Below are 72,089 nucleotides of genomic sequence, written 5' to 3'. Positions count from 1 at the left end.
TAGATTATTTATGATGAATAAATTTCATCATAAATTATTTTTTATTTTTAAATTTTTAAAATATATTTATTTGTGACAGAATATATGTTTTCATCGTAAATAAGTAATATTAGTGACAAAACATGTTTCATCATAAATATTCTATAATTTTTAAATTTTTAATTTTTTTAATTATTTGTGACCAAATAATTTTATCATAAAAAATCATTTATTGGTGACAAAAAATTCTCCTAGGTCATAAATATCTTACTTTTTGAATTTTTATATTTTTTTATTTCTCAGGTATTAGTGACAAAAAATTTTATTGTAAATGGTTGATAATTTGTGATGGAAAAAAACCTTTCCATCGTAAATATTTTAATTATCTACTATGTTTATTTTTTCATCATAAATAATCTTTACATTTTAAAGTTTTAAATTATCTAACTTTTTAAAGTATTAACGATAAAATTTTTTATCATTAATAATCATTATTTGCGACACTATATGTATTTTCATCGTAAATAGTTAAATTATTTACGACTGAGACTTACGTCATAAATAATCAAAAATATTTAATTTTTTATTTTTCTTCAAATGTTAGTGATGAAAATTTTTGGTTGTAAATAAGAATAATTGATGACAGAACCAATCTTTTCATCATAAAAAATTTAACTATTACTGCTAATATTTGGATATTTATAATTTTAAAATTTTTTTATTTATGATAAAAATATTCATCAAAAATAAGCTCTTTATTATGATAATTTTTTTTTTATCACTAATATTTTTTTATTTATGATAAAAATTTATAATCATTGTAAATATTTTTTTATTATCGATGAAATTTTTTTTGCATCGTTGATACGATTATTTGCGATGTTAATATTTTTTATCGTAAATAAATTTATCATTAAAATTTTTTTTTCTTGTAGTGACACCATCATCACTGATAATGATCGATAATTTGACAATCAAAATTTTAGAGAGTTCTGTGTGAAGTTTCGTATTACGTACAAACTTATGTCAGTCGGTCATCCACAATCAAATGAAGAGGTGGAAGTAACCAATCGAGTAATCCTGCACGGACTAAAAATTCGATTGAATGAAGCCAAAGGCCTCTGGATAAAAGAACTATATCCGATCTTATGGACGTATTGAACGACTCTCCGCATACCAATCGGAGAATCTTCCTTTAATTTAGCTTATGGGATAGAAGCAATGATTTCGTTCAAGATTGGACTGCCATCAATAAAAGTCAAACAATATAGTGAACTGAGCAACTCTGAATGTCGTAGAGCTGATTTGGATCTCCTTCCAGAATTCCACAGCAAGCTCAAGTTCGAATGGTTGCATATCGACAAAAGATAGCCCAGTATTATAATGCAAGAGTCAAGCTGAAGGTCATCCGATCAAGAGATTTGGTCTTAAGAAAAGCAAAAATCTCAAAACTCTTGGATCAAGAAAAACTATCTCCAAACTAGAAAGGATCTTACAGAATATCTGAAACTCTCAGATCGAGCACGTATCGGCTAGAAACCCTCGAAGGGTCGGTGATTCTCCGAACATGGAATGCCGACAATCTAAAGATGTATTATCAATAAAGTTATCGATATGTATATTATTTAAAATACAATCAAAATTTTTAGAATCACATGTCTTTGACAAGTCTTATCAACAACTGGCTATATGTCAACTTTCATTGCCAAAGCCGAGTTATCTACTATACTTTGACACAAAGTTTGTTTCAGCCTCTACTATAAAAATCAAAGAATCAATTGCTTCGGTGATGACTATATTTCAGTTCTCCTGCAAAAATCGATATACCGATTGCAATCTCAATCGACATCGACTATACAGGCTTTCATTGCAAAAGTCGAACTACTGATTATACCTCAGTTCTCAATGTTGGCTCTCTATTATAAAAGCTGACTATAGTCGGAAGACTAATATGCTGACTTAGTCCCAACTAAGCGAAATGAAAATGCCAAAATGACCAAATGTTGAATTAGGATTATACCAATATGGCTATAGCTAGTCGAAGGATATTCAGCTTGCCACCGATTATCAAATGATTCGACGTACAAATCCAACCAAGTGTCGGGTACTAGATATTTGACTTACCGTCAAAATACATCAGGAACTACACGACTAATGAATATTCTATGAGTCTTATCGAATGATCGGATTATCGATCAATGTTTGGTGGTTATTTTACATTGCAAACATTGCAGACATTCCAAAAAATAAGAGTTCAAACTTAGAAATATTTTTATTCATTGTCAACAAAGAGTTACAAAATTGGATCGAAGTCAGACTACAAGTATTAGACTACAAAACAAAAAGAGGCAAAATACATCGACTAAGCTTCGTCACGTTCCAGTTCCTTTGTTCGGGGGTGGCATCGTCGACTTGAATGATTTCGGGCCCGATCGGTGCTTCATTTTGTGTCAGAACAGCTTCTTCTTCAGCAACTTCGTCTTTCGATCCAGGAGGGATAATGCTGCTCAAGTCGAGGCTCGGGTATAATTTTTCGATCACATCTCGACCATCTTCATACCTGACGCAGTATGAGGCGAAGCTACTTTTGAGGATCTCTTTCTTGAATTCTTTCGAACCTCAAAAATCTTCGACTGTCTGACTCAATATCTCCCTTACTGACTCTGCTTCTGCCTTTGCCAAGTCAGCATCAGCTCGAACGAAGGATAATTCTTCTTCCGCCAGTGCCAACCTTTCTAGGCTGGCCCGATGATGTCCACGTTTGACTTTGAGTTCTTCGATGCATCCATCTCACTCCCATCGAAGCTGGTGGATAGAGTACTTCTTACTCTTGACTTGTGACTCAAGAGCCAAAATAGCCTTGTGAGATGACTTAAGTTCGGCCTCTGAGGATACCAAGTTGTCAGTTAGTCAGGAAACCTCCTCCTGAAGTTTGGCTTCCCGCTCTGCCATCGACTTGAGTTGTTCAAGTGCAACCACTTTCTCAGCATCAGCGGTTGCCACCTTATTTTTTCACGCACTATGGATATCGTCGAACTTCATGTAGCCGGCCTCCAGGTCAGACATGTCATGGATCAACTGTAAATAGAAGATAAGTCGGATTAAAAAAAAAGAGAGAGAGAGCCTATCAAAGAAACTTACCCCGATGATTGTTGGATAAAAGGATGAAAACATCTTGACCACCGACCGTTTCCTCTGGCGCTCCTGATCAGTCGGAAGAAGAGTAGCCTAGCACAGTCACTTGGCCAGTATGGAGTTAACCAAGGCCGATTCATCGATAGAAACTTGAAGGTCAAAATGAACCGTATGGCCCTCTGATGCAACTTCTTCCACCGATGTCACCGGAGCTTTCCCCCGGTCTATTGTCGACGGCCCCATATTTGAAAGTGAGGAGAAGCTTAAGCTTGACTGTGCCCCAATTGAAGGAGCAACTGACGCAGCCGTAGATTATTCTGGCTCTCCTGTCTCGGCTTGAACCTCCTTAGGGGGTGGGACTACCACTGCTATTTTGGTAGTTCCCTTTATCGTTCTTTCCTCGAACGACGCAGCAGGGAGCACTGTTGGAGCCGACAGTACCAAGACTGGCTCGGGAACCGATGCCGACGGAGCATCCGGTTCCATAGCCGATGTTGAAATGTCAACTGGAGCTGGTGTTTGATGCCTCTTCGATGGCCGCGAAGGCCTAACCTCAGACACTGCCCTCTTCTTGGCAGCATGTTGATGAATGTCGACATTCGACACTCGCACCCTCTACTGCATGGCTGCAATTACAACGAAAGTCAGTACAATTCAGCAAGTAAAAGAAAAGTCAGAAATGACCAACCAACTATACTATACCTAGACAAGGGACCGAACTAAGGCCGATGTGAAAAAGGGTCTGTTCGGTTACAAGCTCTTTCTGCTTCGGGACCGCCATTTCTTTCAGTCGGTGAAAGTCCTTTTGGTCGTCAACCTCTACTCAGCTGTTGTCATTGGGATCAATTCGTGGATCACCCCAACGAGAAAAAAAATCTCAAGGAAGGAAAGAAGAAGCAAAGAAGAACTGATTCTTCCATCCATGAATAGATGATAGAAGATCGGTAATAAAGGATAGACCTTTTCGGGGGTTGAAGAACCAGCACCCTCGAGCCTTTGGATGAGGTCAGAGGATAAAGAAGGCTCAAAAAAGAGAAGGACGAGGCATGGTCGGCAACATCCGACACAGTAAAGCAAAACTAATTATCAGTCAGACCGAGTTTGGTGCTAGCTGAGCCAAGCAAAGTTTGTAATAATCCAAAATATTTTGGATAAATTTTGGGATCGAAAATCGAAGATCCGTCCGAAGATCTTCGACATAGAAGGCCACTTGGCTTGAAGGATGGTTATTCACCTGACCACCAGCTTCAGGGGCAAAAAGTTGAAACTGCTTCAGGATACAAAACTACTCCTGGAGCCACTCAACATTCGGTCCCGAAAGTGAAGAGACCTCTACATCCGGACTCAATTGGGATTCGTCAGTCAGATTCTCCGACCGATCATCACGAGAAAGAGAAGTCCTAGCCATAAGAATGACTCTAAAGAAGATGAGGATTCTAGAGAAAAGAACTTAAAAAGAAAAATGAACTTGATCTAAAAATTGGGAGCAATAACCTCGAACATTGGGGCGACAATCCGACAAAGTCCCAGCATCAAAGACAGTGAAAAGTAAAAATTTGGCTGAGGGACCCTATATATAGGATCCCTCAACGATCGAAATGAAGGTGGTCAGATCGAAGATCTACCAGATGACGACATGTGGCAACATCTGGACCGACCATTGATCGGACTGTTCGACGCATCTGCCCCATATTGAGCCACGTCACCCCTATCCGCATGAACAACTCTGACCCAATAATATTCGAACACGTGGCACAAATCTACTTGTCAAAATCATATCGTTTGATGTCGAATTGACTTTCTAAAATGACGCCTGACACTGATAACCGATATCGAATCATCCGATTAGTGTGATAGATGACTGTACCTACCAACATGATAAAATAGCCGATCATCCGTATCTTGGAGAAACTAACATCAAAATCGAAGCTCGATGTGATAGAACTCTCTTCGTCCAACGTGATAAATCACGTGACAATTTACACATCGGCTCACCTTGGACTTGAGAGTGGGGGACAACTGTTGGGGTAAACTGACCGACCCCCGACTTTGGATACTATGACTCTATGACTATGCATTGGTCGATTAGACAGTTTCAATTCTTCACCGACCGACTGAGTTAATTGCACCGACCTACTGTTAGCTGACTAATTAAGATCGATTGATCGATTAATATTCGACTACCATCGATCGACAATGGACGATTCAGACCGTCGGCATGACAGAACTAATAGCCGATGGTCATTCATAGATTCTGCTGACATATAGTCGGTTATATCGATATATGGTCGGTAATCAACTCCACATACCATAACCCCATACCATAACTGTCATGAACGGTTACTGGCCGCATATCATGGCACCATTACTGGGAATTAATGACCCATTACGTGATTATGGCCCAATGATTTAGCATCATAAAATTTGGGACCACATCCGATAGTTACAACAACCTCATCTATAAAAAGGGGGGTAAGTGAATAGCATGGATAAGCCAACTTTGGGCCAAAACTCTATTACTTTCTACAATTAAAGTGGCTATTCACCAACTTCCTCTGACTTAAGCATCGGAGAGTCCCCACCGGATACCAATCTGGTCTATATGGACGCTATCTGACAGGTGCTCGAGACCGGCGACAAGCGACAGAGAGTTGGCCGCAACATGTGATATCCAATTCGAGCAATGGCACGAGCTGCATACAACTGGATCAACTAGGGGCATCCTAACTTGCTGGGATCCTGTACAAGTGGATGGTAATCCTTTTCACACCAGGAGATTCTCTATCACCATGGTGATCCATCTCAAAGATACCCACCAATTTTTCATTCTCACCAATGTTTACAGACCAAACAAGCATAAAAATAGAGAGCTCTTCTGTGATGGACTAAAAAAGTCAAAGACTCCATTGCTGCACCATGGATAGTGTTAGGGGATTTCAACGTAACTTGGTCCAATAATGAAAGAATGGGTGCCAAAAGTAGCATGGCAAAAGTAACAAAGTTTAATCAACTGATTGGCAAATTGGAATTGATGGAGTTGAATGCTACTAATGTTGGTTGATGTCTGGCCAAGACACCATCTCTCGGGACCTTTTTGATACTACGCGATGCAGCAGAAAGAAAGAAAAAATAAAATAAAAGCAATCAAATATGTGGATCAACCAAAAAAGAGTCGGGCTCATCTCCACGGGGCATGCAAACTTTACTATGAGAAAAAGAAATATTACAAGAGGAGATTTCATCTTCAACCCTTATACACCCAATTTTTCTCTCACAAAAATTTTTTTTTCACAAAAGCTCTCTCTCTAGAAAGATTCCTCTGAACCCTGGAAGCGACCACTATCCACTATCCAGAAGCCTCCCTGCTCCTTTTCTTCTTAACGACGTAGCCTCTCTCTCTCTCCATGGGTTCTCTTCTCCTCTTGGGCTCTTCTCGGATCAATGCCACACCACACACACCATTTGTTCACGATCAGGCCCTTTTAAAGGCCTTAAAAATGGGTTAGATTAGGATTAGGAATTCTAATCAGGCCCAAACAAAGTCTAGAAAACCTCTCAAACCATTGGATCAAGATTGGGATCAACCCACGCCCTTCGATCACATGTCGGTCTATGAAACAGTACCGTAGACTGCAAGAAATGCATAGGAAACGCCCATGCGGTCCACACGGTGGGCTGTGCACCGCCCGATCCACGGTGGACCGAGCAACAGGCTCCTAGGGGCATGCATGGGCCTGGGCCGGCCCGCACGCTCGGGCCTGGGTCGCACCCCATGCGCCCGGGCCTAGGCCATGCACCGTCATGCGTGGCCGCACCGCCACCGTTCCGCCGGTCGCCGACGGTCCTCCACTGCTTCGAATTTCGTGTCGACTTCTCTAGCACGTATCTTCTCTGTCCGAACTCCGTTTGATGTGATCTTGATCTCGTTGGACTCTATTTTTTATCACGGACCTTGTTGTGGGCTCAATATGGATCGAATCTCGAGACATCAAATCTTAACACTTTCTACCTCGACTCGATATTTGACCTCCTCCTGACTCTGAGGGCTTCTAGATCTCCTCGTCTCCATATCTTGGAGCAGTCGCCTATTGATCATGGATGGATAAAAATGAGAGTCGAGCTAGGCCACTCGATCCCATCTCTGTCTTATGCTGTGCTCCTCCTGACCTGAGACTTGCTCGGGGCATCATCCTGCGGTAATAAAAATCTCACCTTGCGACATTGTCTTTCATCTTCTCAAGTCTCGTGTCTTGTGCCCAATCCACCTCCACCTGGAGCTCCATCTCACTCTGGACTTCTCCTGGCTCTTGAAACTCCACCTCGCACTAAACTTTTCGTCAGATAATAATGTCCTCTCCTCCCCTTCTTTCCCTCCAAAATAATCCAATCACTATGTAGCACCTTCAGGATTTCTCCACCAGCTACCATTCCGTAGCCTCTCGAATCCAGTCTACTCAGTGAGATAAGATTTCACTTGAAATCAGATATATATTGGATCTTTCTCAATTTCCTCACTGTACCATCATGTGTCCTCCAATTGACTGTCTCTATACCTCTGATCGCACAGCATGATCCATCCGGTAGATAAATAGTGCCCTCACTATTCTCCAAGGAGTCAAACTGCTCCTCTCTACAACATACATGATAGGTGCATGCAAAATCTAAAATTTACTGCTGGGAAGCAGTAGATACCTCGTCAGATATCTCTAAGAGATCTCCCTTTAAATCACTACTGGCCATCACTACAGCAGCCATGTCTGGTCTCTGAGTTGTGAGCAATCTCTGGCTAGATGTCCCAACTCGTCACACCGGTAACACTTGATTTTGCTCAAATTCCTCCTGGACTTGGACTGCCCTTGTCATGATCTTCTGTCGCTCTGTCTCCTGTTCTTTCAGAAACCACCAAAGTTGAGCTACCGTCACCTGAGCTCGAAGTTGGGTTCTCCCTCCTAAGAACCTCATTCTAGAGTATCGCCATGGTGACCTCATCCATCTTGATGGTGTTCTTCTCCACTAGAAGAGCAGTCACTAAGGACTTATACGAAGGTGGAAGCGATGCTAGCAAAACTAGTGCTTTGGTCTTCTCCTCAGCATTCTCACCAACATTGAGAAGGTCGGTGAGGATCTTCTGGAAGTGGCTGAAGTGCTCTTGCATGCTCTTTTTCTCAGTCATCCGCAGCTGGTAGAACTGCCTCCAGAGGAAAGGAGTGTTGGTGAGAGATTCGCCATATAAAACTCTTTGAGCTTCGACCACAGCACCATCGGAGAAGTCTCGCTAAGCACATGGATCACCACCTCATCCGCTAAATGCATGCGGATGGTGCTCACCACTTACATCTGTAGCCATCTCCAATCTTGCTCCTCCTCCATGGTGGTCGGCTTCTCATCGCATAAGAGAGCATCAATCAATCCTTATTGGATGAGCACGTCCTTCACCCTTATCTGTCATAAGGAGAAATTGCTCTTTCCATCAAACTTATTGATCTTCACCTTGATTGATCATGTCTTCTCCATCTTTAATCTTGCTCACCACCATTGCAATCTGCATCCTTGTACCTCCTCACTCTGATACCATTTGTTGGTGGATGTCTGGCCAGGACACCACCTCCTAGGATCTTTTCGATACCGCACGATGTAGCAGAAAGAAAGAAAAAATAAAACAAAAGCAATCAAATATGTGGATTAGCCAAAAAAAGGCTTACCTCCATGGGGCATGCAAACTTCACTATAAAAAAAAGAAATATTACAAGAGGAGATCTCACCCTCAATTCTCGTACATCCAATTTTTCTCTCACAGAAAGTTCTTCCTCATAAAAGCTCTCACTTTAGAAAGACCCCTCTGAACCCCTGAAGCGACTGCTGTCTACTTCCAGGAGCCTCTCTGCTCCTTCTCTTCTCAATGACGCAGGCACTCTCTCTCTCTCCATGGGTTCTCTTCTCCTCTTGGGCTCTTCTTGAATCAACGCCGCACCACACACACCATCTGTTCACGATCAGGCCCTTTTAAAGGCCTTAAAAATGGGTTAGATTAGGATAAGGAATCCTAATCAGGCCCAAACAAAGCTCAGAAAACCTCCCAAGCTGTTGGATCGAGATCGGAATCAATCCATACCCTCCGATCGCATGTCGGTCCATAGAACAGTATTGTGGACTACGAAAAATGCATGGAAAACACCCACGCGATCCACGCAATGGGCTGTGCACTACCCGATCCATGGTGGATCGGGCAACGGGCTCCCAGGGACGTGCGTGGGCCTGGGCCAGCCCGCGTGCCTGCATGCCTGGGCCTGGGCCAGCCTGCACACCCAGGCCTGAGCCATGCACCACCGCACACAACCGCACCGCCGCCGCTTCGTCGGCCCGTCGCTGGTTTCCTCTACCACTTCGAATTTTGTGCCGACTTCTCTAGCACATATTTTCTCCGTCTGAACTCCGTTTGAGATGATCTTGATCTCGTTGGACTTTATTTTTCCTCGCTGTGAGCTCAATATGGATCGAATCTCGAGGTGTCAAATCCTAACAACTAATATAACATATATTTGGACAAACTTCAGAGAAACTCCTAGCTTAGCTAAGCTAGATAGATGCTGTGCTTCTATTAATTGGAACCTGGATTTTCCTAAGGTGATTCTAACGATACTTCCGTGACCTACTTCAGATCACAGACCTTTTAGACTGAATCTTTCTTGTTAGAACCCTATCTTGAGTAAGAAAGGTGTGCCATTTTGTTTTGAGAATATATGGTATACTCATCCTGATTTGGAATAGAACATCAGACAATGGTGGTTATTTGCTCCGTGCTTTGCAGACGTGGGGAAAAGTCTAACTCTGGGCTCAAATCTTAGGTAGCAGAGTGTGGAGCTGGTGGGTAACATATGGCAAAAGAAAGGGGAGATAATGGAGACCATTGGAAGATTGGATAGGGTAGAGGAAGAGAGGTCCTTGACTATCTCTGAACAGGAGGAGAGAAGAAGTGTGAAATCTTATTTAGTCAAGATTTTGCAATAGGAAGAGTGATACTGGCATCAAAGATCTCGAATACAATGGATTAAATATGATGATTGGAATACCAAATTCTTCCACCTCAATTCATCAAAATAGCACCGCAAAAACCTAATCTCCAAGATCACAAATGACAGAAGGTGTTTGCATAATCCTGAGGATATTTAGTCAACTTTCCATTCCTTTTATTCATCCATGTTTGGCTTTAGTAACAACACATTGGTTGAAGCTAGGTGGGAGGAGTTGTACCCTAAAATGAGTGTCGACCTTTAGCAAGTAGATCAGGATATCTCCGCAGAGGAGGTAAAAGAGGCTATCTTTAGTATGGCCAAAAATAAATCACCAGGTCCTCATGGCTTCCCTATATCCTTCTACAAGAAGCATTGGGAGATTATTGGGAAAAATTGTAAGATCTCATATTTTTTTTAAAACCCTTCAGCACAAAATAGAGAGAGAGAGAGAAACGTAGAAGGGGACTCCTGATGGGAGTCCACTTCTTCTTCTTCGATCCCATCAAAAGAGGGATTTCAAAGCATGATCAAACTCCGGCAAAGAGTCTATAAAAGCCACTCCTCCCTCTAATCATCTCACCCCAAAACCCTAGATTAAATACCAGCAAAAAAAGAATCCATGAAATTTCTTTTGATTTCTGTCGGCTCTTCCTTGGCAAACCACCATTGATTGATCACCGATTCATCACCAAAGTTGAGGTAAGAACTCTCTTTTTCCATCCTCCTCTCCTTTCTGAACTGTAGGAAGCTTTGGATGGCCGGATTTGGTCATCGGCCATCTGATTTCTTAGGGAACAGAACATCCCCTGTTTTTATTTCTTTCTTTCCTCTCCATTGGATCGGCTATCATCGTTAGATGGCCTTGGTCATCGGAGATCCGAGGCCATCTGATAGTCTGCCATCATAAGAGGTCACCACTCATCGGGCTGCCGCCAGGGAGGTGGCTGGGCTCATGTCTTTCCCCTTCCCCTGTTTCAAAGAACAAGAAGAAGAAGAAGAAAAAAGATGTGAGTAGAACCAAAGAAAAAAAAGAAGAGAAAGAAAAATAAAGGAAAAGGAAAAGGAAAGAAAAGAAAAGAAAAGAAAAAGGAAAAAAAAATGAAAGAAAACAAGAGAGAGTTCTCTCTCTTTACCCTCTCCTCTCTCTACCTTTTCTCTCTCCATTTTTTTATAAATTCTCTCTACTTTCTCTCTCTAAAATTTTCTTTCTCTAGACTTTTTCTCTCTCTTTATGGATTTTCTCTCTCTAGAAGTCTTATGAACCAGTGGAGGGTCTAAATACTTAGACAAATTTCAATCTTGATTGATCCTAGGAGAGATCCTGAATTTATGTTATTAGAATTGTTTATCTGTATTTTCTCCATATATGATTTTTATGTTTAATCATAGTCATGTAGAGATACGACTGTCTGCATAAGATGTCGATCAATCATCGATAGAGGTAAGAATTTCTATACATGGTCACCATTATATATACTATTCTTATTATTGGATTTGTATTTTTGATTTTATACCGTTGGATTCGTGTTGATGGACTATCATATTGAGATACTATTATTTCTTGTATGATTTTTCAATGTACATATATTATGTGTTAATATGTATGTATGTCAATGATTGATGATATGATTATATGGATATGATATATTTAATTTGATCATACTGTAAATCGAAATTGATTTGATAAAATTAACATGTAATAATTAAATAAAAAAGATATAGTTTGGACTAGCCTCGTCATGTGGAACAGTCCATCAGGAGCTTATATCTAGGACAATCTACTAGGAGCTTATGCCTGGGACAGCCTTCACAGGCTTATACATGGATCAACTAGCCAGAAGCTTATGTTTGGAACAGTTCGCCAGGAGCTTATGCCTGGGACAGCCCCTACGGGCTTTTATACGTGAGACAGCCAGCCAGGAGCTCATACTTGGGACAGTCTTGATGGGCTTATGAGTGAAAATTTGATCAGATGGAGACTGAGGCATAGTCTTGATTAGTCCAGAGTCAGAAAAAAAAAGGTTAAAGATCATGTGATTATGAAAAGAGAAATATAGGACAAGATATAAAACTAATACTGAATAAAAGTATTTCATCTGTTAACATATGATGATGCATTTCTTTTGACAAGACAGATAATTCATGGATGTTTGCAGTATTTTGGATTTTGAACATGAGATTTTATGTTTTATTGCTTATTCTTATTTTTAGATTATATTAGTATAATAGGGTGATATGTGGGATTCTTACTTGGCCGTAAAGCTCACACCCTTCCATTTCTCTTTTTCTTCTCAAAGTTATAGGATGCTTATGATTGGTTATGGTTTGGATTCATGGGTGAGCGGATAAATAGATTAAGCGTTATTGATATCCAGTCGGATGACAGAAGGAATTGAATCTGTAATTATATAAATCTTGCTTATTGTTACGAAAGTAGATCATTATTATTTATAAATATTGAGATATTGTAATGAATTATTTTTGGACTTACATATTTTTTAGAGCTTGCTCTAGAAAGTATGTAGTCATCATGTATCCGGTCTAGATGCTGGGTTCGGAGCATAACAAAAATATTACAAATATTATTATAGCCATCCAGAATCAGACCACTGATGCTTCCCATTTTAACTTCTCATTCATCACCTTAATTCCAAAAGCAGCAGACATTCCTACTGTTAAAGGCGACAAGCCAATCTATTTAAAGCATGCAATTATCAAGATTTTCTTTAAAATTATGGCTAAATAAGTAAATTCATTAGTGACCTTACCTCCCCTTCACAAACATTTTTCGTGAAAGGGAGACCTATATTTGAAAGTTTTATCGCCGCTTCTGAGGTCTTTGCGCAAGGTAAGAGATGTAAGAACAAGAGTATCATTTGCAAGGTTGATTTCGAGAAGGCTTTCAATTCAATCTCATGGAAATTTTTGTGGGACCTATTGGTTCATCATGGGTTCAGTCCGAGGCGGATTTCTTGGGTTAGAATCATTCTCCATGACCCTAAGTCTACTATTGTTATCAATGGCCAACAGGGCAGATGGTTCACGAGCAAGAAGGGGCTCAAACAAGGGAATCCTACTTCTTCTCTTCTCTTTATTTTGGTAGGAGATACTTTGGAGCGTGTTCTCCAGAAGGCAACTTCAGAGAACCTAATAACAGGAACAGGTTCGTCATATAATATTGGCTAGGTTGGTTGTACTCAATTTGCGGATGATACATTACTTTTCTACAGCTATTCAAAGCAACACATTCAGCATCTAAAGCTAATCCTGTACTCCTTTGAGTTAATGACTAGATTGAAAATAAACTTTCTTAAAACCAAAGTAATGGGGTTAGGCATCTCAAGCAATGAGACAACTATGGCTGCAGAGCTATTAGGCTGTCACTCTAGCTCCTTCCCCATCACTTACTTGGGTATTCCTCTACATTATAAAGCCCTTAATGTTTCTGACTGGAAATTTTTGACAGATAAGTTGATTAGAAGCTCGCTGGTTGGAAAAGAGGCCCCCTAACTCTTGCTGGGCATTTGGAGTCGACGAACTTAGTTCTCAGACCAATATATTGGATGTCAATGATGCAATTGCCTGCTGCCATTATCAAGAAATCGATGGATTACGTAGGGCCTTCCTTTGGAACACATCAAGTAATGGTGGTGATAATATCAAACACCTCGTGACCTAGAGTAAGGTATGCAGAACAAAATCCTTGGGAGGTCTTGGTGCTAAAAGTCTAAAAATTCAAAACACAGCTCTGCTCATAAAATGGTGGTTCAAGCTTTACAATGATTTAGATCATCCATGGAGTTCTTTGATACAAAATATTGATTATTCCTTGTCCACACCAGGTGATCCCCACTTGAGGTGCATAAAAATCGCCTCACCTTTTTGAAAGTGTGTGTTAAGAACAAAGGAGTTGTCTCAGCTCTTCTCTGACATCATTAGAGGGGATGGGCATCTAGCATCATTTTGGCACGATACCTGGGCGGATAGAACACTTGTTCGGTGCTTTCTACATCTCTACTCAGTTGCACACCAGACTTCAGGGTCAATTCATCATTTTCACAACACAGATAATTGGGCTGCACTATTTAGACAACTCCTAAGCTCAGCAGCAGCAAACGAACTTCAGTCTTTAGAAATGATGAGGAGTCATCTTCAAATTGGGATCGAGAAAGATAAAAGGTCTTGGAAATGGCATTCCTCTAGTTCCTTCCCAGTTAAGAGATGCCATCTTTTCATGATACATGGTGGTAAAATTTCCTTCTTCAGCAGAATCATTTGGAAAACACCTTTACTGGAAAAAGCAAAAGCTTTTTGCTAGTTATGCTATCAAAATAAGGTATTTACAGCTGATAATCTACAAAAAAAGAGGAGTTCAAGGGCCCCCCCTCATGTCCCTTCTATTCTAATCATCCAGAAAATTTAGACCATTTAATGCTGGATTGTGCTTTCTCTAGACAAATTTGGTCTAAAATCATGGATAATATTAACTTTTAGCCATTGCCTGAAAGTATTTATGAGCTCTGGCACATTTGGAGAACAAGCATTACAAACCAACGAGTAACTAGGGCCTGGGACGCTATTATAGCAGTGCTGGAGTATTTGGAAGAAAAGGAATAATAGAATATTCAATTTTGAATCATACTCTGAGGCGATTGTTACTTCTCGTATTGCATGGCTATTCTGCTACTGGACCTCTTCTGCTCAAAACAATGCATTATCGGACATCAGGCGACATCTCTTGAGCTTTTGCCACAATCCCCTACCTGTAAACAATCGGACAGAACTTCATACTAGAGATCGGTAAACCAGACGTGTTGATGGAAATTAAAGGAAGCTTGGGATCGAGTATGCTGTAGAGAGTACTGTCTCCGAGCTGTTCTTTGATACTCATCAAACCTAGGTTTAGGAATGGAAGTTTTGTAATCTTGGGTAGATTTACTTTACTGCTGAAAAATACGATCTCTGTAAGTATGCGGGCACTCCACTGCTTTTCCTCCTTTCACTTTCTATATTCTACTACCTTTTTACATAACATTGATCACAGTGGAAGCCTCTTACTTCCTCCGTTTCATTCAAAAAAAATAATTCAACAAAAATATTGGACCTTCTTTAATATTTTTGTTGTAGACAATTGATATAAATTTTGCATGCTACATCAGACCATGCTAATCCCTGATATAAGTGATCCATTTAAGTAATGATAATCTTCTCCTTTCTCTCAGTACAAATATCATCATGATCTTATTTTTAAGGTTATCTAGCAACAGGTTTTTTACGCTTTATTTTGGACGGTGATCCCCAACCTACTCAACACGTTTTCCTTCCCCACTCTCTCTATCTCTCTTGAAAGTCGTACAGAAGTTGGAGAAGAAAGGAAGCTCCCATGCTTCGGTGCCAATAGCAATACTTGCGCAGCTTAGTACAGATTCTTTAAAGTATATGGCTGTAATGGGGCTACCAAAATCCAATTTGACTTGTAGACCTCCTACATTATTTATATAGAAGAGTCCTCTGCAGTTCAGTCGAATACAGAGAACAAAATCCTATAATCCTGTATGATATTTGCAATATGTATCTAAGAAGATAAGCAAGAATAGTCTACCTCTTCGATCTCTCTCAACCGAGACTATCTCACGCAAGGTATCTTGAAATTTTAGAAATACTTCAAGCTTTTACATGTGTTGGGTGGATGTCTGGTCAGGACACCACCTCCCAAGATCCTTTCAGTATCACGCGATACAGTAGGAAGAAAGAAGAAACAAAACAAAAAAAAAAACAATCAAAATACGTGGACCAGCCACAAAAGGGCTCGCCTCCACGGGGCATGCAAACTTCACTATGAAAAAGAAAATTTTACAAGAGGAGACCTCACCCTCAACCCTTGTACACCCAATTCTCTCTCACTAGAAGTTCCCCTCACAAAAGCTCTCTCTCTCTTGGAAGACCCCTCTGAACCCCTGAAGTGCCTGACGACCGCTGTCCAGGAGCCTCTTGCTCCTTGTCTCTCAGTGCTTTCGCCTCTCTCTTCTTCGGGTTCCGTATGGCTCGTACGGCACGAAAAACCGAACCACTCCACTGTTCTCTGTGTACAGGGCCTTTTATAGGTCTTAATCACGACTTAGACCATGATTAGGACTCCTTAATCAACCCAAATAACCCCTGGACCGTCGGATCAAGACTGGGAGCCACCCACGCCATTCGATCATGCTCCGATCCATGGAATAGTGCCATGGACCGCGTGAAACACGTGGGAAACGCCCATACGGTTCACAGGCCCAGCCGTGGACCGCCCGGTCCATGATGGACCAGTGTAAAGGGCCAGGCAGGCTGCCTAGGCCAGGGCCGGCCCGCGCGCGAGGGCCTGGGCCGCGCCTGCGCGCGGGCCCGTGTGGGCCTGGGCAGCGCGCTCGCCTGGGCTGCGCGCCTGCCTGGGCTGCGCGCCCGCCTGGGCTGCACGCCTGCCTGGGCCGCCCGCCCGCCTGGGTCGCACGTCCCGCGCGCCTGGGTCGTGTGTCCCGCGCGCCGCCGCCTACGGCCGCACCGCCGCTGCCCGCCGGCGGTCCTCCGCTGCCTCAAGTCTCATGCCGACTTCAAAAGCTCGTATCTCCTTCATTCGAGCTCCATTTCTGGTGATCTTGATCTCGTTGGACTCCATTTTTTGCCGCAAACTTTGCTGTAGGCTCAATGTGGGCTGAATCTTGAGGCATCAAATCCTAACAATCTCCACCTCGCCTCAATATTCGGCCTCTTCCAAACTCTGAGAGCTTCTGGATCTCCTCGCCCCCATACCCTGGGGCAATCGCCTGCTGATCATGGATCGGCAAATATGGGAGTCGAGCCAGGCTGCTCGATCCCATCTCTATCGTATGCTGTGCTCCTCCTGACCTGAGACCTGCTCGGAGCATCGTCCTGCAGCAATAGGAATCTCACCTTGCGACGTCGCCTCTCGTACTCCCGAGTCTCCTGTCTCGTGCCCGATCCGCCTCCTGGAGCTCCACCTCGCTCTGGGCTCCACCTGGCTCCCGAAGCTCCACCTCGCACTGGGCTCCCCACTAGATAATAATGTCCTCTGCTCTCCTTCTTCCCCTCCAGCACAATCCTATCGCCGCGTAACACCCTCAGGATTCCTCCACCAGCTACCGTTTTGTAGCCTCTTGAATCCAATCTGCTAAGTGAGATAAGTTTCCGCCTAAAATCAGGTATGTATCAGACCTCCCCCAATCTCCTCACTGCACCATCATATGTCCTCCAGCTGACCATCCCAATGCCTCTGATCGCACAGCTCGATCCATCCGGCAGATATACAGTGCCCTCACTATTTTTCAAGGAGTCAAGCTGCTCCTCTCTGCAACATACATGATAGGGGCATGCAGAATCTAATATCCACTGCTAGGAAGAAGTAGATACCTCATCAGATATCTCCAAGATATCTCCATCTAAATCGCTGTCGACCGTCGCTACAGCAGCCACCGTCCGATTTTTGAGTTGAGGACAATCTCTGGCTAGATGCCCCAACTCCTCACACCGGTAACACCTGGTTTTGCTCAAGTCCCTCCTGGACTTAGACCGCCCTCGTTGCGATCTCCTATCGCTCCGTCTACCGCCTCCTGCTCCTCCAGAAGCCACCAAAGCTGAGCTATCGCCACCAGAGCTCGAAGCTGGGTTCTCCTTCCTGAGAACCTCATTCTAGAGTATCGCAGCGGTGACCTCATCTATCTTGATGGCGCTCTTCCCCATTAAAAGAGCAGTCATCAAGGACTTGTACGAAGGGGGAAGCGACGCCAGCAAAACCAGCGCCCTAGTCTTCTCCTCAACGTTCTCGCCAACGCTGAGGAGGTCGGTGAGGATCTTTTGGAAGTGGCTCAAATGCTCCTACATGCTCTGTCCCTCAGTCATTCGCAGTTGGTAAAACTGCCTCCAGAGGAAAAGAGTGTTGGTGAGAGACTTCGCCATGTACAATTCCTCGAGCTTCGACCACAGCACCGTCGGGGAAGTCTCGCTTAGCACATGGATCACCACCTCATCCGTCAGGTACATGAGGATGGTACTCACCGCCTGCATCTGTAGCCGTTTCCAATCCCACACCTCCATGGTGGTCGGTTTCTCATCGCACAAGAGAGCATCGATCAACCCCTGTTGGATGAGCACGTCCTTCACCCTTGCCTGCCACAAGGAGAAATTGCTCTTACCATCGAACTTGTTGATCTCCATCTTGATTGTTCCTGTCTTCTCCATCTTCAGTCTTGCTCACCACCACTGCAATCTGCATCCTTGTACCACCTTGCTCTGATACCACTTGTTGGGTGGATGTCTGGCCAGAACACCACCTCCCAAGATCCTTTCAGTACCACGTGATGTAGCAGGAAGAAAGAAGAAACAAAACAAAAGAAAAACAATCAAAATACGTGGATCAGCCACAAAAGGGCTCGCCTCCATGGGGCATGCAAACTTCACTATGAAAAAAAAATTTTACAAGAGGAGATCGCACCCTCAACCCTTGTACACCCAATTCTCTCTCACTAGAAGTTCTCCTCACAAAAGCTCTCTCTCTCTTGGAAGACCCCCCTGAACCACTGAAGTGCCTGGCGACCGCTGTCCAGGAGCCTCCTGCTCCTTGTCTCTCTCTTCTTCGGGTTCCGTACGGCTCGTACGGTGCGAAAAACTGAACCACTCCACTGTTCTCTGTGTACAGGGCCTTTTATAGGTCTTAATCACGATTTAGACCATGATTAGGACTCCTTAATCAACCCAAATAACCCCTGGACCGTCAGATCAAGATCGGGAGCCATCCACGCCGTTCGATCGTGCTCCGGTCCACAGAATAGTGCCGTAGACTGCGTGAAATGTGTGAGAAACGTCCACGCGGTTCACAGGCCCAGTCGTGGACCGCCCGATCCATGGTGGACCGATGTAAATGGCCAGGCAGGCTGCCTGGGCCTGGGTCGGCCCGCACGCGCAGGCCTGGGCCGCGCGCCTGCTTGGGCCGCCCGCCAGCCTGGGCCGCGCCTGCGCACGGGCCCGCCGGGGCTGGGCTACGCGCCCGCCTGGGCCGCGCCCCCGACTGGACCGCCCGCCCGCCTGGGTCGCGCGTCCTACCCGCCGCCACCTGCGGCCGCGCCGCTGCTGCCCGCCGCCTCGAGTCTCGTGCTGACTTCAAAAGCTCGTATCTTTTTTATCCGAGCTCTGTTTCGGATGATCTTAGTCTCGTTGGACTCCGTTTTTCATCGCGAACCTCACTGTGGGCTCAATGTGGGCTGAATCTCGAGGCATCAAATCCTAACAACATGGAGGTCTGAGCTTCCATAAAAGTTGCTAAAAAGAAACAGGGAGGCACCGAATCATATTAAAAAAATAAAACAAAAGAAAAAAGAGAAGCATCAATTCAGATTAAAAAAAAAGGAAAAAAAAAAAGTGTAACATCCCGGCCCAGGACCAAGCCCAAAACCCAAACAAAAAAAAAAAAAAAACAGAGCGGAAGGAGACTCCCGAAGGGAGTCTTCTTCTCCAGTGAATCCCAGAGGGAAGGGGAGTCTTAGGATCACCCGAGCCCTAGGGATCCCTATAAATAAGCCTCTCCCTCTCTCAAGACCCTCCACCGGTGATCTTCGAGCCCGATTTCTCTCCTTTTCTCCGTAGAGGCTGCGGCAACCTCTTCTTGTGTTCGTCGGAAATTGAAGGTCGAAGAGGTCACCGGACTTCAGGTAAGGGTTCAATCTTTCTTCCTCTCCCTCTTCTCTTTCTTTCCATGTTTTTAAACTCCTCGTCGGCCGTCAGGATCGTCGGAAAATCCTTGAAGATAGTAATCCCTGTTTTGCTCTGTTTTGGCCGGGTCCTCTCTTCTCTTTTTCGGCCACCGGCACCGCCGGTTGCGGCGTCCCATCCCCGAGACCGAACCCCCATCTCCCTCTCTTCCTTCCCTGAAAATCTCGACCGCCGGCGATCGGTCAATGGCCGGAAATCATGAAGAAAGGGGACGGATCCCCTGTTTTTCGAAAAAAAAAAAAAGGGGAGAAAGCTCGCCGGCCAAACCTGGTCGCCGGCCAGCTTGCATGGTCGGCCGCCGTTGCTGGACCTTCGGCCAAGTCACCCTCTCGTCGGAGCCCGGCCAACCAACGAGGGGACCTCACGGTCCCCTGTTTTGGCATAATGGAACCCATGGGAAAAGAAGAAGGAAGAAGAAGAAGAAAAGAAAAAGGAAAAAGAAAAAGGAAAAAGAAAAAGAAAAGAAAAAGGAAAAAGAAAAGAAAAGAAAAAAATAAAGAAAGAGGAAAATAAAAAATAAAATAAAATAAAAAAAAAAAGAAAAGAGAAAATTTTTCTCTCTCTCCTCTCTCTACCTTCTCTCTCCAATTTCTCTCTCTAGATTCTCTCTCTATTTTCTCTCTCTAGATTTTTCTCTCTAGATTTTTCTCTCTTTTTGTGGATTTTATCTCTCTAGAATCTTTCTACTCTCTCTCTGATTACATCACAAACCCTAGGATAAATTTGAAATAAAAATAAGATGATCTGAGGTTGCTCCGAAATTCGTGCGGTAGATCTGATCCCAGTCTGATCATATTCGAAATTTGTAACACTTGATTCATATTGAGTCACCCTGATAGGACCTTTGATGATCTTGATCATGATTGCCTCATCGAAAAAAATACGAAGATTCTCTCTCCACTTTCTCTCTCTACTTTCTCTCTCTAGAATTTGCTCTCTCTTCAGGGATTTTCTCTCTCTAAAAGTCTTATGGATCAGTGGAGGATCTAGATAATTAGATAAATCCTAATTTTGATTAATCCTAAGAGAGATCCTCGATCTGTGTTATTAGGATCGATTATCGGTAATTTTCTCTATATATGATTTTTATATTGATCAGGGTCATGAAGAGATACGATTGTCTGCATAAGATATCAAGTGGAATATCTTGTTAGAGAAATTTATAAATCAAAGAAGAATATTGATTTTTGTGTTTGGATCAGTCACCGGTAAAGGTAAGAATCTCTGTACATGATCACTATTATATATGTGCTATTTTACTGTTGGTCTTGCATCGTTGGTTTTGCATCGTTGGATTTGAGATCGATGAATTTGTTATATCTGAGACACTGTTATTTATTTATGTGATTTTGAGCATGAGTATGTTATATCAATACATATGTATCAGCGATTGATGGCATGATTATATGGGTATGAAATATTACACTGCAAAATTTGAATTGATTAATGAAGTCAAATATTATAGTTTCATGAAAATATAAAGAGAAAGAAAAATATGGTTTGGACTGGCCTTGTCATGTGGAATAGCTTGCCAGGAACTTATGCCTGGGACAGCCCCCACAGGCTTATGTGTGGAAGAATATGATCCGAGAAAGATCATGAAGAATCTGATCCGAGAAAGATCATGAATGATTTGATCCGAGAAAGATCATGGCCACTTTGATCCGAGAAAGATCATGAATATTTTGATCCGAGGAAGATCACAGAAATCGATCCGAATAAAAGATCGTCGCATGATCCTGGTAGTCCAAAGCCAAAGCCAAAGCTAAAGCTAAAGCGAAAAAGAAAAGGATTACAGATGATGTGATAATAGAAGAAAATGAAAAGATAAGACATGAAACAATCGTTGAATAAAATTGTTTCACTTATTTAACATATGATGATGCATCTCTTTTGATAAAACAGATAATCTATAAATGTTTGCAGTATTCTGGACAGTGAACATCGACTTTTACGTGTTATTGCCTATCATTATTTTTAGATTATATTATTATATTGGTGTGATATGGGAATTCTTACTGGGCTGTAAAGCTCACACCCCTTCATTTTCTTTTTCTTCTCAGAGTTACAAGATGTCCATGGTTGGCTATGGTATGGATTTGTGAGTGAGCGGATACATAGATAGAGTACCCTTGATACATGATCAGAGGATTGAAGGAATGTTAATTGTAATTATGCAAGATTTTATGAATTATTATTGAAATTAATTGTTATGGATGTTAAGGTTGTAGTGATTTAATTTGGCCTTGCATATTCTTTAGGACTTGCTCTAAGGAGTGTGCGGCCATCACGTATCCGACCCGGGTGTTGGGTTCGGGGCGTGACAGAATGGTATCAGAGCATAGGTTATGATCATTAGGGATTATGATATAAGTGATTAGAATATTATAGAGTGATATTAGAACTTAGGTTATGATCATTGGAGATTACGATATAAATGATTAGGATGAGATAGAATAATATCAGAGCTTAGGTTTAAGATCACTAGAGATTATGAAGAGATATTAAAACTTTATGTAAGATCAGTAAGATGTGACAGAGTGGCATTTGAGCTTAGAGCTTAGGTTACGTTTATTCGGAGACAATGATACAAGTGATTAGGATATGACAGAACAGTACTAGAACCCAAGTTTAAGGTCATTAGGGATTGTCATATAAGTGATATCAAAACTTTGGGATTATAATCACTAGAGTATGATTGATAATATCGGAGTTTAAGATTTTGATCATTAAAGGTATGATAGAATGATATTAGAGTTTAGGTTATGATCACTAGGAAATATGATTTAAGTGGTATTTGAGTTTAAGGTTATAATTATTCAGAATTATAATTCTAGTGATATCTGAACTTAGGTTATAATCATGAGGAATATGATAGATATAAAAGAGAAGATTCAATATTTAGATTTCGAATCAATAGATATTAAGATGAAACTTATGCAATGATTTCAAACATAGAAAGTGGATCAAGATTTAATTTTTATATGCTATACCCGAAGGTAGTAAAGATAAAGAAACTTAAAATTTTGCCCTAAGTCTTATATGAAATTTGAAGGTTAGATCTATCCTGGATTGATCTAACATATAAGGATATCTTTATCTTTGATAGACTTATATAATTTGGTGAGTTGAGATCAGAGTGCGCAGCAAAAGCGTGATGGTCTGAATTGATTAGAAATATTGATCCTTTAAATCAAAAGATAATATGATGGAATATATTAGTTGCAAATAAGGAAGGATTTTATTGATAATGAAAGGATACTATAAATTTTGATCTAATCTGATCATAGTCGGATAATTTTTGTTAGTAGGTTGCTTCATTGTAGATAATGCCAAGAAAGTTTAGATATCTCAAACAACACAACTTAATTTCGAGGACGAAATTATTTGAAGGGGGGAGAATGTAACATCCCGGCCCAGGACCAAGCCCAAAACCCAAACAAAAAAAAAAAAAAAAAAAAAAAAACAGAGCGGAAGGAGACTCCCGAAGGGAGTCTTCTTCTCCAGTGAATCCCAGAGGGAAGGGGAGTCTTAGGATCACCCGAGCCCTAGGGATCCCTATAAATAAGCCTCTCCCTCTCTCAAGACCCTCCACCGGTGATCTTCGAGCCCGATTTCTCTCCTTTTCTCCGTAGAGGCTGCGGCAACCTCTTCTTGTGTTCGTCGGAAATTGAAGGTCGAAGAGGTCACCGGACTTCAGGTAAGGGTTCAATCTTTCTTCCTCTCCCTCTTCTCTTTCTTTCCATGTTTTTAAACTCCTCGTCGGCCGTCAGGATCGTCGGAAAATCCTTGAAGATAGTAATCCCTGTTTTGCTCTGTTTTGGCCGGGTCCTCTCTTCTCTTTTTCGGCCACCGGCGCCGCCGGTTGCGGCGTCCCATCCCCGAGACCGAACCCCCATCTCCCTCTCTTCCTTCCCTGAAAATCTCGACCGTCGGTGATCGGCCAATGGTCGGAAATCATGAAGAAAGGGGACGGATCCCCTGTTTTTCGAAAAAAAAAAAAGGGGAGAAAGCTCGCCGGCCAAACCTGGTCGCCGGCCAGCTTGCATGGTCGCCCGCCGTTGCTGGACCTCCGGCCAAGTCACCCTCTCGTCGGAGCCCGGCCAACCAACGAGGGGACCTCACGGTCCCCTGTTTTGGCATAACGGAACCCACGGGAAAAGAAGAAGGAAGAAGAAGAAGAAAAGAAAAAGGAAAAAGAAAAAGGAAAAAGAAAAAGAAAAGAAAAAGGAAAAAGAAAAGAAAAGAAAAAAAAAAGAAAGAGGAAAATAAAAAATAAAATAAAAAAAAAAGAAAAGAAAAGAGAAAAATTTTCTCTCTCTCCTCTCTCTACCTTCTCTCTCCAATTTCTCTCTCTAGATTCTCTCTCTATTTTCTCTCTCTAGATTTTTCTCTCTAGATTTTTCTCTCTTTTTGTGGATTTTATCTCTCTAGAATCTTTCTACTCTCTCTCTGATTACATCACAAACCCTAGGATAAATTTGAAATAAAAATAAGATGATCTGAGGTTGCTCCGAAATTCGTGCGGTAGATCTGATCCCAGTCTGATCATATTCGAAATTTGTAACACTTGATTCATATTGAGTCACCCTGATAGGACCTTTGATGATCTTGATCATGATTGCCTCATCGAAAAAAATACGAAGATTCTCTCTCCACTTTCTCTCTCTACTTTCTCTCTCTAGAATTTGCTCTCTCTTCAGGGATTTTCTCTCTCTAAAAGTCTTATGGATCAGTGGAGGATCTAGATAATTAGATAAATCCTAATTTTGATTAATCCTAAGAGAGATCCTCGATCTGTGTTATTAGGATCGATTATCGGTAATTTTCTCTATATATGATTTTTATATTGATCAGGGTCATGAAGAGATACGATTGTCTGCATAAGATATCAAGTGGAATATCTTGTTAGAGAAATTTATAAATCAAAAAAAAATATTGATTTTTGTGTTTGGATCAGTCACCGATAAAGGTAAGAATCTCTGTACATGATCACTATTATATATGTGCTATTTTACTGTTGGTCTTGCATCGTTGGTTTTGCATCGTTGGATTTGAGATCGATGAATTTGTTATATCTGAGACACTGTTATTTATTTATGTGATTTTGAGCATGAGTATGTTATATCAATACATATGTATCAGCGATTGATGGCATGATTATATGGGTATGAAATATTACACTGCAAAATTTGAATTGATTAATGAAGTCAAATATTATAGTTTCATGAAAATATAAAGAGAAAAAAAAATATGGTTTGGACTGGCCTTGTCATGTGGAATAGCTTGCCAGGAACTTATGCCTGGGACAGCCCCCACAGGCTTATGTGTGGAAGAATATGATCCGAGAAAGATCATGAAGAATCTGATCCGAGAAAGATCATGAATGATTTGATCCGAGAAAGATCATGGCCACTTTGATTCGAGAAAGATCATGAATATTTTGATCCGAGGAAGATCACAGAAATCGATCCGAATAAAAGATCGTCGCATGATCCTGGTAGTCCAAAGCCAAAGCCAAAGCTAAAGCTAAAGCGAAAAAGAAAAGGATTACAGATGATGTGATAATAGAAGAAAATGAAAAGATAAGACATGAAACAATCGTTGAATAAAATTGTTTCACTTATTTAACATATGATGATGCATCTCTTTTGATAAAACAGATAATCTATAAATGTTTGCAGTATTCTGGACAGTGAACATCGACTTTTACGTGTTATTGCCTATCATTATTTTTAGATTATATTATTATATTGGTGTGATATGGGAATTCTTACTGGGCTGTAAAGCTCACACCCCTTCATTTTTTTTTTCTTCTCAGAGTTACAAGATGTCCATGGTTGGCTATGGTATGGATTTGTGAGTGAGCGGATACATAGATAGAGTACCGTTGATACATGATCAGAGGATTGAAGGAATGTTAATTATAATTATGCAAGATTTTATGAATTATTATTGAAATTAATTGTTATGGATGTTAAGGTTGTAGTGATTTAATTTGGCCTTGCATATTCTTTAGGACTTGCTCTAAGGAGTGTGCGGCCATCACGTATCCGACCCGGGTGTTGGGTTCGGGGCGTGACAAAAAGAAAAGAAAAAGGAGAGGCAATGAATCAGATCCAAAAAGTAAAGAAAATTTAGAGAATCTTTCTTTATTTCTTTGTGCTTAATCAACCCTTGCTTATAAATCGACCAGAGATTATTTTCCTCTTCACAAATCGATCATAGACTATTCTCTCTCGGTAAGGGTAATGGCTGACGTACTTCTCTCAGCCTTGGTACCAGTGGTGATGGAGAAGGCAAAAGATTATGTTCTTCGTCGGTTTGGAGCGATGTGGGGCATCCATGACAAGCTAGAAAAGCTGGAAAGAATGCTGTTGGCAATCCATGACAAACTTGGCGATGCAGAGGAGCGGCAAGTCAAGGAAGCGGGTGTGACGAGATGGTTGGCAGATCTGAAGGACGCAGCCTACGAAGCAGACGACATCCTGGATGAGTTCAATTTGGAAGCAATGCGGCGGGAGGCAGAGATTCAGGTCGATACGTCGAAAAAGGTGCGCAGCTTCTTTTCTTTTGATAATTCACTGTGGTTTCGTTTCAAGATAGGGCAGAAGTTGAATGATATTGTTGAGAAAATCGATAAAATAGTAGATGAAGGAAATAAATTTCATTTCATGGTCAAAACACAACCACAACTCAGGGATAGACCGCAAACCCACTCCTATGTTGATGAGTCATATGTCATTGGTAGAGAGGAAGATAAACAAAAAATAGTGAAGTTGTTACTTGATCATGTTCCCAACCAGAATATTGCAGTCCTTTCCATAGTTGGTATGGGGGGTCTGGGTAAGACTACACTGGCCCAATTGATTTACAAAGATGAGAGGGTGGAGAAGCATTTCCAGCCGCTCATGTGGGTCTTTGTGTCGGATGTCTTCAATGTTGCAAAACTTGCCAAGGCAATAATAGCTTCAGCGACAGGTACTGAGTGTGAGCTATCAAACATGGAGTTGTTACAACGCCGCCTTCGAGAAGTTGTAAGTGGAAAAAGGTACTTACTTGTATTAGATGATGTTTGGAACGAGGATCGGGAAAAGTGGGATGAGTTAAAAACTTTACTAAGAACTGGTGGAGTAGGGAGTAGGATCATTGTGACAACAAGAAGTGAGCGGGTATCGTCGATGATGGGTGCACTCGCCACCTATCAGCTACCATATTTGACTGAAGATGATTCCTGGACATTGTTTAGGAAGAGAGCATTTGAAGAGGGAGGAGAAGAGCCTCAGAATCTCGTAAATATTGGCAAGGAGATTGTCAAGAAATGTGGTGGACTGCCTTTAGCAGTGAAGACAATGGGGGGCTTATTGTATTCCAAGAGCCAGGAAAGGGAATGGTTGTTCGTGAGGGATAGTGAGATTTGGGATATGCAGGTTGGTGAAGACGCGATTTTACCAGCGCTAAGATTGAGCTACAGTCATTTGCCTTCCCATTTAAAACAATGCTTTGCTTTTTGTGCCATATTTCCAAAGGATTATGAGATGGAAAAGGATCTGTTGATTCAACTATGGATGGCTAATGGGTTCATTCCATCTGATGGAAGAAAGGAGCTGGAGGACAAAGGGAACGAGATTTTTAATGAGTTGGCTTCGAGATCCTTCTTTCAGGATATCAAGGAAGTTGAGGAGGACGATGATAGCACAGATAGGCATGAACTTTATTGCATAACAACATGCAAGATGCATGACCTTATGCACGACCTGGCACGATCCATTATGGGGAATGAATGCCTTAGCATACAGGACCCTGCTGGGTTGGAAGATGTATCTAGGAAAACCCGTCACTTGTGTATATCTGAGAATTTCAAATTGGACATTCATAGGACCTTGAATAATTCTCCCAATATTCGCACTCTCCTGACCTTGTTAGCTAATATGGGTATTATAGTGACCGCAGATTCATCAAAGCCTAGGTCCTTGAGAGCATTAGGCCTACAAAATACTGTTATTAGACGATTGCCTATTTCAATTGGATTTCTGAAACACCTAAGGTATCTGGACCTCTCCAGAACTCCAATAGAAGCAATACCTGAAGCCGCCAGCACACTTCTCAACCTACAGATTTTAAAACTCTCCAACTGCTGGAGTCTATATAAGCTACCTGATGGCTTGAGAAATATGAGCAACCTGAGGCATCTCTATATTGACAGATGTCCTCGTCTGAAGCAGCTGCCAGCAGGTATAGGGCAATTGAGCAACCTGCGAACATTGACGAAGTACATTGTAGGCAATGATTCTGGAAGGCATATAGGTGAATTGAATAGCTTAAATCTCGGTGGCCTTTTAGAGCTGTATAACCTGAGGAATGTGAGGGATGCAGCAGATGCTGAATATGCTAATCTTAGTTCCAAACATAACCTTCGCTCATTAATATTATGCTGGGATATGATTGAGTGGAATCCCTTCTATTATTATGCAGCAAGTGCCCATCATTGTGATGAAGATGATGTTTTGCCTGCAGAAAATGCTAAAGAGGTTCTGGAAGCCCTTAGACCTCATGGTGGCTTAAAGCTGCTGGCAATATGGCGCTATAGTGGTGCCAGCTTTCCAACATGGATGGACTCACCATTGCTGCAAAATTTAGTTGAAATTCATTTGGGAGTTTGCATGGGTTGCAAACATCTCCCACCTTTATGGCAGCTACGTTTTCTGAAATTTCTCTACCTGACTAAGATGGATAGCATCAAACACATCTGCAGCAGTACCATCTATGGCAATGCAAGCAATGACACAGTGCAAGCATTCCCATCACTAAAGAGACTGGTGTTGCTCAGGATGCAGAGCTTGGAGAAGTGGTCAGAGTATGAAGGAACTGCAGAGGTCACGCTGATTTTCCCTCACCTTGCTGAGCTTGAGATCATTCATTGCCCAAATTTGATGACCATGCCGGAGTTACCATCTCTCAAAAGTTTAGAAATGGAAGGAACTGACATGCAGTTGGGCTCGGTCTGTAGTCTGACCACACTGTCTTCCCTTAGCATTAAAGTCTATGAAACGAGCGATGGTGCAGAGTCGGCTCCTCTAGCTCAGAAAAAAATGTCTTTAAGATATTTCAGATCTCTTGAAAATTTAATTATCACCGCATCCGAGAATCTGGCACCGGTACTGGAAGAGGAAGAGGAGACGAGAGGGCTAAGCACATCCCTGCATTATTTGGAGATTGAATGCTGCAATTGGTTTTTTTCACCATCACGGCAGTCATCATCACCCTTGGCAATTTGGAAGAACCTTGGTTCTCTCCTATCTTTAGAGATTCAGTGTTGCGAAGATCTGGTATACTGGCCGGAGGCAGAGTTCCGTGGCTTGAACTCACTGAGGAAGTTAAGTCTCTATGGTTGCAACAATTTGGTTGGCCCATCACCTTTGCCATTATCCTCATCATCATCCGGGCATGAAGAGCTCCTACCAAACCTGGAAGATCTGGATATATTACATTGTGATAGTCTTCTGGAATTGCCGGAGTTGCCTGCATCCCTCAAATCATTATATGTTGGCTTTTGCCCCAAATTGAATTCCTTGACAGAAGGCCTGCGACACGCCACTGCTCTTGAGAATTTTGATATTTCAGGTTGCCCAAGCTTGACTTTCTTGCCGGTAGATCTGGGGCACCTAACAGCACTCACGAGTATATATATCAGTGGGCTTCCTGGCTTGAATTCTTTGCCACAAGGGCTGGGACAGCTTGCTGCACTCAAGTCTCTGGGCATCAGCAGTTGCCACAAATTGTCATCTCTGCCACAAGGGTTGCAGGGCCTCACGGCACTCCGGCATTTGCAAATTGGTCACTGCCCTCAGCTGTCATCACTCCCCGAAGGTCTTCAACAACGACTCCCAGGCCTTCAGCATCTGGTAATTGAAGGGTGCCCCAACCTAGAGAGACAGTATAAGAGAGGAGGACCGTATTGGTACCTGGTCTCACGCATCCCCAATATGGAAATAGTATCTGTGACGAGGAGCAACTTCAGCACATTGTTTCCTTCCTTTGCTTGCTTTAGAAGACCATCTACTCTTTAATGTCATTCCAGTCCTTTCAAGGTACAATCCTCTCTCTCTCACTCTCTCAAATGAAATAGAAATTAGTGAGTGCAGTCATTTGAGTTCCCTCACATTCTTGTTCCCATTGAAGGAATCTGGTGGCATGTATGAGATCATTTTGTCCATGCTCGCTAAAGCAGTTTCTAAAGGTAACCAATGGCATCTTCCTGAGATGGTGGACGCACCACTGTTCGCATAAAGTATTATGAACCAATTCATGATTCTCACAAGTATTTTTCAGGGTTAAGAGGTGAAGTGGGAGCTGGAGGTACATTGGAATTTTTCATTCATTTTTTCTCATTCTGTTTCTCTTGCTATGTCAGAGGAGCAGAAAATTGAGCTTCAGGATGAATTAAGAGAGTTCATGGTACAAACAGCTTTCTTGTTAATCATTTCAGCATTGAACTTCTTGCTATTCTCAATCTAGTATCAAGAGAAACGACATAGTACGTCTTGGAAAAACTTTTCAAATATTTGCAGACCTTCAATGATCAAGTGGCTTTATGTGAATTAATCTTCTTGATAGATTTGCATTTGTTGTTGTTAAGCATTTAAAGAGACACTGGAAAGAGATAAGCTTAATTCTTTTTTAGAAGATGTCATTTGGCATTTAGTTTGATTGTTTTCTCTAAACCTAGCTTATTTTATTTGATATCCATCAATATATAAATATTGTATTTGAAGATTTCGGACAGTGCTTCTGCTTCATGTACCTAAAACAATTGAAAGGTGGAGATGTTTATTAATTATTTGAACATCCACTTTGGTTGCTCTAACCATTGTTAAGTAGTATCATGCATGAACAGCTATTTGATTGAGCATACTACTATCACTAGAATTTTTCCTTATTTGCTTTTATGAGGAAATGTTACCAGTGATGGTTTCTTACAAGCTTTGGCACTTCTGTGGTTAATCCAGAAGGAGGAAAAAGAATAGAGTTAATAGAGTATTTTCAAGGAAGATAGAAGCCATGAACGCATTGATGTCTTCGTGCCACTCTTTTAGCCTTTTCTTTTGTTTTTTTTTTTTCGGGGTGGGGGCTTGGGGGGTGACTAGTGAATCGATAAGCTCCAAGAAAACGAGAAACTGAATTCCTAGTTACTGGCACCTCTGTTTCTGATGTTGGGCATAGATACTGAATAAAAGATCCTGGAGGTAAAATCTAGAGTGTACATTGCATGACAGTTCCTCTCCATTTTTTTGTTCTATTTTTTGTGGCGGTTGTTTCTATGCGTACGCCTCTGTTGGGTGTAACTCAAACACAGGTTGCAATTAGAAATAGTGCAACTGAGGTTACAGTTGCGAAAATTGTTTCTATTTGACTTTATTTATTTGGAAACTGTTAATACAATTGCAGCTATTGGATTGTATGACGCTGAAAGTGACATTGTATCCTGGAAATGATCCACTAAAGTTACACCGTCGGAAACAATGCACTGCTTTTCTGCTATTATCCTACAATAACTATCAAACAACCTTTATATTATAATAGAAAGTAACGATCTTATCAAATTATTACTATCTAATGTTAAATTATTATAACAATAATTACTATATTAATTACGTCACTATGAAATAATTTTATCATTATAAATTAGATATATTATTATAACAACAAATAATATTCATAATATATATTATTATAATAACAAAAAATTATTAGAAAAAAAATGTTTTTTTTTATTATGAAGTTTTAGAATGCTAGCAATCAAGTCAGTGAAGTTCAGCTTGTGAAAATTTGGTCACAAAGGTTGAAAACTTATGCAAAAATAGAAAATCAGATAGATGAAGCTCAACGCATTTGTCGTTTAGTGTCACAAGATTGCATGTGATCTGTAAATTTACTGATATGACAAATAAAGAAATTCTAGATCCGGATCTAGCAATTGTTCAATCCTAATTATATCCTACACCAAGCCAAAGGTTTTTTTTTTTGGATGAAAATGGAAGAAACCTCATGCTTCCACCAGAATTTATTATGAACTTAGCTAATTACGAAAGAAGTGGGGTGTTCGCAAAAGTAAGTTCCAAACCCCCAACTCAACTTGTAAACCGGAAACATAAAACAATATTCCTCTATACAATTGAGAGAGAGAAATAAGTATTGTACTTGGCTCCAGATGGTCTTCTTCATGAGTCTACTTACACAAAACCTAAATATTTTGTAACGCAGTTGAAACATTTCTCACCTTGTCCCAAATTTTTCCAAAAGGAGGTAGTAGCTTATGATTATATAGGATAGACCATTCGTTGAACAAGGTGAGTCCTTTCATAGCAGTGGCGTAGATCAATGAACTTTGGTTGAGAACAATTCTTTGATTCTTTTTGTTCCAATAGACACAAATGAAGGCAGAGTAGAGCATCAAAATAATTGGTTGCAAAGATTTTGAGAAGATCCTTCTTCTCCGTGAAAGACATAGATCCTTAAAGAAAGACCATGGGTGAAGTACCCCAAGCAAGGAACAAGCAGCTTTCCAAATAGATGAGAAGAAAAGATAAGTCGAGAATAAATGATCTGAAGGAAAAATCATCTTTTTTTCCTGTAGGATCTTCCAGATCTAATGAGATCTAGGACAGAATATTTCAAAACAAAATTATCCTACGATATTTCAGATCTAAGATCTATTAGATCTTATTCTTATTATCTGATATTTAATCTAAAATTAAATCTAAAATCATGAGGAATAGAAAAATACCTCTAGGGTAACTAGATTACCCTGTAGATGTCACAGCAATGCCCGAGGTTTTAAAATAGCCACGCAGTCGCCTGGCCTCTACCGGTATCCACTTGAGCAGGATCTGGATTGACTTTTTCTCATGAATCTTTGCTCCAAAAATCAGATCTGAATCTGATCTGGAAGATCTTCAAAAGATCTTCTGAAGCTGGAGTAGCAGCTTCTCGACAAATCTCTGTAGCCTTCTGATTACGAAGCCACCACGCCTTGGACAAGTATCAGATGGATGCCCAACTTCTTGAATGTGAAGAGGGGAGAGAGAGGAGTAGAGAGGACATGAAGAAGTGGAGGAGAATCTCATTTTTGCTGAGTATTGAGCAGAATCTCTAAACCCTAGGTGCAGACAGGGTTTAAATAGACCCTGCTGCACCATGCAGTGCCACATCATTCGACCAATCAAAAAATTTCAATTAATTTTGAAAAAATTCTGATTGATGGAGTGATGTCATCTGATCATATCAGATAAGAATCCCCATAATTTCTCCTACTGTTGGCACCAACACTGGATAAGCACGGTGAGATTGGCGCCCAACAGTTTGAGTCGATCAAGGAATCAGAGTCCATATCTCATGGAACTCTATCCTTATCCACTTGGGACGCACGCCCAATCTGATCTTGGCACCCACTTTGAGTCCTAATTTGGTAGGTGGACACTCTACAAAAACTCTCTAATGACCTCTTGCCAAGTGGCCTTCAGTTCAAGATCCATAAGTCAACGTTTGATCGATGTCCTAAAATGGAAATGGTAGGTGACAGGAATTGGCATGTGCTTGTCTTAAATTCATCTCATGAATTAAGACAAAACTTTTCTGAGCTGGACTGGCTCCAGTCAGATTGAGAGAAACCTTCTCAAGATTCTCTGGGTGAGTCAAATCATATTTGGCTCAGTCGAGATAGAAAAGATTATACAAGGAGAAAGTTAGGCTCAATCGAGTGCTAGCATGATTTTTTTGAACCTAATTGGATCTAATCCAAATCAATCGAACTGGGTTAGCTCAATTGATGACATCCAGACCCTAACTCTTATTTGTGTGACCCAGTTAGGATCATTTTCGTATAGTAATGAGATATGTCATAATCTCATCATCGACATCATCGAAACTCCTTTCGATGGACCAGAACTCTTCTGATTCAGACAATTAGAATGATCGATCATCAAGATCATTCTAATTGCTCCCAAAATCCATCAGTGACACCTAGCAGTATATGGTGACAACCCATCAGAAATGAAGACGAACCTCTCGGTGCAGCTACCTGTGTGATGGAGTTCTTCTATCATAAGTCCCAACTGAATTAGGGTTAAGGTGAACTCGTCAAACCCAACATCAGTCATATGAATCAATCGATCGATCCGAGTCTGATGTAAAACCCCAATGAAAATTCTTTTCCATTATTTCACTCTGCCATGGCCATGGGCTTAAGGACTCGATCTTTCGATCATCATAGGACTACTCCTCTCATCTACCGAGGTTGATAGATCCCATCTTGGTGCGATTTGGTTCCTACAATGAATATGCTACAGCCAACATATACCTCAGGATTCCGAATGGCTAGGAGATCGAGTTATGGCGTAGTCAAATTATAACACACTCAAGATGAACTGTCGATGTACCTTAGGTCAAATTACTAGACACACAGCTGTAGCATCAAGCTAGTCATCGACGAGAAGGTAGACTTCCTTATGACTGCTCGAGGTGGTCACGCTCAGTACTCTTATTCTCAATAAATACCTGTACTTTCGCTCTGGTGTCTCCATATCGTACACTCAAGACACATCTATCCTAAGTAAGCGATCGTACACCAATCTTTGGGATCGATCACCATCCTTATGATGATCTTATGGTCAGGAGCTGTTTATGAGTTAGTTATGTAAATTCATGCCTTAAATTTTTAACTCTTGAAAATATGAATTAACATTTTTACTAACTCAAAGGATGTATCACAAACATAATGTACACAATGTGATAGTAGAATAACCCTTTTATTCATTTATAGTCAAAATTATAAATTTGTCCTTAGATTTGTACATGAATCTGTCAACCAATCTGGTATCTAGGGCACACATCTAACAAACTCTCACTTGACCTAATACCAATTGGCTACATATCTAAGTCCCATCTTCTCAAAGTGGGCTTCGATCTTCTGCTGGCCTAATGGCTTTGTCAGTGGATCTGCCACATTGTCTGTGGAGTCGACTCTCTTAACCTCAACATAATCTTTTTCGAGGTAATCACGGATCAGATGGAATCACCGCTCGATATGCTTGGACTTCTGGTGAGACCTTGGCTCCTTAGCCAGGACTATGGTGTCATTATTGTCGCAGTAAAGAGGGACGGCATCTATTGACATCACTCCAAGCTCTGCGGTAAATTTTTTGTACCAGAATACCTCCTTCGCAGCTTTCGATGTAGCAATATACTCTGCTTCCATGGTGGAATCAACAATCACCATCTGCTTGGAACTCTTCCAGCTAACTGCACCACCATTGCAAATGAACAGACTCCCAGATGTCGACTTTCGATCATCTATATCAGACATAAAGTCTGAGTCTGTAAATCTCTGAACCTGGAGTTCTCCATTCCCAAAGACTAGAACTATATCCTTAGTCCTTCTCAAGTACTTGAGGATATATTTCACAGAAGTCCAGTGCTCTTCACCTAGATTCGACTGATACATGCTTGTGACACTCACAGCATGGGCTATATCAGGTCGTGTATATAGCATGGCATACATGAGGCTCCCTATTGCCGAAGCATAAGGGATCTTGCTCATGCGTTCAATCTCCTCAGGTGTGCTAGGGCACATCTTCTTGGAGAGATGAATGCCATGTCTAAAAGGTACTAAACCTCTTTTGAATTTTTTCATGCTAAACTTTTTTAGCACCTCCTCTATGTACATCTTCTGTGAAAGTCCCAGCATCCTATTTGGTCTATCTCTATAGACCTTAATACCCAGTATAAAGGATGCCTCTCCTAGATCTTTTATAGAGAACTCCTTAGACAACCATATCTTGACTGAGGTCAACATGAAAATATCATTTCCAATTAGGAGGATGTCATCTACGTATAGTACGAGGAAGACAATTATGCTCCCACTGACCTTCTTGAACACACAAGGTTCCTCCTCATTCTTGATGAAACCAAACATTTTGATCACATTATTGAAATGAGTATTCCAGCTCTGAGATGCTTGCTTAAGTCCATAAATGGACCTTTGCAGCTTGCAGATCTTGTGATCATCATCACTAGATGTGAAACTAAGCGGCTGTTCCATATAGATATCTTCCTCAAGATATCCATTTAAGAACGCCATTTTCACGTCCATCTGCCATATTTCATAATCAAAATAGGCTGCAACAGCAAGCAATGTGCGGATGGATTTTAGCATGGCTACGGATGAGAAGATATCTTGATAGTCAATGCCTTCGCGCTGACTATAACCTTTCGCTACGAGCCTAGCCTTGAATGTCTCCACATTTTCATCTGCACCTATCTTTCTCTTGAAGATCCATTTACACCTAATAGGTACAATACCTTCAGGTGGATCTATCAAGGTCCAGACTTGGTTTGAGTGCATTGAGTCAATTTCTGATCTCATTGCCTCTAACCATTTCTTGGAGTCTATATCTGATATCGCCTCGTCATAGGTCTTGGGGTCATCACCATGAGCCCCATTTTCCGTGAGAAACATTTTCTCTACATCCTCTTGTATAGTACCTAAGTATCTTTCAGGAGGATGGAAAATCCTAGTTGATCTACGAGGTGGAAGAGGTTTTGTTAGGACTGGTTCTAATTAATTGGGTTCCTCAGGTTCTTTAGCTCGTTGCTCTTGGGAGACATTCTCCTTGAGCTTAATTATTCTTCCGATGCCACTATCTTGAATAAACTATTTTTCAAAAAAAATAGCATGTCGATTCGCAATCACATTGTGGTCTTTCGAAATATAAAAATAGTATCGTAATAACTCTTTAGGATATCCTATGAACCGAGCTCTAAAAGACCTGAACTCTAACTTGTCCATCTGTTGTCTCTTGACATGAGTCGGACAACCCCAAATTCTGAGATGACTCAGACTTAGCTTCTTACCATGACATATCTCATACGGTGTGGTAGGAACGGTTTTAGAGGAAACCCTATTCAATACATATATTACTGTCATGAGACAATATCCTCAAAAAAACTCGGGGAGGTCCGTGTAGCTCGTCATGGAACGGACCATATCTAATAGGGTCCGGTTCCTCCATTCTGAAACCTCGTTGAGTTGTGGCGTTCCAGGTGGAGTCCATTGAGAGACTATGCCATTGTCATTAAGATAGTCTAGGAACTCCCGATTAAGGTATTCACCTCTTCGATCTGATCGAAGAACCTTAATGGGCTTTACTATTTGTTTTTCTACCTCATGTCTGAATTCTTTGAACTTTTCAAAGGCTTCAGACTTGTGTTTCATTAGAAACACATACTCATATCTAGACATATCATCGGTAAAGGTAATAAAGTAGACATAGTTGCCTCTAGCCGGCACATCAAATGGGTCGCACACATCTGTATGTATTAGGGCAAGTAGGTCTGTGGCCCTTTTCCCATGTCCTGTAAAAGGAAGCTTGGTTATTTTGCCTTGAAGGCATGATTCACAAACTGGATGTGACTTGGAAGTCAATGGACTCAATAGCTTGGATTTCTTCAATTTGTTAATCCTGTCTTTCGCTATATGACCAGCCTTAGGTGCCACAGATACCTATCATTTAGACTATCTCCAGACCTTTTAATTCCTATGGCATTCACATTTTGCTCCATATTAAATACAGATACATCAATATGTAGCTGATAGAGACCATTAATAAGAAAATCATTTGCAACTTTATTATTTTCATAAAATATGTTACAATGATCCTTATGAAAGCTAATCACATAGCCTTCTTGTGCTAGACATGAAACAGAAATCAAATTCCTGCTTACTGCAGGCACATAATAACAATCTCTAAGAACTAAATCTAATCCTAACGGTAATCGCAAAGAGTAGGTTCTCATAGCCACAGCAGCAACTCTTGCTCCATTTCCGACGCGTAGGATCATATCCCCATCCCTCAGCCTCCTGCTCTCCTCAAGATCCTGCATAGAAGTGCACAAATGAGCACTAGAACCAGAGTTAAGTACCCAACTGGATGCAGAAGAAATCATAAGATTAGATTCTATAACGAGCATACCTCCAGAAGGACCATTCTTCTTGTTCTTCAGGGTGGCCAGGTACTGAAGACAGTTCCGCTTTCAATGACCGTCTGAATTGCAGTGGAAATATTTTTCTTTTTCAGCAGCCTTCTTCTTCGGTTCCGTCTTCTTCCTTTTTTCATCCACCTTCTGCTTCTTCACAGACTTTTTCTTCTTTTCAAAAGACTTTCTTTTGGAAGAAGTCCACTCCACAGTAAGGACTGAGCCTTTTGAACTCTTCAAAGAAAGCTCAGCCGTAACCAACATGTTCATTAACTCAGCCAAGGTACACTGCATCTTATGCATATGGAAGTTCATGATGAACTAACCATTTGCATCAGACAAAGACTGAAGGATCACATCAATTTGAAAATCTCTGTCTAAAATAACATCGAGCTTCTCAAGCTCCTCAAGGTCCTTGATCATTGTCAAACAATGATCTTGGACTGATTGCCCATCACGTATTTTGGCCTTAAAAGTCTTTGGCAGACTTGATACTTGGCTGCACGACTTTATTCACCAAACAACTCTTGTAGGTGAGCCAACATTTGGCGGGTAGTCATAATGTTCTCATGCTGGCGCTGCAAGTCATCAGACATTGCACCCAACATATAGTACTTGGCTTTGTTATCGTCATCCATCCATTTTTTTAGAGACGCTCTTTGTTCAGCAGTCGGACGTGCTGGCATGGCAGGTGGGTCCTGGTCCAAGACATGAGTCAGTTTCTCGAAATCCAGAATAATTCTGTAGTTTCTCAACCAGTCTTTGAAATTGGATCCAGTCAATCTGTGAGTGTCTAGTATTTTGGTCAGGGGGTTGGACGCAGACATGTTTCCTGTAGAGAGTCAAAAGTTTCTAGTTAGATTTTGTAATCAGACTTATCCAATTTATTTAGGAATTTTATTTTTAAATAAATTAGGCTCTCACTATTTTCTCAGATCCCTACACTCCCTAGGTAGAGATGTGAAAATCTCCGTGATTAGTGATTTTTAGTGGGTGGTGCAGTCTCACCGACTGGCTCACCACCTCACCTAGTAGTTATTGGTGATGGGTCAATCGATGAGTGGACAACTCTTGTCCAATGATTCTCTAATCATAGTGCATCCAAAACTTGATCTCTAATTCATGAAGCTCACCGTGCCCGGAATATTGCTCCAATCCTTAGTTAAGTCAGACCAACCATTTGCATGAACTAGATTTCTGATTGGGTCCCTCATCGTATCTGAAATATTGAGCACAATCTATCCTCTAATCTGTAGCATCCAATGCCTAATAGACATGGTTGCATCTTTCCGGTGCAACTGAGCCACTGTAACCAGCCAAGAACAATCAATCTCGGGAAGGGCCCGCACATCCACAATAGTGGAAGACCTTAGACTTAATATTTTTTTAGAGAGATTTGATTTAGGTCTCATTAAACTTGACTTGACATAGTCATAACAATTATGACTAACCTAGTGGCATGGGTTAGCTCGAATTGTTAGCCACCTCAAATCAGAATTGTGTCGACACATATGGCCAGATAAGTGAGACCAGTGAGAGGGATATGCCATTAACTTGATAAGAATGCATTCGAGTCGAGTAGCTCTCAATTAAAAATCAGTCGGTCGCATCTGCCCAACTTACCTTAGACACCAAATTGTCGAACCAGAATCAATTGGGTAAGTCTACAATTCAGGCTTTAACCACTGAGCCAAATTAGGTCTTAACTTGATCGAGTCACATCTAATGTGATTCGATCTTGACCTAGACTTAATCTTATTAGGCTGATCAATTATTAGCTTTCATAATCTCACCTAACCAATTTTTGATTCGGTTTAATCAACCGCTAGACCTAATTGAGCTACCCAAGCCCGAACCCAATTTTATGAAAATGACTTAGATCTGAAATTCTCAATTTTAGACCTAATTTAATTTCATAAGCTTAATTCGTTGATTAAGTCTTGGGTTCATAAATAAAATATGTAAAATAAATCCTCAGATTTCAGGATCTAGGATTTTGCAGAAAAGTTAGTTTGATTTCTGATTAAGGATAAACGCGCAGTATCCCTACACGCCATTAGAACACCCCATTGAATGGGAGGAGAGGGTCTTAAACCCTACTTTATTCTTATGACCGGACGGCCATGAGGAACACCTTAATCAGAAATATTGATTTAACTATAAAACTAGTTAGATCTAAATTACATATCACATATACAAATTCAGATCTAACTTATACATGCTTTGCATACATCTCATGTATTAAAATCTGATCTAATTAGCATGCTTTCAGATCTGATATATCACATGCAACATCTGAAAAATAAGATTTAAATTGAACTATTCAATATAAAATCTATTCTAGACAGTTACTAGAATAATTCTACAACTATTCTAGACATGCAACATATCAATCTTATGAATTAATTAAATTTTATTTTTTATTTTTTGATCTGAATATAATATTTATAATATCAAAAAACCATAGAATAAATTAGATCTAATTTATATTTTAATCATATTAAAATATAAAACTTCAAGACTATTCATAGATTAAACTACTCCTAGTCTAGTCATGCATCTCATATATGTTAGATCTACTTAGATTTAATTTTAAATTTTTTGATTTTAGATCCAATCACATCTGATGTGATATCTAAAATCTATTAATATCAAATAAAAATAAAAATTAAATTTAAATTAGATCTGAAATAGAGCCATCAACCTGGTTTTGATACCAGTTGAAGGAAAAACTATCTTTTTATCCTGTAGGATCTTCCAGATCTAATGAGATCTGGGCCAGAATATTTTAAAAAAAAATTATCCTATGATATTTTAAATATAAGATCTATTAGATCTGATTCTTATTATCTGATATTTAATCTAAAATTAAATCTAAAATCATGAGGAATAGAAAAATACCTCTAGGATAACTAGATTACCCTATAGATGATCGCAGCAATGCCCGAGGTTCTAAAATAACCATGCAGTTGCTTGGTCTCTACTGGTATCCACTCGAGCAGGATCTAGATCATCTTCTCTTCGTAAATCTTTGCTCCAAAAATCAGATCTGGATCTGATCTGGAAGATCTTCAAAAGATCTTCTGAAGCTGGAGCAGCAGCTTCTCGACAAATCTTTGCAGTCTTTTGATCACGAAGCCACCATGCCTTGGACAAGTACCAGATGGATGCCCAACTTCTTAGACGTGAAGAGGGGAGAGAGAGGAGCAGAGAGGATGTGGATAAGTGAAGGGAAATCTCATTTTTGCTGAGTATTGAGCAGAATCTCTAAACCCTAGGTGCATACAGGGTTTAAATAGACCCTGCTGCGCCATGCAGTGCCACATCATTCGATCAATCAAAAAATTTCAATTAATTTTGAAAAAATTTTGATTGGTGGAGTCATGTCATCTGATCATATCAGATAAGAATTTCCATAATTTCTCTTACTGTTGGCACCAACACTGGATAAGCACGGTGAGATTGGCGCCCAACAGTTTGAGTCGATCAAGGAATCAGAGTCCATATCTCATGGAACTCTATCCTTATCCACTTGGGGTGCACGCCCAATCTGATCTTGGCACCCACTTTGAGTCCTAATTTGGCAGGTGGATACTCCACAAAAACTCTCCAATGACCTCTTGCCAAGTGGCTTTCAGTTCAAGATCCATAAGACAACGTTTGACCAAGATCCTAAAACGAAAATGGCAGGTGACAGAAATTGGCATGTGCTTGTCTTAAATTCATCTCATGAATTAAGATAAGACTTTTCTGAGCTGGACTGACTCTAGTCAGACTGAGAGAAACCTTCTTAAGGTTCTCTGGGTGAGTCAAATCACATTTGGCTCAGTCGAGATAGAAAAGATTACACGAGGAAAATGTTAGGCTCAATCAAGTGCTAGCATGATTTTCTTGAATCTAATTGGATCTAATCCAAATCAATCAAACTGGATTAGCTCAATTGATGATATCCAGACCCTAACTCTTATTTGTGTGACCCAGTTAGGTTCATTTTCATATGGTAATGAGATATATCGTGATCTCATCATCGACATCATCGAAACTCCTTTCGATGGACCAGAACTCTTCTGATTCAAATAATTAGAATGATCGATCATCAAAATCATTCTAATTGCTCCTAAAATCCATCAGTGATACCTAGCAGTATATGGTGGCAATCCATCAGAAATGAAGACGAACCTCTCGATGCAGCTACCTGTGTGATTGAGTTCTTCTATCATGAATCCCGACTGAATTAGGGTTAAGGTGAACTCGTCAAACCCAACATCAGTCATATAAATCAATCGATCGATCCGAGTCTGATGTGAAATCCCAATGAAAAACTTTTTTTCATTATTTCACTCTGCCATGGTCATGGGCTTAAGGACTCGATCTTTCGATCATCATAGGACTACTCTCATCTACCGAGGTTGATAGATCTCATCTTGGTGCGATTTGGTTCCTACAATGAATATGCTACAGCCAACATACACCTCAGGGTTCTGAATGGCTAGGAGATCGAGTTATGGTGTAGTCAAACTATAATACACTCAAGGTAAACTGTCGATGCACCTCAGGTCAAAGAACTAGACACACAGCTGTAGCATCAAGTTAGTCATCGACGAAAAGGTAGACTTCCTTATGACTACTCGAGGTGGTCACGCTCCGTACTCTTATTCTCAACGAATATCTGTACTCTCGCTCCGGTGTCTCCATACTGTAGACTCAAGACACATCTACCCTAAGAAAGCGATCGTACACCAACCTTCCGGATCGATCATCATCCTTGTGATGATCCTATGGTCAGGAGCTGTTTTTGAGTTAGTTATGTAAATTCATGCCTTAAATTTTCAACTCTTGAAAATATGAATTAACATTCCTACTAACTCAAAGGATGTATCACAGACATAATGTACACAATGTGATAGTAGAATAATCCTTGTATTCATTTATAATCAAAATTATAAATTTGCCCTTAGATTTGTATATAAACCTGTCAACCAATCTGGCATCTAGGGCACACATCTAACATGATCAACTAACTCTTCTCCATGGCCACAAAGCACACAACCACCCAGATTTTTTTCAATCTTCTTCCAAAGAAGTTCTCGGGTATCTTACTTTTTTTTCCAGCACAGCCAAAGAAAGCACTTAACTTTCAGAGGTACACAAAGATCCCAAAAAAAGTTAGCAAACTTATATTTGATTCCTTTTGTATGAATAAAGTTATATAAAGAAGTAGTAGTGAAGGATCTTTTTGATTCCAACTTTCATACCACTTCATGTCTATATTGAAGAGACAAAACTTGAGCAAGTATTCGATGTAAGCTATCAAATTCCTACAGAGCATCTTGATTGTTAGCTTTAGGCCTTTTAATTCTCCATATTGAAGAATTTGAGTTATAGAATTTAGCAACAGTCCTATTCTTTCTTCGACTTCTTACATAGAGTAAAGGGAAGATCACTTGGAGTGGTGCATCGCAGATCCAATTCTCCTTCCAAAAGAGAGTATTTCGACCATCACCTAAATGAATTTTAATTCTGTTCCAAAAACTAGGCAGTGAACTTACATCCTTCCACAACTTTGAACACCTTCTATTTGGCTTCCAGTTTCTGGTTAATTTAACTTTTCTGTAATAGGCTAGGTGCACCTGTGCCATCCATGGTCCCTGATCATTTTTAAGATACCTCCAACCCCATTTTGCAAGCAAGGCTTGATTGAACAAGGAGATGTTCTTTATCCCTAAACCACCTTCTTTATTAAGGCATACCATGCTCCAGTTCACCTTGCAAAAAACTCCATGAGCATGGTGATCTCCCATCCATATGAAACCTTGTCTCAGCTTATCCATTCGATTGATAGCCCATCTAGGTATTTTAAAAACAGACAGGTAGTAACTTGGGATAGAAGTGAGAATAGAATTAATAAGAGTTAGACTACCTCCAAAAGAAAGAAATTTACCTTTCCAGCTTGCCAATCTGACCTCCATTCTGTTAATGCTCTTGATGGTTTGCTTCCATAAAGAGGTTGCCCAAGGTACCGAAGAGGAAAGATGGAGAGAGAACAATTAAGCCAGATAGCGCAATCCACCGCATCAAATGGGCCTTTCCAACTGGAGTAGCCGAACTTTTGTGACAATTATTTGAGAGTCCAGAGCCCATCTCAAAGCAGTATAGTATGAGTTTCAGCACTGCAATTTTTTCTCTTCTAGCCTTGGCAAAAACAAGAGTGTCATCTACATACTGAAGGATTGTCGTACCACCACAAACCCACAGATTCTCCAAACCCTCAAAAATCTTTGTAGAAGTAGCATTATTCAGCAACCTACACAAGGGATCAACTGCAAGAATGAACAGGAATGGTGAAAGAGGGTCTCCTTGTCTAAGACCCCGCTTACACAAAATCCACTCCCCCAAATCTCCGTGCACATTTACAGCTACCTTGCAAGAAGTGAGCAAATTTTCCATCCATGCACTGCATTTAGAAGAGAAACCTCTGATTAGAGTAATCTAAGGAGGAAACGCAAATCAATTCTATCAAATGGTTTGAAGAAATCCAGCTTGCAGCAAACTCCCAACTCATGTGTCCTGTTAGAGAGCCAATGGTATGGAGCCACATCCGGTGCCCACAGCAACACTAACATCTACAACGTGTCCAATGCCCTCGATAGTTGAACCAAGTCCATCGCATTATTTTTTGGACTAGTTCAACCAAGGCTCCACACATCACAGGCACTGATGGTGGAAAGTGGAAATCGCTGATGGAAACTAACAAAGAAAACCAATGGCGATTTTTGGCTGGACCGTTTGACTCCATTTACTGTATGCCGTTTCTTTTCATGATTTTTAGTTGAGGAAGTGCCACCATTTCCGTTTGGGATCTGTTTCCTTTACCCAATACTATATTCATCACAACCTCTGATATATTGTTCTCCCAAGAGTCTCTGTCGTCATTTCTATCTCCTCGAACCCCAAGGCATCAGCTTGCTTCTCGCCTGCATCTTCTCTGTTCCCCATCCTTGACGATCTCTGGGCTTCCACCCTTGACCAATCGCCCACAAGATAATAGTACTGTAAAAGGGGTTTCAAAGCCTTCGATGACGAGAGGTCCAAGAAAGGATCACTACAACCATCCACAAAACCCCTCACAGTAGTAAGCTCTTTTCCTTTACCATGAGTCCTATGCAACTAAGGCTGCAAATGGGTCAAGCTGACCCATGACCAGACTTGACCTAATTTGCTTAGATCTGATCCAACACAGTTTAAAGGATCCATGGAGCCAGATCTAGTTATAAAATTTGAACTGTTTTATTTTTTGGGTCCATTCTGGGTTACTGAATTTGGAGCCGATCCATTTAATGTTTGGGTCAATTTGGATCTTCTACTCTATGATCCAACTCTATACGACCTGACCCAACCCAAATCCAGTATACTAGTAGGGCTTGAACTTATTTGAACCTTTAAGTTGTGATTTAAGATTTATATGGACAATATCTTCAACATAAAAATATATTTAAAATAATTTTTATATCCTAATTTACTTTGAGAACAATATTATTTATTGTTTACTTTGTGTGGTTAATAACAGTTGGCTATATATAATTAAAATGTAATTGGCAATAGTTGATTCAGATCCGACTCAACATGATCCAAACCTGAATTTTTGGGTTGGAGCTAGATTAGATATGGACCTGACCAGATCTAATTTTGGCAATGGACTTGATCAACCCAATCCTCTATTGGGTTGGGTCTAAGTTCAACATTAAGATCCGATTAAGAAATTGAGTTAGGACGGAGTCACTCATGACCCAACCTGATCCCATCCATTTGCACCTCTATATGCAACTCACCAGACAGTTGTATCATCCCACCCCTATTCCTCGCATCAATTTATCATCTTTTAATGGGATCCACAATCGCAATGCATCTAGTTTATTCCATAGAAGCTTCTTAATATTTCAACTTTGTATTATGTTATACATCTCAGCTCCAATAATTGCAAGACTGCTACAGGAAGGGAGTGAAGTTCTCACATCTGCTTGTTTGTTGTCTTCCTGCTCTCACCTAACTCCATACCAAAACAACGACCTCTATAACTCTTTGCCTTCTCCTTACATAGACCATCACTACTACATTTCTCTTCGGACTTCTTTCACTGTTGCCATAGGAAGGAGTTCCCTTACTTTCAGATCCTCCAACCTTGCCGTCCAAAGCCACTAAACAGAACTCAAACGGTTCAATCAAAGATAGTCATTTATTCCCTTTGCTGGTTTCCATGGTGATTTCTTATCTCACCATCAATGTGTATGATGTGTTGAGCTTTATGAACAGTTCTAGTGAAGAAATCCTGATCCATGATCGTTGAATAGCATATACCAGCATCTATCTTGGCTAGACCATCTACCATTAGATTGGATCACTTGTGATTTTTATGGAACAATCTATAGACTAGTTCAAGCATGATTTAATTAAATCACCTTGATCCGACCTATCAAATAGTCGGATAATGTCGTTGGAGCCTTATTCCATCTTATTAATTTTTCTTTCCTTTGACAATCTCTTTACTTGATTTATGGACCCAGTGAAGGATCTCTATTCCTATCGTTTTGAATCTAAGCTGATCCGGTAGACAGACTCTAAACCACATGTCAGTTGGACATCATATTAATTTGTACGATCTAAGTCTTCATCGAATATCATAAAAATCTAATCTTTATTAATCTCTATCAAGTTCTTATGTCTTAGCTTGCTCTAATTAGATTAAATTTTCATGGAATTGACCCTTGATCATCGAACAACATATTGACCTCTGCTATGGTTCTTGTTGAATACTATTAATTTGATCACTCTTGATCTTTATTGGACCACCCATCTCCTAGCCTAATCTTGATTGATGAAATAAGGATGATCGGATCGATCCAGACGGTTAAATGCGACTACTCATCAACCCTATCCTTCCGTAATTATCCATACTCTTTCTAATATTAGATTTGATTTTGTATAGGGGTGTGATCATCTTATCAAGAAGATGTCTAGCAATGAGATATTGTGATAACTATTAATCAAAGCTTTTGAAAAGAAATTCATGGAATTGTTAGGATTTGTTAGTATATGCATGAGGTAAGTAATGCTTCATATTTTAAAATTATTTATAAATTATAAAATTATTATATTAATAACTTTTGAATCATACTATTCATGATGCATGAATTTGATGAATAATATTTTATTATTAAAAATACTTTGTTTGAAATAGTATGATGAGGCATGATTAAAAATATTGATTTAGTTACGCATTACACTTTATTGATTTTGATACCACATGACTATATGTATTCTTATCAAATTGGAATATAAAATATGATTTGTAAAAAAAATTTGATTCAAGATGATTGGAATTGTCAGCCTGCTTATTTGTAGGATCCTGCTAATGGAGGCTAATACAATGGTAATTGGTTAGTCCTAAGGATTTATATCACACGTAGATATATGATACATCACTAGTAGATTCATAATAAACTGTCAGTAGATTCCTAAGGACTTTGCTATCAAATGATATACAGCATACCATAGATGACACACAACTCATAGTAAGATGATATACGATATTATTTCCTACCACAAGTATAATGTTGTCATAGCTCGCGGCTAACATGAATTGGATATTTTGAAAGAAATTGAAATCATGAATGAAACTTAATTTTTGAAAAGATTGAATTTAGCATGAATAATATTTTGATAATACTGCATATTAGAAATTAATTTTTAATTGATGAATTTTATATGCCTACTTTCTATAAATGATTATCTATTTTATTGCCTGATTTAATATAGTTGGAAGTGTACATTGCTTACTGGGATGTCTAACTCATTACATCATATTTTACTATTTTTACAGACCTTGAAGCTACAATGACATAGAAATATATGCGAAACATTGATTAGAAGTGAAAGTTCTATACTTTTATTTTAGATCAAAAACTTTATGAAATTTGATGTAAGATCCTTGATTATTGTTGAATTTTTTGAGACTTTCAAACTATATTTTAGTTATTAAATTTTAGACTTAATTTAATGATTAAATATTTCATTGTTGCTTTATAATAGCATGGTAAGATGTCTTGCATGCTTGTGAAAAGAGTCTTCTATTAGTATGTAGTTGTTGCCATGATCCCTGGCTCACGATCTTGGGTTAGGAGCATGATAGAAATCTTATTGCAAAGCAGCTTAGCAATGAAATCTAAAGCCCCATTAGCTTCTGGATAAGTATGAGATATGGAGAAACTATAAGGATCTAATTTTTTTCTTTTCACCACATGAATCTTAAAGCAAACATAAAAAAAGGGAATTCAGAAACTCTATGCTAAGCATGTGAGGTGGAAGAGGGCTCATGATAGAGTCCATCTCCTCTTCAAATCGGACTATGAAAAGGATCCTGGGGAGGATCAAACTCCAACAAGGACCCAAGGATTTCCATCTATAAAATCCCCCAACCCTCTTCCTCCATGCATCACCCAAATCTTCAGTCCATTGCTTGCGAAATTATGGGGTTTATTGGGTTCTCTCCATTGAAGGTTTCTAGTGAAAAACCATCAATTCATCATTGAACTTAAGGTATTGATCTCCTATTCTCCTTCCTCTTTTCTTTTCTGAACCCCACGAAACCCTTGATGGCAAGACTGAGCCACCAATCATTGGATTTCATATGGCACTACAAGAAAACAAACCTTTAGTGATAACAATATTGCTGTCACTAATAACCATTTCTACCGACTACCAATGGCGACCAAAAGCGAAGCCCTCACAAAAAAAAAATTATTAGCAATAGGATTTTTTGGTTTTTAGCGACTCTCATAAGCATCGTTAGTAACTAGTAATTTTATTTTTTTATTGGATCAACAAGCATATTGGCGACGAAAAGATTGTATTAACAATAGCTTTATGCCATCATTAATAACAAAAAAATACTAAATTTTAATTTTTTTAAATGGAATAGTATTAGCGATGGCTTTAGCCATCGCTAATACCCATAAACTTTTTTGTTAATGATTCCCCCCTTCGCCCCTCGATTTTTGTCTTCGTCAGTGATTTTAGCATCCCTGCCCTTGTTTTCCCCACCCCCCTCTTGGTTATCTGGCTTGGCTCCCGTATCGGTGACCAATTGATCCCTCCTACCCTCTCGTTCTCCCCTTATCCCCTCCCATCCTCAATTGTCATCTCCCCCACCAGCGACCGACCGACCCCCTTCTCCCCCTCTTCTGGTTCCCCAGCTCAATCATGCCACCATTCCCATCGGCATCCCTGCACTACTTTCCCGTTGCTGTTGTTCGCTTGTCATATTTCTTGCATCGCATCCCCTCCTGGTTCCCTAGCTTACGTCCTCCCCTACTACAAGAATTTTATTGCCATCGCTAATATTATTAGTGATGGTGCCCCGTTGCTAAAAAGTCGATAGAAATAGCCTAGTCACTAATTACAATTATTAGCGATGGTGATTCTGCCATCACTAAAAACAATAATTAGCGACGATATTAGCAACAGTAATGTTATCATAATTTTTATTTTTTAATTATAATTTTAAAAAAACTATTAGTGATGGTAATAGCTTTTTTATTTTTTAATTAAAATTTTAAAAAAACTATGAGTGACAATTATGCTGTCACTAATAGTTTTTATTTTTTTAAAAAAATTATAAATAAATATTTTAAAATCTATTTTATAAATATTTTTTAAAATTTATTATAAATAAAATAATAATTATTTAACATAATTATAAATAAAAAATTAATTATATTATATTAAAAATATAAATTATATAATTTTATAAATTTATTTTATCAGTTTAAAAATTACATACATATCAAAAAAATCATATAAGATCCTCTTCGTCCTCCTCCTACTTTTGTATGTCCTCTCCAACAGCTGACGTATAAGAATCGAATGATTCAATATTCTGTAATAAAAAAAATAAAATATTATTAGTAAATTTTGATACAAAAGCATATCGACATGAAAATGTATATTTCGATACACTACTCTGATTCTTGAATAGATTATTCCTACATATTCTATTCGATAATATGGAGTTATAGATACTCTCGATCTATCATTTGGATAGTTAGATTAAATTTTTATCCCCTAGATCTCCTTTCCAAACTCAAGCCTAAACATGTGAAGCTTCTAAATATAAAAATTAATAATAAGTAAAAAAAATTATTGATAGACTTACCTTCTCATTCTCTATCCTCATCCTTCTCATCTTCTTCTTACTCCTGTACGTCCTCTCCAGCAGCTAGTGGATGAGAGCTGAATATCCTAACATCCTATAATAAAGAAAAATAAAATATTATTAGTAAGTTTTGATGCAAAAGCATATATGTCGATACGGAGATGTAGATTTTGATATACTACTCTGATTCTTAAACAGATTATTTCTATATATTTTATTTGATGATACAGAGCTATAGATAATCCTGACCCATTGTTTGGATGGTTACATTGAACTTTTACCTCCTATATTCAATTTCTAAATTTTAATAAGTTTTAATACAAAAGTGTATATGTCGATACAGAGGTATATATTTCAATATACTACTTCGATTTTCGAATAGATTATTCCTACATATTTCATTCAATGATACGAAGTTATAGACACCCCCGACCCATCATTTGGATGGTTAAATTGAATTTTTACCTCTTAGATCTTATTTTTAAATTATTAATAAGTTTGGCAAACCTCTTCTACCAATTTTGTTTGAAGTACATAGGTGTTCAACTGGCCACATAAAATCTCATAAAAGCTATATTTATATAAAAGTTGTCAAATTCCCAATAATAAGGAAAAGCTACAACAATTATAGAAAATCATACAATGAAATATAGAATCATATAATGATGATAAGGGAGGTAATTGCAGCCATGATAGGAAAATAATCATATTTATTTCAACCATAGTTATCTTCCAAGAATGGGACACCATATTTGGAAGGCGATTAAGCTTGTTTCCAGCAATATTATCTTCTAAGAATGAGTAGAAATATTATCATGATTGCCCACTATGACAACTTGACAATGTCTAGGCATGTGTTCACCAAGCATTGATTACGAACTCATCACAACTATACTAATACCCATCCTTGAGTGAATGGGGTATAGGCCGCACATTAAGTTTGGACTTCAGATTGAAAAAATAATGAGAGGAGAGATTTTAGTTAGTATATCAACATTGCACTCTTAAAAAGAGATGAAGCATACATGTAGTTGATTGCAAGCTATCCTTTGCAAATAAAATAAAAATCAATTTTAATATGTTTAGCATGGATGTGAAAAATTGAAAGCATATACGTCGATATGGAGGTATATATTTTGATATACTACTTCAATTTTCGAACATATTATTCCTACACATTTTATTCGATGATACGAAGCTATAGACACCCTAACCCATCATTTGGATAGTTAGATTGAACTTTTATCTCTTAAATCTTATTTTTAAATTATTAATAAATTTTAATATAAAAATATATAAGTCGATATGGAGGTGTATATTTTGATATACTACTTCGATTCTCAAATAGATTATTTCTATATGTTTCATTTAATGATATGAAGCTATAGACACTCCCAGCCCATTGATTGGATGGTTAGATTGAATTTTTATTCCTTAGATCCCATTTTTGGACTCGAATCTAAATATCTAAAGTTTTTAAATATAAAAATTTAAAATAAAAAAAATAATAATAAACTTACCTACTATGATGGCTATGACAATAAGCCCAGCTGATCGTATAGATGCAAATTTTGAAGAATTTCAATGACCGTATCGTGGATGGCGTCTCGAAAGCTGTGAGGTCACTGGCAACTTGCTCCCCTTCTCGCACTAGCAAGTGCTCTTTTCATCTTTCAAAAAAATAAAATAAAAAAATAAGAAGGCAACCATAAGAATATAACAATCAAAATCCATTGGCAATCATAAGAAGACATTATATGGGAATAAGAAAAAGAGCCTATAGCATACGTCTCATGCCAAATGTATCACTTATTTAGCATATCTCATGCTAAATGTATCATAATCATGGGTTTGTTGGAGAACATAGACGATTTCATACATGTGTTTCAAAATTTTTTAAATAAATTATAGTAGAAGATAATTAGATTAATCAAATTAATCTAAAATATATATGATCTAATTATTAAACCAACCTACTCTAAGATCTATAACATGATATGTTGCATATAAAATCTAAAAAATACTAAAGATAAAATCAGCATGCATGTATGTGAGTAGTAGATTACATCTACTTCTAATTTGAGTTCAGAACTCGATACCTGATCATGGATCGACAATCACCACTGCTGAGAGATATGGCAGAGAGGGTCCCCACTGGTTGCTCAAAGTCGCACATATATCCGGTCTCTACAGGAAGTCCACTCGAAGTCTCGATCTGATCGGTCTTCTCGAGAGTGCTAACTTGCGCGAAGATTTTTTTTTTGGCTGATCTGGATCCTTTCTTCAAATCTCTAAAATCTTTTTAGAGGTTGAAGATAGATTTCTAGAGGAGATGAAGAGGTAGAAGAATGATGGAGAGAAAAATAATTTTTCTCTTATTTTTCTCTCTTCCCAAACCCTGAGGACCAAAACCCTAGAAACTTGATTTTTGCACACACCCCAAGAAGAAAGGCTCTCCTTTTCTTTTTCATGCCATGAAACCATGCCCAACTCCTTTCAACATGAAAGCCTCTCTCTCAGGTCTCTTACACACACAAGAATGAAATAAAACTCCTTTTATTTCAATGTGTAAGGAGGTGGGATGAAGAGTCCTAGAGATGATGGACTCTTGATGTGTTGTCACCTCTACTCAAAAATTTATTCCAAAACATGCCAAAAAAATATGGGACGATACCTCTTCTCATATTTTTTTTATGGTAAATTAGTTCTCCAACTAATTTTTCATAAAAAATCTCCTCAAAATGTTGTACACATAAGGAGAAAAAAATAAGTTGGTGTGGAGAGGTTGATTTGGATAAGAATAAATTCTTTTGATAAGGAATATTTTGAAATTTGATTTCAAAATCTTACTTTAATCAAAATCAAATTAGATTTAGACATGAATAGAGAAGGAAAAGAACTCTTTGGTATGAAAAAATCTCATACGAAAACTATTTATGCGTGAGGATATATGGCATCAAAGTGGGAGGCGCATGGGAGAAGAGTCCTATTCCAATATGGACTCTTAATTTCTTTATTTGAATCCAAATCAAATCACACCTGGTTTAGCCCAAATAAAATATATGAAACCTAATTTAATTAGGCCCATAAATTTTTAATCAGATTTCAATCAAATTAAAAATTGATAGAATCAAAGTTCTGATCAAATCAGAGATAATTCTTCTTTAGCGAATAAGTCAACTCATAACCTAATCAGGTTAAACCTAATTGAATCTAATTCAATTAGATTTTATTTAATCTTCTTTGCTTAATTAAATTAAGCTAATCAATAATTTAATTATTAATTAATCTTTCATTTATTTATTAACACCTGATGAATTAATTTGTTATAACTTTTGCATAAGGTTAATCATCAATCGAAATGATGATTAAGCCCTTGAACGATTCTCAATCGTTGATCAGCCACATGATCAGCTAGAAATTTCTTTTGAGTGTGACCTCATAAGTTCGAACCTAAGCTGGTAGCATAGAAATAACTTTTTGAACTAATCGATGTAACCATCTAGCAATGGTGATCCGATGTCTGGATAGATCGAATGAAAGCGAAGCAACATTCAAGAACCTACTGACATATGGTTATCGTATAATTCATCCCTTTGATCCTAATACTCAAAGATGACCTAAGATTTAATTGTCAATCCTAGATAAGTCATCTACATTATCTTCTAACATTTCAAATCCATCTTATAGATTATTCAAGCTCAGATTTTGTTAAATTAAAATACATTGATATATTAACTCCTACTAATTTGGAGGGGTCAATCCCATCTTGACTCATATACTGACTTGACAAGTACTTGACTGCATCTAAAAATCTTTCACCATTGAATTATAAACTCAGGTAGTCTGATACTAAAGTACAGTGAGTTGCTTGCAAGTTATTATGGTGATCTTAGGTCAGAGGGACACTTATACCTATACCCTTCGCGAGCTATCTTTGATAGTAGAGTGCTCCACATTTGATCATGTTCGGTGATGACACACTCCTATATCTCACCTGCATGCTATACTAGTGTCTTCATACCATTTGATTATGAGGTCAACTAATGCATATGGCACACAATGACCTACACTTGACATCGCTATTGTCCTAGTAATAGCGTATCGTTTGGTCATGAATCAATTTAAGAATTATATGATAAATTTTTCTTTATTGATCAAAGTAATCCTAAGGACTTCATCACAATATAAGAGTTCATTAGAAGATATAACCTTATGATGAATAAGGTTTAATAATTTTTATTATTTATTAATTTATATATAATTATAATTAGCACAATCATCAAATAATTGACTTTAGGATATATTTTTCAACAACTCCTATTTAGACTAAAATCAATCAGTATAGTATCATATACCCATCTTTGATTTATCATCTCAGAACTCTCAGATATCGAGGCTTTAGTAAATGGGTTGGTCACATTCTTCTTTCTATCGATCTTCTAAAGTTTGACGTTATCTTAACAGATTTTTTAAATAAAGTCATAGTGATGCAAAATGCTAAGTAAGCTGATGAAACTTTGGCTTCAAAGTATGAGCTATGGCTCGATGCTGTACCATACAGCAGAACCATCATTGGAGGGTGCCACTTCTAACTTGTCAGTGAACCTGTATAATCACATAGCTTCTTTACAAGCATCGAATGCTGTAATACATTCTGCCTCGTAAATTGAATTGGCTATATTTTTTTGCTTAGAACTTTTTCAGCAGATTGCCCTATTATTTAGGGTAAGGATGTATTCTGACATATTCTTGCTATTATTATATCCAACTAAAAACTGAAGTCATACTCAAAAAGTTTTAAGTCAAATTCTTCATAATCGAGTCACTGGTTCTTAGTATTTCTCAAATATTTAAGGATAATTTTTGAGTGATTCTCACATGGATCTTGTAAATATCCACTCGCTACCCCAGTGAGTATACCATATCCAGTCTTATATATGGTGTACATGATAGAATAAATTCTAATCATAAACACTCTATGTATGTTGGACTGAAAAAATTCAAGCAGCCTCTTAAATGTATCTCTATAGATCTTCATCTCTGGGATGTAAGATGCCTTTTCCTAAGTTCTTTATGGAGAACTATGATAATAGCAAAACCTTTATTCCCTGTAATATAAGAAATATCATTTCTGATTAAAAGAATTTTATTCACATACAAAATAAGAAAAACACTCACAGAACTACTAACCCATTTGTATTTGCAGGATTTTTCTTCGTTCTTAACGAATCCATGCATTTTGATCACTTATCTAAATGCATGTTTCAATCTCCGAAATATTTAGCATTACCTTAAGAAAAAAATATCTCGTTATGGTCAAAACTATAATATTGACAATATCCTTAGGCAACTAGATGAGTTTTATAGGTCTCTACCTTCTCGTTTGTGCTCTTTGATCCTATTGAAGATTTACTTACATCCTATGAATTTTATCTTTTCGAGTGGATCAATGAGTATCCATCCACCATTAACCTTCATAGACTTCATTTTGGACTTTATGGCTCCAAGCCATTAATCAAAGTCAAAGCTCTGCATGACATCCATGTAGGTGATCAGATCTTTGTTGTTCTTATCGAGTTCAACAGGATCACATCCCTGATCTAGAAATCGAAGTCTCTATCTGATAGATGCTATACTCTACCGAATCTCCTTCATGGTGCCTTTATAATGGGTTTCGGGTTTGATCTAATCAAATTCAATTCTATGGGTTCACTAGATTGTGTCAGTTTTTCTACCTATCAAACTTCATAAGTTTCATATTAAAGGTATCAGTACCTTCACTATGGTACTTCTTTTCTGAAAGAAATACCGAACAACCTTATTCTTTAGCATGGTAAAAGTTATATCCTCTAGATTTTTTGGGATTACCCTATAAAATAATACACATAGGATCGGAATCCAAGTTAATCGATCTACAATTGCTTGATATAAATCAAACACTCTCAAATCCTAAGGTAAGAGAATATCGACTTACACCTAGTCCATATCTCATATGGAGTCTTTGTGATTAATTAGTTCGAAATCCAGTTTAAAACATAACAAGCAGTCTTAAGAGCATAACCTTAAGAAGAGATAGGCAGACTTGTAAATTCCATTATAGATCAAATTATGTCTAACAAAGTCAATTTCAATAAGAGAGAATCCTATTCTCTTCTAGATATGTTAAAAATTCATCAAAAAAATATTCTCCTCCTTGGTCTGATCAAAGAGTTTCAATGCTCTTCTTAGTTTATTTCTCTACCTAATTATGAAATTATTTAAATATTTTAAATAATCTAAATTTATGATAAATATGTTTGTAGATCTAATACATCAGTATGTATTAGATTCAAAACTTTATTGGCTCGTTCACCTATTCTAGCAAAAGATGATTTGGTCATCTTACTAAGGAGATAGGATTAACAGGTTGACAATGATTCATAATCATTGACTTCGAGAATTATCTCCTATTGATCCTATTCTTGTTTATATGACCAAGCCATCAATGCCAAAGGTAGATATTTATGACATTATCTACTTTAAGGAGTTTGTTTATTGTATACAATACACTAACAGATTGTGACTATTTATGAATGTCATTTCTTAGTTGTCTATATGATTTTGATATCATTCATAATGATATCACAAAAATCATTAGACAATAGTGACAATCACTAAAATGATATTGTTAGAATTGAAAATAGGCTCGATAATTTTTAAAATCAAGATTGAAACATAACTTTATCTCTAATATTTAGAAATCTCTTGTGACTTTCAATTTTTCTACTAACCTGAAGTCATTGTAATAATTTGCATGGACTTTCGATATCTAATATCTAGATAGTAGTGTCACGGATAGAGAAATCATAAAGTATTATCATATAAGTATCTTGTCCAGTAATCTTTTGCTGATTTTTCTTCTTTAGCCTATTCGAGTCAAGGGATTCTGTCAGACTAGATTAACCTTAGATTCTTTTGTCAGTTTGAGCTCCTCAGCTCAAGCATGACTCTTTAGCACCTTCTTTTCTTTTCTTTCTTAAAAAATTGTTACCCCATTGAAGACACATTTTCAAAAGTATAAAAGAATTCCTTCAATATTTGAAAAATTTTTTCTCACAGAGCATCATCAAATTTATAACTAAATTCATGATCTTTCACTGCTCTCAAAAATATCACACGGTGATATGATCATTTGGCCACTTCTAATAAGTGCTTTGATCACATATGTATGTTGGATGTGAAAACTTCAGATGCTAGATCCATAATCATATTTAGGATCCATTCGTGCTTTAGAACTATTTAAAACTTTCGATACTATCTATCAAAGTTGAGTCCTATAAATAAGTCACTGTCAAATAGTGAACGGAGCGACAGACATCTAACCATAATTGAAAGAAAAATATAAGATCTCTATATTTATAAATTAATTAAGCCTAAAGACTTGGACTTTAGTCTAAAGATTCTTTCACTATTTTATGCAAATGGATAGCCTCTACCTCCAATCTGAGGAATTACCTTAATTCGTTAGTAGGTACTAGAATCCACACAGACTGCATATAAGCCCGAGGATGGCTCGTCAACCCATATGCATCTATGGATAAGTTCTCAACTAAATTTTTTTTAAAATAATTTTTAGTAATTAATTTCACTCCAGATTTTATTTTAGTAGGTGATGGGCCTCCACTAAAAATTTTAGTTAGGTCAAACCATTAACATGAATCTACTCAGTATTTCTAACTGATGAATGATCAAGTCCGAGGATGGCTCGATCAACCCAACCATCATCAGATAGTGTAATAGAGTTATCATATGATGAATAATTGTTGGTGCAGAATTCCACCGAAGTCGGAGAAGCTGGAGCTGGGATGATCGCGACCGCCGTCGGGACCTACAAGGAAAGTCTAAATCGGAGTTGGAGGTGCTCCGGCAAGACCCTCCGATGCTCAAGTCAGTACTTTACCTCAACAGAAATGGAGTGCTCGAGTGAGAATTTTAGCAGAGTTTTGAGATAGAGTTTAGAGCTTAGAGAAGAACGTATCTGAGGGTCCCTTTTTATAGACAAAGAGTGTAACTGATTGACAGCGACGTCTGTAACCGCCTGGTAGTGGGCCGTTCAGAGCCGCACGGAGTTTGTTACGGAGAGTAGTGGCGTCAGGGGCCGTTCAGGGCCACGTGAAGTTTGTTACGAAGAGTGGAGTGGTGTCCGTTGTCGTGACTTACCAGGGAGTGGAGTAGGGTAGTGGCCCTTGTCGTGGCTTGCCAGAGAGTGGTGGAGCCATGTGAAATCCGTTACAGAGTATGGAGTAAGGTAGCAGCCATTGTCGCGACTTGCCAGAGAGTTCAGATCTGTCAGCTGAAGCTCGGTTGGGATGTCTGATGGAGCAGAATGGTTCTCTATCTCGTCGATCTAGAAGAAGCTCGGATGTTTCGAGGTTGCTGACGAGTCTACTGTTGTCGGACATCTCAGGTGCTGATGCTACAGGTGGGAATCATCTGCTGTAGAAGCTCGGATGGAGACTTTCTGTTGGTGAAGTCTAGTAGGAGTCTGATTGCTAGAGAAGTCCATCTGGGATTTGCCTGATGTGGAAGCTCATCTGAAGATTATCCACCGAAGAAGTCCGGTTTCATGAAGAATCTGGCGGAGGGTCGGCCGGCGATAGACTTCGGATGGAATTGGGGAGGTTCGTCCGTTGGAGGAGTCTGGGGATCCTGTGGAAGTCTGGATGGCATTGTGGAAGTTTGATGGATGCTATTAAAGGCTGATGGCTGGGGAGGTTCGGTAGACACCGGAGGCGATCGGCCGTTGTAGAGATCCAGCTACTGGAGCCCGTCTGTTGTAGAAGCTCGTCCGGAATCCATCTGCTTTGGTAGTTCGGACGGAGTCTGGTTCTTGCAGAAGGCTAAAAGGAGGCTGCTTATTATGGAGGCTCTACGGAAGATCGGTTGTCATGGAAGCTCGGAGTGGTGACCTGGCCGATGGAACCTGTTCCATTGTAAAAGCTCGTTCGGGATCCAAAGTAGATATCTGAAGTAGACCGCCTACAGTACGAGTTCAGAGTAGACTGCTTGCTATAGAAGTTCGGCTCTCACAGGAGCTCGGGTGGAATCCGAAAGGCGATCGATCGTCGTAGAAACTTGGATGGAGTCTGGTTACTATAGAAATTTTATTATCGGAGAAGCTCGGATATTGATGAAGTTCGGAAGAAGTTCGGAATAGGGTCGTCTGCGGCCAGAAGGAGTCTGGGAGGGATTCGGAGAATAGTTGATCACTATAGAAGGTCGGCTGATAATGAAGCCCAGAGAGCCTTTGGAGCGGCCCGATGGATGAATAGGGAAACTCATTGTCGGAGAAGTCTGGATGGTCGAGGGAGTTCAGAAAGACGTCACACAAGGTCGGCAACCGAAAAAGTCCTGGAAGGGTCAGTCTTTTACAAACTTCGGTTGGGGGTATTTTATACCCAACACCAGTCCCCCTACTTTCAAGTTCGGGTTTCAAATGAAGTACAGAGAAATTCTCATAGCCGAAGTTACCCTCCTTGATTTTCGCACTCGGTGGTTGTCAGATATTTTGGTATTTGGCTTATTGGTGTCGGAGTCTTTTCAAATCAAAGTGATCCGAAAAGATTTTTTCAGACTTTTCGCTGGGACGTGGCTCTAGGTACGGTGCAATAATGATTTTGTCAGCTGTCAGCCATTTTCAGCCACCTGCCATGGTGAGTGGGACACGTGGCGAATGCAGGTCGGCCAGAGAAGATCCGCAATCATTATTGCATCGGATCCCAGGGTCTATTTAAACACATCCTCCTCCTTCAGGGGTTTCACTTTGCCTGAGAGAATCCCTCGGTCCCCCTCCTCTTCCCTGAGAGCTCCAGCTTCCTCTAGCATTCTTCTCGGCCTTAGGCATCCTCCGGGTCGACTTCCATCATCCTTGCCGTCTTCCTGCATTCCTTAGGTCAACCTAGGTTAGTTTCGAAACTTCTTATCATTTTTCTGTTCTTTCTTCTTCGTATTCCATCCGTTTAGCTTCCTCAAGGGCTTGTTTGCTATTTTTCTCAATTTTTTTGAGATTTTTGTGGCTTCCATTTGATCCAAAATATCTTCCGATATCTCCTCTTCTAGCGGTTCTAGGAGTTCGTCAGCCCCAGTTCTCCAAAGTCCTTGTACCTAGACGAACCCATAGCTAGGACCGAACCTCATCTGGCCTTTATGCCGGACACCATCCCCAGCTCCTTGACTCCGGATGAACTCTCACTGATAAGGATTCAGTATGGAGTTCTTCTGGAGTACGAGCTGGAGCTTCCCGGGCCAACTGACCGGGCTAGCGCCCCTCCTCCTAGCCGCTTCTGTTTGTACCAGGAGGCCTTCCGTGCCAGACTTCGGCTTCCACTGCCGCCTTTTGTCATTGCTCTCTTTCATTTTCTGAACATTTCTCTTGTCTTAATAGCACCGAACTCCTTTAGGTTTTTGATAGGATTTCTTTCTCTTTGTAGTTTAGCTGAAGTTCGGCCGACTCTCTCTTTATTTAAAAATTTCTACACCTTCAAGCGTCATCCCTCGACAAAGGACTGGTGGTACTTCTCCCTCTAGTTCGATAGAAAGGGGTTGCTGAAAGGCACCCCCTCTTCTATCCACAACTGGAAGGAGAGGTTCTTCTACGTCCGATGCCCGATCTTGGAGCTAGGATTACCCCCTTGGGGCTCTCTGAGGGATTCCGTCCGTCGGGCTTCTAGCCTGGAAAGGGACGACCTCGAAGCCTCCAAAAAGCTCGAGGCCTATCAAGCCCCCCTCCTCTCTAAACTCCTAAAGGAACAACTCTTGTTCAACGTCGGCTTGAGTCCTCTTAACCCTATCGGTACCATTATATTTTTATATTTTATTTTATTTTTTTTTGCTGCTTCTCCTTTTTCTTATTCTATCTCTGAGTCGTGCTGATCTTCTTTTATTGCAGACATGGATGCAGGCGTGGCTCGGAGGTTAGCCCAGGGTCTCAAGACCCACAAGAGAAGAGGTGCCTCAACTTCAGGGTCGGCGAAGAGGGCCAGGATAGAAGGGACAAGCTCGGTCGTGCCTGCTCAGGTGGCCGTTGCCATCGACATCCCTTCCGACGTCGAACTCGAAGTCCCTCGAGCCCCTTCAAGGAGCCCCTCGACCGAGGATCCCGCTCCAGAGGCTCATCCCGAGGGGGCACCTGGGGCCGAAGGGAGGAGGAGAAAGAAGACCCTGGTCCGCAAGAGCCACAGCCGCAAGGCTGCCATCGAGGGGGCTGGCGGCTCCGAAGATGACCTGAGGAAAAATCCCTTCAACAACAGAATTTAACAAAGAGGCTGGTCGAAGGGTGCATTCTGCCTGAGGTCGTCCAAAGGATCGTCCTTGCAGATCCTGAGCTGCGGATCTGGGACTCTCTAGGATCTTTTCTCGAAGTAGGTTAATTCACTTTTTTTTCCTTCTTGCTTCTTTACTTAATTTATTCCTTAGCCTTTATATTGACTCCCTGGCCTCTCTTGCAGATTGGACACCAGCTTGTCACCAACATCGAGGCGGTGAAGATTGCCAAGAGGAAGGCAGCTCAGGCGGAGGAAGGTCGCCTGGTTGAGGCCACCTACCTTCGAGGAGAAGATCGCCGAGGTCCTAAGTCTCCAGGAGGTGCTGGAAAAGGAGGGACAAACCTCGTCCGATCTGAGGACCGCCTTGGAGGAGGAGAGGAAGAAGGCTGAGGCCGAAGTCTCTGAACTGAAGGTGCAGATTTTCGAGCTAAAAGCGTGGATCCCATCCCTGATCTCGAAGGCAGGGGCCCGAGCAGTAGAGGAGTTCAAGGCCTCCTTCGAGATGGAGGATCTACAGGTCCAGTTTGGCCAGGATGTCTTCATCAAGGGTTTCGAACTCTGCCAAAAAAGGTGGCTGGAAGGTATTTCGAACTGGACCTCGGCTTCCTGGATGAGGCATCCGACGATGAAGCTGGACCTTCCGAAGCCACTGCCGATCCTCCTCTAGTTGGGACCTCATCGACCACTGCGACCGCCGCTGCTGATCTTTTGGGGACATCGAGCCCCTTCACTTCTGCCCCAGAGGTTCGAAACCTCTAGTCTTGTATTTTTCCTTTGTGGTGACTTTTTTTCGTTCTCTTGTACTTGAAAATTATTTAATCAATAAAATCAGACTCTTCTTTACAGAGAGCCTCCTTTTTTCTTTTGCAATCTTTTCCTTCTTTTTTATCTTTTTGCACTAATTTGAGTCGTGGCGCTCTTGTCTTCCAATGACAGTGCCCTACCGAAGCCCTTCCCCTGTCAGAGGGGATTCCTCTGAAGTCGATGATTCGAGACCTCCGAAGAAAAGTTCGTCAGTTGACGAAGAAATCCAAGAAGCTGGAAGACGAACTTCATCGGCTAAGGGAGAGCCATTCAGAGGCCACTGCGGAGGCTACTCACTTTCGGGACCTCCACAAGAAAGGTTTCATGGAATACACCCAGAGGAAGGCCGACTTCATGACGGAGCTTGAGGAACTTCGAAAATATGCCAGTGATCGATCTTGGACTCAGGCTTCCAAGATCAGCTCCTTTGAAGTCGAGCTGACGGCCACACGGGAGAAGATCGGCCAGTTGGAAGGGAGCTCATCTTGGCTCACAATCCAGGCCGACCGCGATCGAGACTGGTCGAAGAAGTTCTCCGACCTTCAAAAGTAGCTGCAGGACGTCAAGGTGAACTACAACGCCTACCGAGTCAGCTGGAGCGGACAAGTAGAAGACTACCGAAGGAGGCTCCAGACGGCGACCGACGAAGTTGCCCACTTTCAGAGGCAACTGTCTAAGAGAGTCCAGCCTGCCTCTGCACAAGGCTCTGATAAGCTTCGCTCCTTAAGGGGGACCATGGCAGAACTGTCTGTGGCTCTTGGGCGGGAGGAGGCCGAACTGCAGCGGCTGAAGATTCAGCTGGTCCACGAGCAGCAGGCGGTCAAAGATGTCGAGGCAGAGTTCGAGGTCCTGAGGAAGAGGCTTCGAGAGTCAGAGGGTGAGAGCCGACGGTTCCACCAGATGTACCAGGATATGCTGCTGAGAAAGATGGAACTAGAGGAAGAAGTCGAAAACTTAAGGCAATCCATAATAAGGACCGAAATCGAGAGCTCGAAGTCGGAAGAAACTGGGCTTCCTTAGAGCCTCTTTATTTTCTTATCTTTCCATGTATTCTTTTTATTTTCTTGTCGTTTCTCTTTCTTGGCCTTCGAGGCTTTGTAATGTATACTTCACTAATGAAATGAAAAAAAAATTTTCATTACCTTGTCCATTCTTGTATTGAGTTGTCATTTACCGAACTTTCTTTGTCTATTTCTCCTCGGCCTATGTCGAGTTTTCTCTTAGCGACTGAGTATTTTTGATAGGAATATCCTTCCTCATTGAGACAAGGTCCCTCATGACTTATCGCTGGTGTAGTTCGTCGCCTTCCCTTCTTATCTCCCTTTTTTCTTTTTATTTGGGCGAGGGCTTTCCCTTTAGGCGAGGGCTTTCCCTCTGCTATTAGTGGGGTTGTGGGGATGTAGAGGAGCTACTGAGGAGGTTGTTCTCCTCATCCGGTCCTGATCGATCGGATCTTTGTTTGTGTTAGGGCGAGGTTCTCTTTCTATCCCCGACGTAGCCAATTTCAGCTCATGCTAGGACGAGGTCTTCTTCCTATTCCTAACAAGACTGTGGGGGCACATAAGGACCGTTGCGAGGGTCTCTCTCCCCATCCGATCTTTAAATAATCAGGCCTTCGACTTTGCTCATGTGAGGATGAGGTTCTTTTCCTGTTTCTAACAAGGCGGTGGGGGCACATAAGGGCCGCTGCAAGGGCCTCTCCCTCCATCCGATCTTTGAATAATCGGGCCTTCGACTTTGCTCATGTTAGGATGAGGTTCTCCTCCTGTTCCTAACAAGACTGTGAGGGCACATAAGGGCCATTGTAAGGGCCTCTCCCCCCATCCGGTCTTTAAGTAACCGGGTCTTTGACTTTGCTCATGTTAGGACGAGGTTCTCCTCCTATTCCTAACAAGGCTGTGGGGGCACATAAGGGCCGTTGCAAGGGCCTCTCCCCCCATCCGATCTTTAAGTAATCGGGCCTTCGACTTTGCTCATGTTAGGATGAGGTTTTCCTCCTGTTCCTAACATGCTTAATTTCGATTGTATGAGGGAGTTACTTCCTGTCGTTATAAGCTCATGCTAAAAGAAAAATTATGCAAATATGAAACTTTTATTTAAGGTAAAGCTATTGATAATACATTCATAGATTTTTCGAATTCTATGGTTGCGGAAGCTCTGCTCCTCCGATCTCTTTCAGATAGTATGTTCCGGGCTGGACTACCTCCTTGACTTCATACGGGCCTTTTCAGTTCGGGGCAAGTTTCCCTTGATTCTGAGGTTGTGAGACAGTGGCTCACCAAAGTACCAGGTCCCCCACTCTGAAGGCTTTGCTTTTGACCTGGGAATTATAGTAGCGGGCTACTTTCTGCTTGTAAGTCGCCATCCAAACTCGAGCTGTCTCTCACTTTTCTTTTAACAAGTCGAGGTTGGCCTTGAGATCCTGTGGGTTGTGCTGCTCGTCGAATGCCACGACTCGCGTCGATGGAAGCTTGAGTTCAATCGAGATCATGGCTTCTGTCTCGAAGGCTAAGGCAAAGGGGGTCTCCTCTGTGGGCAATCTCTGAGTAGTTTGATATGCCCATAACACATAATAAAGCTCATCTATCCAAGTTCTCTTTGCTTTTTCAAGTCTCGCCTTGATACCTTGCAACAGAGTCCTGTTAGTCACCTCGACCTCGCCGTTTGCCTGCGGATGGGCTATCAAAGTAAAGTTATGGGAGATATTTAGGCCCTCATAAAATTCAGCAAACCTTGCTCCAGCAAATTGCCACCCATTATCAGTAATGAGGGTTCTGGGTAAGCCGAACCTACAAACAATTGACTTCCAGATGAAGTCCTGCACTTTAGCTTCTGTGAGTTTTGCCAAAGGTTCAGCTTCGACCCACTTGGTGAAATAGTCTATTGCCACCAGGGGGAACTTCCACTGCCCGGATGCCATAGAAAAAGGTCCGAGGATATCTCCCATTGTGCAAACGGCCATGGGGCACTCAATGGTGTAAGTTCGGAGGCAGGTTGCCTTTGTATATTTGCATATCTCTAACACCGATCATATCTTCTGACATATTCGATGGAGTCGTGGTACATGGTAGGCCAGTAATAGCCTTGTCGGAGCAGCTTGTGGGATAAAGATCTGGCCCCCAGGTGACTTCCACAGACTCCCTCATGTACCTCCCTCAAGGCGAAGTCAGCTTCAGAAGATCGGAGACATTTCAGGAGGGGCAAAGAGTATGACCTCTTGTATAGCTTGCCTTTGTAAAGGATATATCGGGAGGCTTGGTTCCTAAGCCTCCGAGCTTCTTTTGCATCAGGAGGAAGAACCCCGTCCTTGAGGTATGCAACTAGTGGGTCGATCCAACTGGGTTCATGGCTGATCTCCATCACAAGCTGTGATTCTTCCGTACTTGGGTGCTTCAGAACTTCGAAGAAGACTTCCTTAGGTAGTTCAGCCGGAGCTAGTGTAGCCAACTTGGAGAGAAGGTCAGCCCTGATATTTTTTGCTCTCAGGATCTACCTGATGTCGAAGCTGTCGAAGGTAGGGATGATCTCCTTTACCTTTTCGAGATACTTGGCCATACTGCCCTCCCGAGCTTCATAATTTTTGCTGACCTGTCCCACTACTAATTGAGAGTCACTGTAGGCTTGAAGCCAATCTATTTCTAATTCTTTGGTGATCTTCAATCCTGCAATCAGAGCTTCATATTTTGCTCCATTATTTATCGCAGGGAATTTGAAGCGCAGCGCATACTCCGTGATAATTTCATTTGGATTGACCAAGATTAGGCCCGCGCCTGCACCTGACATGTTGGAGGAACCGTCCATGTAGAGGGCCCAAAAATCATCAGGGAGATCTGTTCTTTCTTCAGGGGAGTTCGGCTGGAGCCCTGGGTTGTCGGCTTCATCTCGTCCAAGTTCAGCCTCTTCCGGGATAGTGCATTCCACCACGAAGTCTGCTAATATCTGGGTTTTTATCACCAATCGAGGTTGATAGTCGATGTCGAACTTCATGAGCTCGACTGCCCATTTCGCTATCCTCCCAAAGGCATCCGCTTAATGCAGAACCGCCTTGATCGGCTGGTCGGTGAGCAGTGTTATGGTGTGTCCTTGAAAGTAAGGTCGGAGCCTTCGAGCTGCAATCAACAAGGCATAAGTTAGTTTCTCTAACTTAGTATACCTGGTTTCAGCGTCTCTCAATACTCGGCTTATGTAGTAGATTGGCCGTTGAATTTTTGCTTCTTCCTTAATCAGAACTGCTGCGAGAGCCACAGGGGAGACCGCCAGGTACAGGAATAACTCCTCTCCAGACTCGGGCTTTGCCAATAGTGGAGATGAGCCGAGGTAGTTTTTCAGTTCTTCGAACTCTTGCTGACATCTAGCAGTCCAACAGAAGTTCTTCGGCTGCTTGAGGGTCTAAAAGAAAGGTAGGCACCACTCGGTCGATCTTGAGACGAAGCGATTTAGAGCCGCTACTCTTTCAGTAAGGCGCTGAACTTCCTTTATTGACTTTGGAGCGGTCATTTCTTGAATGGCACGAATCTTTTTCAAATTTGCTTCGATCCCACGCCCCGATACCATAAAGCCCAAGAATTTTTCTGAGGCTACTCCAAAAGTGCACTTGGCTAGGTTCAGCTTCATCTTGTATTTTTAGAGGGCACTGAAGGTCTCCTCAAGATCGACGATGTGGTTCATCGAGGATTTGCTTTTTACGAGCATATCGTCCACATAGACCTCCATGTTGTGGCCGATCTGCTCTTTGAAGATCTTGTTTACCAGCTACTGATAGGTCACCCCTGTATTTTTGAGGCCAAAAGGCATGACCCTGTAACAATAAAGGCCACGGTTAGTAATAAAAGTAGTTTTTTCTTCATCCTCTGGCACCATCCTGATTTGATTGTAGCCGGAGAACGCATCCATGAAAGTAAGAAGCTCATAGCCCGAGGTTGCATCTACTAATTGGTTGATTTTGGATAGAGGGTAATTGTCCTTCGGGCAGGCTTTATTCAGCTTTTTGAAGTCTATGCACATCCTCCATTTACCGTTCACCTTCTTAACCAGGACCACATTGAAAACCTAACTTGGATAGTTGACCTCTCTGATGAACCCGACTTTCAGGAGTTTATCAAATTCCTCGGCTATTGCCATTTGTCTTTTCGGTGTATGACTTCGAACTTTCTCCTTTGTCGGCCGGTGTTTGGGATCAACAGCCAGACGGTATCCCATAACTTCAGCATCGATCCCTGGCATGTCCGTCGGAGCCCAAGCGAAAACATCGGTATTCTTTTACAGAAAATTGATAAGCTGTGTCCGCACCTCTTTCCCTAAGTTGGAGCCGATCTTCACCATGTGCTCTTCATTCCCATCATTCAAAAGAATTGAGATAAGATCTTCATTGGCTCACCCCGTTCTTCAGTCATATCGTCGTGGGTGTCCAATCCATCAACCGAACAGGGGTCAGGCTGACCACTTCTTTATAGGGCTATATTATAGCAATGTCTCGCCAGGACTTGATCTCCTCTGACTTCTCCGACCCCCTGGCTAGTAGAAAATTTCAATTTCAAATGGTAGGTCGATACTACAGCTCGAAGGGCGTTGAGGCCAGGTCGGTCGAGAATTGTGTTGTAGGCAGACGGCGCCCTCACTACTAGAAAATCCACTAGCACTCTAGATTGTTTTGGATACCGACCTGCAACTACAGTCAAAGTTATTACTCCCTCCACTGGCACAGCATCGCCAGTAAACCCTACCAACGGGGAGCTAATCGGCCCTAACCGACCATCTGGGATGGATGTTTTTGAGAATGCATCGTAAAATAAAATATCGACCGAGCTTCCACTATCAATAAAAATGCGGCGTACATCATAATCAGCAATATTTAAAGAAACTACAACCGCATCATTATGGGAGAATTGGATCTCCCGAGCGTCTTCTTCAGTAAAGGTTATAGGTCCTTCAGTTCTTTGCCGCTTGAGTGGTCTGGCCAATCCACTGGCCGCTCCCCTTCGGGGCCCTCCAGAGATGGTGTTGATGATCCTGATTGAAGGTCGATCTCCAGGCTGTTCTTCCCTCCTTGGCGGCTTCGATTGTGGTAGGGCCCTCAGTCGATCCTCCCGACCTTCAGGCCGACGTCGGATGAATCTATCGAGCCGACTCTGCCTGATGAGCTCCTTGATTTCATCTCAGAGCTGAATGCATTCCTTCGTATCGTGGTCGTGGTCACAATGATGAGGCAGAATTTATTTGGGTTGTGCTTTCCGGGATGCGAGCACATCCTTTCCGATCTCGGTAGCTGCTCCCTGACCTCCATCAGCACCTGGGCTTTTGGAGCATTGAGAGGGGCGTAGCTGTGGAATCTTCCTGGGGGAGAGCCCCGTCAAACTCTACGATCTGGGCTCCTCTGCTTACGAGCTCGGGGAGGAGTTCGGACACACCTGTGTCCGCGAGGAGTTCGAGAATGTGATCGAGCTTCACTTGGCCCTTTTTCAGCTGCGGGCCTGCTAGAGCCACCCGCCTGCCACTCCTTCGCGGCCTCCTCATCCTTCAACTTGAAGGCTTCCTCTGCTCGGGCATATCCTTCAGCCCGAGCTAGCAAATCAATGAAGTCTCTGGGATACTTCTTCTCCAGGGAGAACAGAAGATCATTCTTTTGAAGACCGCTCTTTAGGGCGGCCATTGCAATCGATTGGTCCAAGTTTTGGACCTCCAATGCGACGGTGTTAAATCAGTTGACATAGGTTCGGATGGATTCTCCCTCCTTCTGCTTGATGTTGATAAGGGACTCCAAACCTCTCCGGGGACACCAGTTGCAAACAAAATGAGCCGCAAACTGGTGGCTTATTTGATCAAAAGAAAAGATAGTACCCGGCTTCAACGTCGAGTACCAGTTCCTTGCTGCTCCCTTCAGAGTGGATGGGAAAGCTCGACATAGGATGGCATCTGGCGTGCCATGGAGCAGCATCATTGTCCGGAAGGCCTCCAGGTAGTCAACCAGATCTGAGGTCCCATCGTAGCTTTCGAATTGGGGGAGCTTGAAGTTTGGCGGGATCGATTTCTGCATGATCATTTGAGAGAAAGGAGGGTCAGTACAGATGTCCTCACCATAAGCAGGGAGAGCGTGGCAGAGCTCTTCGATCTGTCAGTTCATCTCCTGGAGCCTTTGATCCAGGAGGTCCTCTCGACTGTGAGTCTCGAGGATTTTTTGATAGAATGGAGGTAGGGATCCTCCGAGGGTGGAATCGTGATCAGACTGAGGACTCTCCACCCTTGGATTCCCCTTTTCGGGGAAGACAGGGCGACTGACCCAAGTGGCCCGTCCTACCGTCGGATTTTGGAACTCCGATGATGCTCTTTCCAACTGTACTGATGCCTGCGGCTGTTGTTACTACTGCTGCATGGCCTGCACTGCTTCGATGAGGCCTCTGACCTATTGAACCAGCAGGTCGAACTGCTCCATGCCGACTGCCGTTGCTGGAGGAGGAGGAGCCTGAGAAACTGGAGACGAGGCCAGATCTTGTGGAGCTCGCTGAGATCTGACCGCAGAGGTTGTGGATCGCTTGGTGGATGCCTTTCGGGGAGGCATCAGATGGAGGTCTAGTAGGAGAAGGAGAAGAGGATGTCGGAGAAGATGATCGGAGACAGTCCCGTTGAGCACTCCTTTAAGAGCAAGGGTATCGCGAAGTCACAAGCCCCTTCTTCTAGCGCCAATTCTGTTGGTGCAGAATTCTGCCGAAGTCGGAGAACCTGGAGCTGGGATGACCGCGGCCGCCATCGGGACCTACAAGGAAAGTCTAAACCAGAGTTGGAGGTGCTCCGGTAAGACCTTCCGACGCTCAAGTCAGTACTCTGCCTCAACAAAAATGGAGTGCTCGAGTGAAAATTTTAGCAGAGTTTCGAGATAGAGTTTAGAGCTTAGAGAAGAACGTATCTAAGGATCCCTTTTTATAGATGGAGAGCATAACTGATTGACAGCGTCGTCTGTAACCGCCTGGTAGTGGGCCGTTCAGAGCCGTGCAGAGTTTGTTACGGAGAGTAGTGGCGTCAAGGGCCGTTCAGGGCCACGTAGAGTTTGTTACGAAGAGTGGAGTGGTGCCCGTTGTCGTGACTTGCCAGGGAGTGGAGTAGGGTAGTGGCCCTTGTCGTGACTTGCCAGAGAGTGGTAGAGCCGCGTGGAATCCGTTACAGAGTGTGGAGTAAGGTAACAGCCATTGTCGTGACTTGCCAGAGAGTTCGGATCTGTCAGCTGAAGCTCGGCTGGGATGTCTGATGGAGCAGAACGGCTCTCTATCTCATCGATCTAGGAGAAGTTCGGATGTTTTGAGGTTGCTGATAAGTCTACTGTTGTCGGATGCCTCAGGCGCTGATGCTACAGGCGGAAGTCATCTGCTGTAGAAGCTCGGATGGAGACTTTCTGTTGGTGAAGTCCGGTAGGAGTCCGATTGCTGGAGAAGTCCGTCTGAGATTTGCCTGATGTGGAAGCTCATCTAAAGATTATCCATCGGAGAAGTTTGGTTTCATGAAGAATCTGGCAGAGGGTCGACTGGTGATGGACTTCGGATGGCGTTGGGGAGGTTCGTCCACTGGAGGAGTCTGGGGATCCTGTGGAAGTCTGGATGGCGTTGTGGAAGTCTGGCTGATGCTATTAAAGACTGATGGCTGGGGAGGTTCAGCAGACACTGGAGGCAATCGATCGTTGTAGAGATCCAGCTGCTGGAGCCCATCTATTGTAGAAGCTCGTCCGAAATCCATCCGCTGTGGTAGTTCGGACGGAGTCCAATTCTTGCAGAAGGCTGAAAGGAGGCCGCTTATTATGGAGGCTCGACCGAAGATCGGTTGTCGTGGAAGCTCAGAGTGGTGACCTGGCCGGTGGAACCTATCCCGTTGTAGAAGCTCGTCCGAGATTCGGAGTAGATATCCGAAGTAGACCGTCTGCAGTAGGAGTTCGGAGTAGACTGCTTGCTGTAGAAGTTCGGCTCTCACAGGAGCTTAGGTGGAATCCGAAAGGCAGTCGACCATCATAGAAACTTGGATGGAGTCTGGTTACTGTAGAAATCTTGTTGTTGGAGAAGCTTGGATATTGACGAAGTTCGGAAGAAGTTTGGAATAGGGTCGTCTGCGGCCAGAAGGAGTCTGGGAGAGATTCGGAGAATAGTTGATCACTGTAGAAGGTCGGCTGATAATGAATCCCAGAGAGCCTTTGGAGCAGCCCGGTGGATGAATGGGGAAGCTTATTACCAGAGAAGTCCGGATGGTCGAGGGAGTTCAGAAAGACGTCACACAAGGTCGGCAGTCGAAAAAGTCCTGGAAGGGTCAGTCTTTTACAAACTTCGGTTGGGGGTGTTTTATACCCAACACCTGATGGAGACTGAACTACCTAATGTTAGCTCGCTTACTTGCTGATCAAGGAAACAATCGGTCATTTCTACTTACTCTAAGCATAGAAGGAAGAAGATGAAAAAAGTCACATAACAAACAAATTATCAAAAGCCTTACTTTACTTATAGGCTGACTTGGCCCAAGAAACAAGGAACTATTCGGCTTGGCTTCGTCAATAGGCATCCAATCCTGGGAAAAAGGTAGGGTAGAATCGCTGAGTCGTCTAGCACCGTCCCCTGCCTCAACTCCACAATCACAATCATTTTTAAAAAAAGGTGGTTTGCTGCTGATCCTTTCCCCAGCATTGGAAAGACCTGACAAACAATCCTTAGATTGAGAAATGTGCCAGATGGCGAAGGCCCGGTTACTTAAAGATCGGATGGGGGGAGAGGCCCTTGCAACGGCCCTTATGTGCCTCTACAGCCTTGTTAGGAACAGGAAGAGAACCTCATCCTAACATGAGCAAAGTCAAAGGCTCGATTATTCAAAGATCGGATGGGG

At 41.0% G+C, this 72,089-nt stretch overlaps 1 protein-coding gene across 3 annotated transcripts; it reads left to right on the top strand.

Moving 5' to 3' along the window:
- Window positions 1-26,124: 26,124 nt before the first annotated feature.
- Window positions 26,125-31,488, top strand: LOC105057814 (putative disease resistance protein RGA4). 3 transcript variants are annotated; one of them, XR_012136922.1, is made up of 3 exons: window positions 26,125-29,980; window positions 30,072-30,129; window positions 30,222-31,488. XR_012136922.1 is itself a non-coding variant. In XM_073248841.1 (2 exons), exon 1 carries the CDS (start codon window positions 26,141-26,143, stop codon window positions 29,957-29,959), a length of 3,819 nt encoding a protein of 1,272 aa, XP_073104942.1. In that variant the 5' UTR covers window positions 26,125-26,140; the 3' UTR covers window positions 29,960-29,980; window positions 30,072-31,488. The 3 variants fall into 3 exon arrangements, 1 of the variants encoding a protein (XP_073104942.1); XR_012136921.1 differs by having other exon boundaries at window positions 26,125-30,129; XM_073248841.1 differs by having other exon boundaries at window positions 30,072-31,488.
- Window positions 31,489-72,089: the final 40,601 nt, after the last annotated feature.

The sequence above is a fragment of the Elaeis guineensis genome, chromosome 14, assembly GCF_000442705.2.
Source record: "Elaeis guineensis isolate ETL-2024a chromosome 14, EG11, whole genome shotgun sequence".
Taxonomy (NCBI): Eukaryota; Viridiplantae; Streptophyta; class Magnoliopsida; order Arecales; family Arecaceae; genus Elaeis; species Elaeis guineensis.
The sequence above is the reverse complement of the archived record's forward strand: the minus strand, read 5'-3'. Positions and strand labels throughout refer to the sequence as shown.

Coding starts and splice junctions, on each gene's coding strand:
- LOC105057814 (XM_073248841.1), top strand. CDS start 26,141: ATGGCTGACGTACTTCTCTCAGCCTTGGTACCAGTGGTGATGGAGAAG.